Source organism: Motacilla alba, chromosome 2 (genome assembly GCF_015832195.1).
Source record: "Motacilla alba alba isolate MOTALB_02 chromosome 2, Motacilla_alba_V1.0_pri, whole genome shotgun sequence".
NCBI classification, from domain to species: Eukaryota; Metazoa; Chordata; class Aves; order Passeriformes; family Motacillidae; genus Motacilla; species Motacilla alba.
The window spans coordinates 131199628-131271436 of record NC_052017.1 but is presented as its reverse complement, the minus strand read 5'-3'; the positions used below and the strand labels follow the sequence as shown (position 1 = coordinate 131271436).

The 71809-nt window shown below is 44.4% G+C and overlaps 1 protein-coding gene across 1 annotated transcript; it reads left to right on the top strand.

Annotated features, from left to right (window-relative positions):
* The first annotated feature begins 22785 nt into the window (after positions 1 to 22785).
* Positions 22786 to 71453, top strand: NCALD (neurocalcin delta). Its single transcript, XM_038127169.1, has 4 exons — positions 22786 to 22960; positions 64148 to 64544; positions 70806 to 70911; positions 71126 to 71453. The coding sequence occupies exons 2-4, from the start codon at positions 64167 to 64169 to the stop codon at positions 71221 to 71223; spliced, it is 582 nt and encodes a 193-aa protein (XP_037983097.1). The 5' UTR covers positions 22786 to 22960; positions 64148 to 64166; the 3' UTR covers positions 71224 to 71453.
* The last annotated feature ends 356 nt before the right edge of the window (positions 71454 to 71809 follow it).

Sequence of the window (71809 nt, the reverse complement as noted above, 5' to 3'; positions counted from 1 at the left end):
TGTTGTTACTTCTGTATTGCACTTTTCTGTTTTTAATTAAATTGAATAATTTAACATAATAAATCAAGAAGTGCACCTGCAGTAAGCAGTGTAGATTGGGCAAAATGTTGATTTTAATTATGCTAAGTTTATTCAACCGTGTTAATGCCGATTACTCCATCTGGCTGGAGCAGCAAGCATGGTTTAGCATTTATTTCCAGGTATACAAAGCTTTGGTTTGTGTAGACTGAAAAGAAATGAGCCACTGAAAGGAATTTGATTGCAATGTTTTATTTAGCAAATTAATCTTAAGCTTCAAGAATATAATAATAGCAAATAACACTATATGAACCTCATCTACGTCAGAGTTATAGGGGGGCATTCCCTGCGTATAAATAACCTTAATATGGCACCAGTTTTGGCAATGATTTTAATTCAGTAATCTATGCCTCAAAGAGTTAAACAAATGAGGAGATTTTAAAGTCGATATTTGATTTAATATTAATGTGATACTTTGTTATAATATGGACTAGCTGCTAAGGTGTGACAATTCTCTTTTGTGTTTCTTGGTTCATATTAATTCCGTTTTTGTTAAGAACAGAAGTTTTCTTCTTTTCTAGTGCAGAGAGGAAGGCAAACCACCCAAAGACAAGAATATTTTCAGAGGTTGCAAAGCTGTCAGTACAAACTCATTCATTCTGCATTTGGACTTTGAAGAATGTGCATGGCGAAGAGGGCCCTATCTGAAAGGGCTGTGTGCTACTTTTTAAGGGAAAAAGCAAATGTACAACCTCATTAACATGAGTTACTGTTGTTAAATAGCAAGGAGATATGGAAAGAAGCAGCAAGTTGGCAGGCCCTTGTGGTTCATGTGCCAAATGAATATGGAATTGAAGAGGTTGCCATGAAAAGGAAACTTCTTGCATAGTGATTTACAGTGCAAGTGCCTAAGCATAAAGCAGAAATACTTTAGGGGTTAGGAAATACTGAGATTTAATATGTATTTTTGTGATGATTAAATAAATTCTTGCATTTTAACAGCATCTCCTGTAAAGCTGCTTTTTAAAGAGGTCAGTCTACTAGATACACAGCAGATATGGGATATGAAGAGCTCAGCTTCCTAAAAGCTACTGCAGCTGTATTCCCTAGTCCTGATGTCTGTGGCTAATCTCACAAGTATTCACACAGACTATGCCTGAGATGTAAGATTTACAATATAAACTATAATAGAAAACAGTCTCTTCTTCACCCTGAGGTTTACCCAAAAATTACAAATAGTTACAATGCTTCATTCTCAGTTGATTTTGTGGAAAACAGAAAACCTAGACACCCCTGCTCTTCAGGTTCAGCTGATTTCACCACAAAGTTTCTATTCTTTCATTAGAGAACCCCAATGTACAAGAGCAGAAGCTGAATTGCTTATCATATTAGGGACATAGCTGCAAGCAAACAAGTCCCCTGTGGTGACCAGGCTCTCCTGGGCAGGGAAGGCATTATTCAAACGTGTGCAGGATGGGACTGCTTTGTTCCAAGGAACTCAGCAGACCTGGGAAATGTAAAATACAAGGTGACTGCCAAGAAATGGTAAACAAAGGGATGTGTACATTGTGTTGCCAGTGCTGGGCTGGGCTCAGCTTCACTGCTGAAATTATATCCCTAACAGATGTCACTATGGAGGGAAATGGTGGAAAAATAATTAGTGTTAATGGCAGCTCAGTAAATTAAACTGCAGACTCAATTACTTGGTACTCCTATCTTTGTAGGTGCTGTGAGGATCCCTAAGATGGCAGATAAATGGGTCAGGATCATACAACCACCAGCTGATATTTGAGTTGAAATGCAAAAACGAGGACACCAGTCCTACCATTGTAGCAAATGTGGCATCCTTTAGGCACAAGTTTTGGATACTGGCTTGTAGGTCAGTGTGGTCAGTTGACCCTGGCTGGACCAGGTGTCAACAAAAGATACTCAGTTACTCCCTTCCTTAAGTGGACAAGGGAGAGAAAATACAACAAAAGGCTCAAGGGTTGAGATAAGGACAGGGAGATATCACTCAACAATTATTGTCATAGGCAAAACAAAGTCTATTTGAGAAAAATAATCCATTGGTAATCAAAATCAGAGTAGGGTAATGAGAAAATAAAAAGCCCTAAATTTTGAAACAGCAGCACAGGTGTACATGGCATGGAGTCTGTGGTCAGTTCATCATAGGTTGTGTCTGTCATTCTTTCCCCTCAGGTTGTCTCTGTCATTCCTTCCCTTGCTCCAGTGTGGGGTCCTTCTCATGGGAGACAGCTCCCAGTTCTCCAGTGTGAGTCCTTCCCACAGTTCTTCACAAACTGCTGCAGTGTGGGTCCCTTGTCTCCCATAGGTTGACAAGTCCTGCCAGCAAATCTACTTCAATGTGGGCTCCAGTCTCCATGGGTCCACAGGTCTCGACAGATGCCTGCTCCAGTAAGGTCTTCCCATGGGGTCTACAAGCATCCCCCTGCTCCAGCATGGGGTCCTCCACGGGTGCAGATGGATCTCTGCTCTATTGTGGACCTCCACAGGCTCCAGGGCCACAGCTGCCTCACCACAGGCTGCACCAAGGGCTTCAGGGGAATCTCTGCTCCAGCGCCTGGAGCGCCTCCTGTCCCTCCTTCTCCACAGACCTTGGTGCCTGCAGAGTTTTCTTGCTCACATATTCTCACTTTTTTCTTCTGCCTAATGTTGTATCACCACTTTTTCCCCTTCTTAGACACATTATCCCAAAGGCACAACCACTGTGACTGATGGGCTCAGCCTTGGCCAGTGGTGGGTCCATCTTGAAGCCATCTGGCACTGGCTCTGTCAGACACAGGCAAAGCTCCTAGCAGCTTCTCACAGAAGCCACCCCCATAGCAGCTCCACTACCAAAACATTGCCATGCAAACCCAACATGTTCAGGGACCAGGGAGACAGCTTCTGACCCCATGATGTATGTCTGAAGGAGCAGAGGGGCATGGAGGAGGAGGGATGGAGGCAATGCAGAGACTGAGCTACATCTCTGAATTAGGATTGGCATACGGTGCCATAAGAGGCAAGGCAGAAGGCTGCACATCACTGTCTGTCATAGGAGAGGGCAGAGGGTCCATCTCCAGTGCAGCATGAAGTATATGCTGGAAAAAATTTCGAGAGGAAAGAGGGGGTCTGGTTTGGATCATCGCTGTGACAAAGCCCACAGAAAAGGCCTGATATTGTGCTGGAGGACAAAATATAATAAACCCCTGTTTGTCTGCCTCTGCAGAGCATGGAGAGGGAATGGAAGCTGGGCTGCTGCCCAGGCCCAGCATGCCCCTGCATAGCCTTTATTCAGATCCAGATCATCCTGGAGAGGACAAGAACTTTCCCATCCACTCAGGGCTGTGGCCATGCCAATGTGCCCCAAGGAGCATGGTAGGCCTGGCAGGGCAACCAGGACAGTAGGGCAGACATCCAGGGAAGAGAGCTTCTGGTTTTCTCAATTTTTGTGTGGGTTGTGAGGGACTATTCAGATCTATCCAACTGTCCTTTCCATGGTGAGACCTCTGTTCCCTGCTGGAGGATCATCCCTCCCCGTGCCCTGCTGCTGGTTGTGTGGTGCCTGCCAGGCACTGTGGCTTTGCAGCCTGACCCCAGCAGCAGCTGCGCCTCCTGGCCAGGGGCTCCTCCTGCTAGCATGGGGTTGGTGCCCACTGGGCTGTGCAGGGACACTCTGCCCCTTCACTCAGTATGTGTTTTCCAGACCAGCTTTATTTATAGGAGGAGATGCAGAAAGGAGGAAGATGAGCATTTCTGGTAGCATTGGGCTGGTGGTTGCCTGATGAGACATTCTCCTATACTTTGGTGCTCATTTTTGTTTGATATATTGCCCTTCTGTGTTTATTTTACAGGTGTTTATTTTTGATAGAACTTTGCTTACATTTCTGTTTTTACATGGAGTGCACATATGTTGATATTTGCTTTGCTGGGACTCGGCATTCCTCCTCCTCCCTTCCACTTAGCCCTCACTTTGGACAAGCCACTGGTCATGGCCGGCAAGTTAAAGGCTCCTTTTGCTTTCAGCCCACTTTCCACTCACCAGCCCTTGGGCTCCTCACTGAGTCAGCTTTGACAAAGCACGTTCATATTTCAAAATCCTTCAGCACGTGGCCACCTCCATCTCTCAGTGTGCCAGAAGAGGACAGATGTGACATTCTTCACATGTAAGGCATCTGAATTGCACCACTGCAAAGGGCCTTTCTGCCTCTTCTCTCCTCGCAGAGTGACCTGGGCTCAGTGGGAGCTTCACATCCCCCTGGGCCATGTCTGCACAAACCCAGCTGCAATTTTTCCACTGATCTGTGCTGAGGTGGTGGAAAAGCTGACAAATCAGATCTTTCCTATCCAGCCCGTGAAGTTTGGTAGGTGGAGCTTAACTATTTCTTCAGAGGGAAGGAAGCCACTGAATACCTTGCGTATGAGGTTTCCCCCTCTGTGCCAGCTAAAAAGGCAGAATGAGGATGTGCTACACACTAACTGAGCTCTCACTTACATTGTGTCTCTTACCAAAAACCGCAGCTGAAGTTTCTAGGAGACAGGGAATAACATTCACTCAGCCTTCACTTGTGAATGAGCTCACCCCTTTTCTCCAATTTCTTTTTGCAGCAAGCTCCTGTCACTGTTTTGCTGGCAGCTGCTTTGCCTCTCTTTTGTTAGAAGTTTTGGGTTCTCGGCCTCTTGCCCAATGTGTGGGCTTTGCTCCATGGTCCCCCTCTGACACCATTCCTGCCTTTTTACAGCAGTCCTTATCAGGTTCCCTAGAGCTCTGGTGATGGGAAATCCAGCCTGGTCACTTGAGGGCATTGCAGACCTCTTCAGAGCAAGCCCTTGAAGTGATGTGAGGAGGGGCTTTGTGAAGTTTGCAGCACAACAGATGAATACACCGTGACTCCTCTGGAAGAAAATCCATGACATTTTTATGACTCTTACAGGTGGGTGCTAAGGTGTGACAATTAAAACTTGTGACCTCTTGCCTAGTTTTGTGTTTTTATATAATCCATGGGCAAGAGCTGTGTATGTGTTACATGCACTCAAAAAGTCGTTCAACTGAATGTGCATCTGTCCTACAAATAGTGTGCACATGCCTTTAACACCACCTGGGCTAGCAAAGTATTAATCCCATTTGAGTCTTTTCCTCTGTAACACAGCTGATTAACAAAAAAAAATGAAAATCTGATGGGAGAACTCTCTTCTGCCATGCTCCAATGGCCGGACAGGACAGTGTCACAGACCTCAGAGCTGTACTGAGCCCACAGCTTCTCACACCAATGGTGGCAGATGACATCACTTACCTCCTACGAGGTAACTCCTAAGAGTGACCTCCTATCCTTCAGCTGCCGCAGCAATAGCTCTGGTCAGGAAAATTGTGTTTCCAAGCAGAGGAACAAATATAAACACTCTGATCTGCACTTGAGGAAGACAGCACTGCTCTAGCTCTTCCAAAGACACCTTTCCTTAGTTCTTTTCACATCTGTTGGATGCTTGCATCCAGGAGACTCATGGAAAGGCAAGAGGTGAGGAGCCATTGTAGAGCTCTTGCAAGAGACAAGGATGAACCTGGGTGGAGGAAAAAGGATGACTTTCTGGATATGGAAGTACCTACAGTGTGAGGCCAAGGTTTGGGTTTGTGTGCTTTAGGGACAGGCAGGAGTGACAAACTGAGAACTGGTGGATTCTCCCTGGGGACCGGGAGAGCCTCGGAGGATAGAGCAGGCAGTCTCAGTCCCTGCCTCACTAGCATTATCTTCCTTATGCTCTCTCTAGGGCAGAATTTCCTTTATTAAAACCAAGGTCCAAACCCATGAAAATAATCAGATAATTGAAGTAGTCCCTAGCTGGGAAGTGGGCACCTGAATCCACAGTTTAGGTTCTCCAGACTACTCTTGGCCTGCCCCAGTCTGGAAGATGCTGGAGGTACCCCAGCATCTGAGATCTGGCATTTGCAGTGCCAATTGTGCCAGGTGAATGTGCATTGCCAGAGGCCTCATGGACCCCTGTGGGCCCCACTGAGCATCTGGTGCTCAGAGAACTTGGGCTCATCTCCATGAACAACTTCAGTCTTGTTCTTGTCCTCACAGCCGCTCCATCAAGGTGGGCAGAGGCTGACTGCAGAAAAGTGGAGGTCCTGGAACTTCTGTCTGCCCACTTTGGTCCATCTCTGTCTGAGAGCACACAGGTACTGAGACCTCCTGGCTCAGGAGCTGTCACCAAAACCCTTCTTCTCTTCTGGGCCTGCTCCACTTTGCCTGGCTCTCTCAGAGCTCTGCTGGTACAGGAGCAGCTCAAAGACCTTGGGAAACTGGTGTGTGGGGCTTGCACTTATGAGTCCTCATCACCAACCCCAGGAAATGAATAAAATATATATTGACTAAACTATATAGATAATTTATGCATTTTATGCCCAGTTGATCTTTAAATATTCCAAGGTCATAGAAATCCTTAGAATTGGCTATTTGCAGAGATCTGACTGTTTGTTGACCAGCACATTAAATTTCTTTGTTTAATTTTGCCATTGAGCTCATGAAAAAAACAGGAGGAAATTTGTACCATCCCCCTCCTGTCCTTGTCTGCTCAGAAGGAGTACAGGGATGCCAGCTGCTAGGAAGTACAAGAGTAACAAGCTTAGGATTTGAAAACTATATGAGAGTTCATAGGTGAGAGCATTGCTCCAGTTCCTGAGGTCCTTGTGCAGCTTCACGCAGCGTTACAGTGCTCTCATTTTCTTGGGAGGGCTCATAGGTGTCTGCTGCCTGGTGAGACATGCTGGTAACTTGATGCTGCAGAGGTGCCCACACTGTAAGTCAGAGACCTAAAAATTGTCTCCAGGGGCTTTCAAACTGTAGCCAGTGCAGAAACAAAGCAGCGACTGCTCTCAAATACAGAAGATGTCATGCCTGGTCTATCATAAAGACCCAGTGAAAACACAGCCGTGCTCTATGATGTTTTATGGAAACATTGATTAGAAAAACTGTTATTCCTTACAAAACATGTAGTCCAGGGCAAAGACATGTAGTCTGTTGCTCCCTCACATGGTGCTGTGGCATCCTGCTAGAGCAGATGTCCCTCTGCCAAGCCTGAAGACCCTGTAGCCTCTGCAGCACCAACAGGAGATCTCAGCTTCTGCTGGTCCAGCCACTGCTCTGCCACTGGGCACCAATGCCAACATCCCCAATGGCTCCTGGGAGACCCTGCATCTTGGGAATCCTGCCAGGTCTCCAGGTCTCCTTTGTCACAGCCATCATCTCCCCTGCATCCCCCAGACCCCTGAACTGGCTCCCAGCAGCAGACAGATGGCTGTGCTCATTGCAGGGGACAGGACATTCTGAAGGCCCTGGTGACCTCATACTGGTTTCTGTGTGTCTTGTGGCATATATAGGGCACCAAGTAAGTCAAAATGCTTTTAACTTCACTGGAAAGGGACAAACCACTCCCTGCAGGCACCTTTCTCCCTCTGTGCCTGTACCAGGGGCTGAGGCACCTCGCTTAGCTGTGATTAAGCATATTGTATATAGTTGCAAGGTTATGTACTCGTATAATTAAAATTAATTTCAGACTATTATTGGGGAGCTCTGACACTTGAAGATCTTGAAAAAATTTAAGTTATGGCAGTTCTCAATTGAAGGGATGTCAAATTCAGGATTTTTAATAGGATTTCTCATTACACATTCTCTGACTTTGTACAGCCTCTCTTATGTTCACAACAATTGATTTCTTTTTATTTGAATGTATTTGCAGAAATACTTCTTTCCTCTGCATGCCTCACCTGTATTCAGATAAACTTTTCTGGCTCATAAATGGGACAGTTTTGGTTTTCTACTATTAACTAAGCATGTTTGCAAAACACTTAGTGACAATGGACATATTTTAAAGTTAATTACTGAACAGAGATCGAATAGGGGTTCTTTTCATATTGCTGCAAATATGCCCCACGCCTCTATTTCAAATATTGTACTTGTTAGTCACTTAGGCCCTTGTCCAACAACTTTTAATATCACTGGAAAGACTGACGCTGGCTGCAGGGACTGCTGGATTAGGCATACAGTGCAATAGTTCTGATTTTAAAGCTGTTTTTACTCATATTATTGCGAGGTGTGAGGCCGGTGTGTTCCCAGCTCCATGGATAAGGGGAGAGGGGTAGCTCCGGGGGAGCCCTGGCACCACGCTCCTCATTGCCATCCAGTTTCCCAGCTTCTCACTTTAGGGTAATGAAGAGGTTTGGTCCTCACTGCCCAAGTGGGGGCTGTTCCCAGCCTGCTGAATGATACAAAATAAGCAGACATGAGGCCAGGCATCTTGCAGGGCAGCTGGCAGTGGCTGCAAAACCTTTGTAAAGGCCACTCCCGTCCCAAGCACTGCTGTAAGTCAGCGATTAAGTGCTCAGACAGCAGATTAAGGGAGGCTGCTGGGGACAGCTCTCCTGAGCTGCACTGGCAGCACCAGCAAAAGTGTGAACAGGCACAAGTAGCAGGATGTGTCTCCTGAAGGGCTGCAAATATGTGAAACCAGGTTCTCAAATCATGGTGTCAGTGCCTGAATGCACCAGAAGTGTTTTTGTGTGCCAACACAGGCTGAGTGAGAAGAAAAGTGCTTCCACATCTTGAGCCAGCTTTTGAAAACCACCCCCAAACAGGCACTCTCTCTGACACCATGATCCCTGCTGGAGCAGGACTTTCCTTAGCAAACTTGGATCACCCTCCTTCTCTACTTTTTCCTCCTTCTGCTTCTCCTGGCTGCTCACCCTGGGCATCCCACCTCCCAGTTCTCAGCCACAGCCCAGCTCTGCATCCCCATCCTCACAGTCAGCTGATATTGGCAGTACCTGCCTGCTCCTGACAGGTATTCCTCTGATATCAATTTATAAAATATTCCTAGAACTTAACCTAAATCTTGACATTTCATATTTAAGAGGAATTAATATTTAAGAGGAAACATTGTACTGCAAGGCAATTAAAAGTTGTCCAGAGCCCGTTTCACACAGAAGCTGATCCAGGATATGGGACCTGCCCAGGGTGCAGTAGGCCATTCTTCATATTTGAGTTCTGGCCTCTGGGTGAAGGAATGGACTGGTCAGAGATCTGGGCCGGGGGACTCACTCATTTCCCATCACTCATGCAATGATTTTGAGTGCTGGGCCAGGTTGGGCACTCGTGTCCCACATGCCCCTTGGCTGCACAGGCTCCAGGTGTGTGGGTTATTTGTCATCCTTCCTGCCCTCCTGCTCCTGTGACAGCTGCTGGCACCTTTTTCTCCTGGGATATATTGCTCAGGGCTTGCTTCTTGTTGGAAAGGATACAGGTCCACTTCTGATTAGTACTCAAAATAACAGCAAGGCAAGGTTTTAAAAGGTATGGTGGGAGGATTAAAAATAGAAAAAATAGAAAGAAATGTAAATATAAATATAAATATCATTATAAATATAAATATGAATAGAATTAGAAATAGTAGAAATAGAAATAGAAATAATAGAAATAGAAATAGAAATAGAAATAATAGAAATAATAGAAATAATAGAAATAATAGAAATAGAAATAGAAATAGAAATAGAAATAGAAATAGAAATAGAAATAGAAATAGAAATATATACCCAGTGCTTTGCAGTGTAGGTAAACCTTCATTAGGGTCAAGGCCAGTGGGAGGGGGATGCCAGACCTGCCTGTCCCAGTATGTCTGAGATGTTTGCAGTGCTGGTCCCACACCTGCTGAAAACACCTCCCAGCCTCCTGAACTTGTTAAATGTATCAGCACAGTGGAGTTGGCCTGAAACATTTGTAACAGTCTGACTCTGGATACATTTCCATGCTTCTGGGTCCAAAATCTGCCTCTTAACTACTATGAACTAAGCAGTATGTGTCTGAAAAAAAACAAATAGTTTCCAAATGTTTCCAAATGTTTCAGACTTGTTCATGTAAAGAAGTGTCTCATAAATATCGCTGAGACTTTACTATTAACCTTTGATGTAATTCATTTACTGAAATCAGGGTCTGACTTGTAGGATCTATACTCTGAACCATCTCTTCCAGATGTCTTCATCTCTTGTCTCACTGTGACCCCCAAGCAGCTTTTGAAGCCACTGTCCAAATCCAGTCAGACTGGCTGAAATCTTTCTTCTGGGGAAATCTGCCCTGAAAATACAAGTTCCTCTGCATTTTGTGAAAAACGAATAGCTTATTAAAATAAATCAAAATTAACAATCTTCCACCCAATGATATCCAGAGATATTTCAAGCCTTCTTTATGCAGTTGAATCAGTTCAGAAATCCTGCTAAACCAGCCAAGCAGCACGTGATGAGACCTACCATTGCTACCATTATCCATGTCCATGCCCAAAACCATCAATGTGGAATAGCAGGAGGCCAAGGCAGAGCATGGCTGCCCTATGGACACTGGGGGTGAGCTGGGTGCCCCACAGAGGTAGCTCAGAAACAAAATGGAAGAACTGGGAGGATTCTGGAGCTGTCTGCAGATGTGAAGGAGGTTTGGGACTCTTGTGGAGAAGAATCATAGGGGACATGGAGCAGGTCTGGGGTCACTGTGGTAGGGAGCATAGGGGCCATAAACACAACTCTAGAGGAAACTAAGTTCCCTTTGCCCCCTTTCACAGCAAAACACATTTATTTCAACCCGTAGTAGGAATCAGTTCCTGCTTATCCTAGGAGCTTCCACTGTTGCCTTTCCTAGCATTATTTTAATTTTAGATGTATTTCTGCTGGCTTATTTTGCTTGCTGTTTCAAAAATGAAAGGTAATGCTCATGATAAGCCAAGTCAATAACTTTTCACCTTCATTTTGGCCTGCTCCCTTTCTTTTGGTCAGCTACCTTGATCTAGTCCTTCCTGTCAGTGTCATGGTGGCACTTTCTGTGTTGTGTAAATGCCATTTACTGTGCACCCACAGTTTAGCTGCTTTATATTCATTGTTGCTAATCCACCAAAGACCTTAAAATCCTCTGAAAATTACCCTTTGGCAATGTGAAAATCTCCCTCATCCAATTCATTTTCCAACAGAGAATTTCCAAGAGATAAATCCAGGCTTATTTTATATTGTTTTTGTTTTTGCATTGCCTAGTTATGAAAAGTTGCATGACAACAGTTCAAAACGGTGACTAACTACTAGCATAGTGGAACTTGCTTTTCTTTTGCCTTTTAGGAATGACTCGTGCCTTTTTCCAGAACAGACGTACCTTTTGGTAAAACAATTCAAAAGAGATGCAGACAAATGTGCAGACAGTTAACAGAACGAAAATGCTTGAACTGTGTCTCCCTTTTATTGTGGACTGTAGTTTCAAGGAGTCACTGCTTTTGCCAAACACATATCTTGAAAAAGAAAGTTTTGAGTCAAGTCTAACTAGCCCAGCAGTAGGGTAAACGGGGAAGTATGTCATTGCCTCCCTTGTGTCCTCAGGGAAGTGTCCGAGGGATAAGCAAGATGTGCTTGGAAACAGTGATGGCCACTGCTCCATACCCTCCATACCTTTTTGCAAAATGTTTTTTAGCTCATCCAGTCTGACCAGAGCAGAAGGGAACAGAGCTGAGAACTAGCTTTGTCTCCTCCAGCCAGGTAGGTTTCCCATTCCTCAAGCATCTCTTCTCCTTCCTAGTTTGAGTTTGTCTGTCCATCCTCTGAAACTGTGATCATCTTGCATGCAGACAACATCTTCATCACCATATTTCACCAGCAAAATATTGCTTTTTATGCCATTATAAATTAGAGCACTCCCAGGATCCACCCTTGAGGAGCTCTGCCATCACCTACCTGCCAGCCTGCTCCAGGTTCAGGAAGTTGTTGTCCACTGGCCAGTTCCTCCTCCAGAAGCTTACAGTTCTTGCAGCCTGCATAATCTGTTTTCTCTAATACCTACCCATATTGTACCATGTTGGGTGGTTTAGCAGAGTCTAGGTAAATAACATTTCCTTTGGCCAGTAAGATCCTTTTATCAAAAGCAGATATTGGCTAAGCTGAATGCCTCTGTTTCATAAAGATATGGGCTTGATTTCTCTTCCTCTTTGTTCCTCCCTTGAAATCTGACTTTATGGTTTTTATGCTACATAGACCAGATAAAGGGACCCATATTTGTAAGCAGTCTTTTGATTAGAGACAGCCTAAACTAGAAATATTTGTTAGAAACACTTGCTGCCAGACTTACTGTTAAATTTACCAGCTCTTTGATTATTCTTTGATTGTTAGATACAGATCATCTGGTCTTTTGATTCAAACAGATTTGAAGTCTTCAAATGTTATTCCATTGGTAATATTCCGCCCCATACTCTAAATCTGATTAGCTCCCCTATCTTTGCCCCCCTGTTCATTGTCCTGTTGTACTGCAGATTGAGATGAAGGATTAAATTTGTTTTGGGACTATACCCAGATCATCTTTAACTTGGATGTCACCCTTTCTCTACATAATAACTCTTCTCTGTCTTTGTTCTTGTCTTGCTGGGCTGGCTTTCAGCACTTGAGTACTTGGGTGAGTTTCATTTGCAAAATTAACATTGTTTTGGGGCAGTTTTTATTCAATACACTTCAAAACACTTCAAAAATCTCTTTTTCACCAGTCTCGGGTAACATTTCATCAAATTCAGCATTAATAAAATTTCCCTCTCCTGTTTGAATCTTCCTGAAGCAGATAAAACATGCAGCTCTAACACCTTGCATCCTTGCATAGCCCTGGAGAGCTCACAGCTTTGCTCTCCAGCCCCATGATGAGTCTCCAGGGACCAGGGCAGGGAAGGAAAGGACTGTGAAGGAGCAAAAGGTGCTACTTCATGCCTGGGAGGGTCTGTGACCACCTGGGAGAGGAGGCTGAGCAGGACTGGATGATGGCAGTGCTCAGACTCAGTGAGTCAGGATCAGAGATTCTTGCACCTACCTGTATTTGCCTTGTCTTTGCATCTTCTTAAAAAGTTATTGCATTTGTAGCCTAAAAGCCATCCTCAAACTGTGGTGGTATTCACCTCCTGAAGGAAAAAACAGGGTGCACCAGCTGGAAAATGCTGCTCTTGACAACAGCAATGAGGGGATGAAGGCGGAGCCTGGCTCTGCAGTGTCCAGCCGTGGCTTGTCATCTGGCTTACTGGAGTTATGTCCCTCTCATGTCAGTGACAGCTTCACTTTTGCTCTGGTTTGTTTTGTTTTGATGAGATTAGTTGCTGGGATTTAACACAACTGGGCGGTTGTCCCACTCGGAGATAATGTGGGAAAGCAGCCACAGTTTTCACTCTGAGGAGCCCAGGGACATCTGTTGTGCCTGCACAGGGTCATCTCCACCAGGAACAGGAAGGTACTGCATGCAGTGAGACCTTTCACTCAAAGGACAACATAGTTCTTAGTCCTGTTAAAGACAGATAGGAGCCATAAAGGCAGCAATATTGGTAAGTGGATCTTACAGAATTTGGCTTTTCCTAGGTTGGCTTTTTTGATTCTTGGGATATTTCTACATGTTTCTGGCAGTCAGTTGTCAGCTCTGTCTTACTTGTGCTCTGCAGCAACCAAATATTGGCTAAGTGTGGCTGCCTTCTTTGCTTGGTTTTGGTGGATTTTTTTCCACGTAACCCACACTTGTGGTTTCCAGTCAATTCAAACAGGGGCAGAGTGAGCTCACATCTGCCTGCAAAAACCATGTGTGCATGCATACCCATGGAGTGAAACTAAGTCAATGGAAAGACTGATTGAGTTGACTTGTGGGGATCTGCCTTTGCATTCCAGGTCACACGAAGCACTGTTGGGCTCACAGCACATCTGCCTGTCTCTCTGTGGGGTCCAGCCATGGTGCTGCCTTACACACAAGATTGCTTTTACGTGGAGACAGCATGGCACAGCATCAGATCTGGTTTCAGGAGAGACACAAAACACCAACTGGAGACTGGAAAGGTCTCAAACATTTGGCTTAGTGTCCAGAGTCCTAACAGGCTCCATGTTTCTCATCACCTGTGGGGAAGGAGTGGATGATTATTAGAGAGAGGGTATTCCACTATTGTCTGCCCAGAGACCAACAGCTTTTGGTTTTGTTGCTGCCACAGATGCCTGGCCATGCAGTAATCACTCCTGCTGCTCGGTGCCTTCCTCTTGTTGCTCTGCCAGGCTGCAGAGTCTGCAGTATGAAAATTCATGTGTTTGCCTTTGGGCAATTGCTGTGAGCTTGCACTGCAGGCATGTGCCCAACTGGTGTCCAACATCCACCCTGCCCACAGCAGGGCCAGGGACACCGGCAGGCACCAGCATCAGGTGCTGGAAAAGGCAAAATTGAAAAATGGGATGTCAGAGGGATGGAGTTGGCCACTGCTGTTGGAGTTGCTGATCATGGCCAGGTCTCAGCTTGGACAAAGTAGGTGCTGAAGCAACAGGGATGGTCTGCATCCCAGCACAATGGCTTCTCTGGCTCCTACTGCTGTGTTTAGGAAATGTATGACAAATTTATCACCACTTACCTTTTGGATATCAAGGGGAGAAGGGAGAAAATGTATGTGATCAAGGAAAGGGCAAAGACACTTGGTGTAAGCCCAGAAAACAGATGCCAAAAATGCTTTCATTCCTATCTCTTCAGCAGCTAGTGACACTAGGAAACCTTTCCACATTATCTGTGGAGGAAGAAGTCAAGGAAGCGCCTGCCAGAGACGCTGTATAACAATGTGTACAAGGACAGCGAGTTGCATTCTGAAGAGCAAAACTCCAGAGCATGCTGAGCTGCCCTTTTGTTCCATTCTGACCTGACCTTTTGTTCCATTCTGACCCCTGCCTGCCCACTGATAAAAAGCTAGGCAAAGCTGGCAATTTAGACTTTACCCATCTAGCACTAGTGGAGATTAGCTGCTGGGGAGGTGCTGGGTAACTGGGAGGGACACAGAAATGTCCAGGTCAGGACTGGCAGAAATAGAAGCAGAATGAGTTGTTTATTGTGTCCCAATTCAACCTAGGGGAGATTTTCCTCATGGCTAGATAGTGTCTGGGTGGCAATCTGGAGCTGGGTGAGGAGGAGGCTGGCAGTGACCAGCGCAGCTCAAAGGCCCCACATCCCCCAGATTCTTCTGGGGAAGATGTGTGGCAGAAGTCTTCTTTTCAAGGGTGTACACAGGCACTATCTGGGCTCCTGGGAGTGGGCTGCAAAACATTACCATCCTCAGGAGAGGAAAACAGGTTTCCAATGCCAAGGGCTGATATGACCCCAAGAGCTTCAGAGCCATGAGAAGCGCTGGTACCGCTGTGTCTCTGTGAAAGAAAGATAGCATCCTGCTCTCATTCCGGAGGGTGGGCAGTGAAACATGATGTCAAAGGTGTGCTGAAATTCGCTGGTTTATAAATTGGGCTGTTCACAAACTGGTATATTTAACAGAAGTGTGATAGAGTATTTCCATGTGGAACTGCAGGCTGGTGGTTGGTGATTTGCTATTACAAATTAAATAGTAGCAGCTACTCAGATAAGATTAACTACACAGAAATGGACAGCAGCAAGTCAGTGAAAGGGGAAGAAAGAGAGGGAGTGAAAACACAGGAAAAGAAAAGACCAAAAACATTTGAAATTTGCCAGATGTGATTAACACTGCAAAGAATTTTATTAAAAACTAGAAAAGTTCCTTTCAATATATGTGGGACTAAAATGCATATGACTGAATTCCTGTTACTGATTTCTCTCCCATTCTCCCTACTGATGAAAGATTTCTTTGAGAGGAAAAGGGTATTTCTATCTTGTTTCTTTGTTTTTCTGCACCGCTATCGCTGTGTGCACGGTTGGTTTCCACAATGCTGTCAGGCACTTGGGCTCTCAGCCAGCAAATACTTAAGCACATGTGTAACATCCCAGCCGGCGTAAGGTTATCCATGTGCTTAGATGACTCGGGGTCAGGATCCTAACTTCTCTGCAGCTCAGATGTGACTTCCACACAGTAAGGAGGAGATGCAGAAGAGCCAGACAATTAGAAAATGTTTTTCTGGGACCACAGAGATCCTAGCAAGAGGGCTCAGGGGGTAATTCACTACCTGAAATATTGTTTCAGTCCGGATGAAAAATTGGTAAATCAATTGTTCTCCAGACAGTGCTGCTTTCAGAAATTGCAAACAATCAGCAAATTCAGTCCAAATGATCTAGGCTAGGTTAGACCATACAAATACCAGAGTTTGAGAGGAGAGGGGTGGTCTGTGCTTCCCAGCCAAACAGGCCTCAAGAATGATGGAGGGTGACCACCAGCAGGACAAGCAATGGTGGCCCCTCCTGCCCACACAGGTCTTTGCTGAAAGGCCAGATGAAGATGAAGACCTTTGTTTCCAAATATCCTTGGCTTGTTTTAAAATGCCCTAAATGCTTTCTTTGATCCAATGTGCATTTTTTTTCCCCTGCATGTTGCCACGTAATCAATTCTTGATTAATCCAAATTACTTTTCCTTGTTTTCTTTCAGTTTGGCCCCTAGATAAGGACACACAACTCAATTGCATCAATTGCACAACTCAAGTGCATCAATCAATGGAAAGCATCCACATTCAGCAGCAAAATCAGTCTTCTGGCTGGTCCCTTAGGAGGCACTGACTGTGATCGCTAGATGGTGGGATTTTTTTCCAGCTAAGTATATTTCATTTTTTATTTTGTCTCTTATGTTTTTGAGCTGGTCTCCTGGTGTTTCTGTGCCAGTGAGATGGGATTCTTACAAGGGTTATTCCATTGTGGCACACCTGCTAGTGCCCAGAGGCTAAATGACAGTGGCAGTAGCCAACTTCAGCTCCTCTCACTCTCCTGGCTGTGGTTTAGGGAAGAGCAGAGGCTTGAGGTCGTTCACAACAGGAGGAACCTCACCCTCTTGGGGAGAGGTTTGTCACTGCAGGCTCCAATGGTGCTATCACATCTGATCACTGGGCCAGGAAATGGATCCTGGCTCCTTTTAGTTGCTGGAGTAGATGTTGTCCTGGAAGATGTGCAAGGTGGCCAAAAGTGAGTTTTGTCATGGTTCAAGATGCTTTTCTCATCTAAAGTGAAACTGAGGAAGTTTCCCAGAGTGGAGGTGAGGACGTTGCAAGGGAAATGCAGGAGAATAAGTCAAGAAAGGAGAGGATGTAGAGACACGGGCACTGGGAGGAGTTGCAGGAGGGATGCACAAGCCCCAAAAGTGATCAGTTCCTACAAGGAAGCAGGTGCAAACAAAACTTTTAAAATAAGCTGTTGCATATCTCAGCAGTAGAAACAATCAGTGCAATACTGCCTAAGGATAGATGGCATCATTTAGGTTCAAATGCCAGAAAAGTTGTTGCAGACCAAGTGATCCTTTCTACAGAATATGTCACAAAAAGGCAAATCACACTGCAAGAGCTCTCCCCACCCCCCAGCAGCAGCCAGAGGCCTTTACTGGGACCAGGTCCTCACTGCCGATGCTTACATCCTCAGAGTCTCACTTCAGTCTGGGGGCTCTTCTCACTCTTAGAAAGGCTACAGAGGGCCTCCCCAAAGGCACTGGTGCAGTAGGAAACAAAAATTACTGCTTTGGAAAGCAGAATCTTTCACCCTCCCTGGGAACAGGAATTAGTGGCAGTAAAGAGTCATGACAGATATATAGAGAGTGTAGGATCTTCTTACAGTGCTGCATTCCTGGGAAACCATCTTCCACCTGATTTGACTCAAACAATAACTCTTTCACTGAGCCACCATCAGTGAACAGGGTGGGCTGAACCACTTTCTCTTCTTGTTTTTGTTTCAAAACCCCCTGTGCTAGTAGTGCCATGACAGCTGTATCAAAACTGTCTTTTCCTGTGGTTTTTTATCCATGTTGTTTTTCTACAAGAGCAAAAGTCAACATGACAAGTTTGCTGAGCCCTGTTTCTGTCTCTTTTTTATCTATGTAACCAATGCCAATGGAAACATTAGCCACTCTTTCAAACAGCAAGCTGCAGAGGCCAGCAAAACACATGTGGTTTGTTCTTTATATTTATTACATCAAAATCATGCCTACTTGCCTTTTTGCTTCCTTTTATTTTTAAAAACAGTAAAAAGTAGTGGATGTTTGAGGGAAGATTCCAAGATGAAACACTTTCTAAGCATTGTTTTGATAAGAGGAAAGCCAAGAGTAGATTCTCAGCTGCTTGCATGGATGTGGCTCCTTCCTGAGAGCGGGGATTGACGCCAGGGAAGATCTAGGCTTTTGGGTTCAAAGAGCAACCCATATAGAGTTTCTGCTCCCTGCGTGTCTTCCATTTAATGGGCAAACAAATGTTATCTATTGTTAGCTCTGCAGAGACAAAAGAAGTGCAGAGAGGAAAGCTGGATGGTGCCCTACCTTGTAGTGCTGCATTTGTGTGTAAGTTACTACACAGGTCCTGAGACATGTGTGTTCTAGGTTTAGGTGTTTGAGATATCAGTGTGTGTATTATGATACATACAACACACTTTGCTGCAGTCAGTGAAGCTCTGGCAGACTGTCCATCATCTAAGGATGAAGGAGCCAGCCCCTGTTCCCTCGAACTGCTCTCCATGGGCCCCAGACTCGGGAGGGGTGGGAGGGACAGAGGTGCTCCCAAATGCACGACAGAAACCTCTCCCCAGGAGGCATCATGTTCTTGCAGCAGGAGGAGTGCTTGTGTATCATGATCCCAGATGGATGCTATGCATTTTTTCCTCAGCAGGCTTCAGGTTTTAAATTGTAGAATGTTAAGGGTAGGAAGGAACCCCAAAGATCATCCAGGGCTGACTCATGTTCAACCTTCCGTCAACCAGGACCCCCAGGTCCCTCTCTGTGGGGCTGCTTTCCAGCCTCTCATTCCCCAGTCTGTCTCTACATCCTCTCTACACCCCATCCCAGGTGCAAAATCCTACACTTTCCCTTGTTATACTTCAAGTTGGTGGTTGTTCAATCCCCTTATTTCTCTTCTAATTTGCTCCTTTTGATGCAGCCCAGGATTCAGTTGGCTTTCTGGGCTGCCAGCTAAAACTAAACTTGCTAAACTAAACTAAACTAAACTAAACTAAACTAAACTAAGCTAAACTAAACTACTCTAAGCTTTCTAAACTGCCAGCTCATGTTGAGTTCTTCATCAGCCATCACTCACAAGTCCTTCTCTGCATAAAATATCTGTTTTGTATTTTTCCTGTCAGCGTCCATGTCTCATTGCTTTGAGCTTACTTGGTTGATTGAAATTATAGAGGAAGCTGTTTTTATGTTGGGGGTTTTATCATGGAAAAGTTAATTCAGGGAATATAGGTTTTTCTGCCACTTCTTGCAGGATACTTCAGCTCTCGGGGGACAGATGCTGTTGCTTTCATTTCTGCATCTGTATGCATGGTGTAAGTCTCCCTTGACCCTGCTCCTGGAAAGCTGTGACAGTTACACCAAGAAGTAGGGATTCAGTCAGCAATTCAGAAAATATCCCTGTGGAGGAGCTACATCACTGGGGAGGTGCAGGAAAACCTCTGCCAAGCCTTGGGAACTGGGAACATCCAAACCTACACTGCCATTATAATATGTTCTTCAGAGCATTGGTCTCTTTTTTTTTTCACTTAGTATCTTTCAGCTGGCTGAAAATTATAACCCTCTCAACATATAATTAGTACCCCCTTATAAACACTGTGCATGGTTTAAAAACTCCTCCAAGCCCTTGTACTGCAGCAGAAATATCCTGTAAAGGTGAGGGAAAGGGTTATTTTTATGCTGCAGGATGAAGGTGCTCTGCATACACACGTCTCTGCAAGCGTGGAGGAACCAGATTTGCACAGGAGCAGAGCAGCTGCAGGTCCTTGATGGTCTGTGAGAGTTGGGGTTCTTCAGCCTGGAGAGGGATTGGGGGGGACTGTAGAGCAGCCTTCCAGTACACAAAGGGGTTTACAAGAAAGATGGAGGGGGACTTTTTACAAGGGCACGTTGTGGCAGGACAAGGGGTAGTGGCTTTAAACTGAAAGAGTGCAGGCTGAGATTAGATATTAGGAAGAAGTTACTCCCTGTGAGGGTGGTGAGACACTGAAACAGGTTGCCCTGTAAAGAAGAAGTGGTGGGTGTCCCACTCCTGGAAGTGTTCAAGGCCAGGCTGGATGAGGCTTTGGGCAACCTGTTCTAGTGAAAGGTGTCCCTGCCCATGGCAGAGGGGTTGAAAGTAGGTGATTTTTAAGGTCCCCTTGAACCAGAAGCATTCTGATTCTATGATCCTGCCAGGCTGTCTCTGCCAGCTCTTTAGGAAATCAGTAAAATGCTTTTTTTAATGTTTTGTCACCATGAAAATGCATGTGTTGTATTGTCCCCTTTTGTTAAAAGGCTTTTATAAGAATTAAGAACCATTAAAATCTCTCAGGTGCATGCATTTTTGTCAGACCAATATGAAGAAATGCACTACACAGTGTTGAGAGATATCTTTTTAAACTGCAAACCCAAATTTTATGTAGTATTGTACAAACATTGCCATTAAGTGAAAGAATACATCTGTAAGTTATGATAAAATTTTATTGGTGGGTGTTGACATGAAGTGTCAGCCTTCTATATTGGATTAATATGTGGGATTATGTGCAACACATGTAGTAATCAGTGGGTTTTTAAAATTCATCACATTATTCTTATTTTGTTAAACAGTCACAGGTTTCCTAGCTAATTGTGAATATCTTCTTTTTATTGCATCAGTTTTAGACAGTGGGGGCTGCCTTATTCTATTGTAATAACTCTTTGAGCCCTCTTCACTGCCTTGCACTGAGGCCCAGGGGGCAGCTCAGGATCTCAGAGGGCTTTGCCCCCTAATACCAGCTGCCCAAGAAAGCTCCAGGGCGGTGCTGGTGCTGGAGAGGTGGTTGGTAAACTGTGCTGGAGGTGCCCTACTCACTAAATGCTGTGTAAACCAGCGTTGGCTGTTGTTGATCCCAAGCTCACAGAATGATTAGAAGGGACCACTGAAGGTCATCTAGTTCACCTTCCCTGCTCAAGCAGGGTTCCCCAGAACATATTACTTAGGATTGTGTCCGAAAAGCTTATGAATAGCTGCAGAGAAGGAGACTCCACAATATTTATGGGCAGCCTGTTGCAATGCCCTGTCACTCTCCGAGTAAAGAAGCTTTTCCTCATGTTCAGGTGGACCTTTCTATGCACCAGTTTCTGCCACTTCCTCTTGCCCTATCACCTGACACCACTGGGAAGAGCCTGGCTGCATCCTTTTGGTGCCCTCCCTTCAGGTTCTGATAAGGTTCCCAGTCTTCCTTTCTTCAGGGCCAGCTCCCTCATGAGGAATGATCCTCAGTCATTCCTCAAAACTGAGATGTTCCCATCGCTTAATCATCTTTCTATCCCTTTGTTGGACCCACTCCAGGAGTTCCGTGTCTCTCTTGCACTGAGGAGCCCAGAACTGGACAGAGAACTCCAGATGTGGTCTCACCTGGGCTGAGTAGAGGGGCAGGATCACCTCACTTGACTTGCTGGCCACACTCTTCCTATCACTCCAGGATACCTTTGGTTTTCTTGGCCACAAGGGCACTCTGCTGGCTCATGGGCATTTTGTTGTCCACCAGCACCTTCTCTGCAGAGCTGCTTCCCAGCGGGTCAGCCCCCATCCTGTACTGGTGGTCCCTGGGGTTCCTCATCAGGTGCAGGATCTGCATTTGCCTTTGTTGAGTTTCAGAGGGCTCTCTGCCCATCTCTCCAGCCTGCCCAGCTCCTTCTGAAGGGCTGCACTGGGGTATTGGCTCTGGCGTATTGGCTGCTCCTCCCAGCTTTGTGCCATCAGTGAACTTGCTGTGGGAGGTGTCTGCCCCTTCATCTGAGTTATTGATGGATAAGGTGGATGATACTGGACACAGTATCGAGCCTTGGGGAACACCATGAGCTACAGGCCTCCAACTAGACCCCGTGTGGCTGAACGCAACCTTCTGAGATCCGCTGTTCAGTTTTCTTTCCACCTCACTGTCCACTCATCCTGATGAGCTGATAAGACCTGATGAGCTCAGAAGCATTTTCTTGTTGCTGACGCTTTGTCTTTCCTCCCTGCTTCTCACAGGTGAAAGTCTTTCCTTTCTCCTGCATCTTCTGTGTCCTACTCCTGGTACATGCGTGAAAGGTGGGGCTCCCGTAAGGCAGAGAGAGAGAAAAAAGGAAATTAGGAGGAAGGAGTGGATTTTAGCTAGAGTTACAAGGAAATTGGAGACACTGATGTTGTGTCTCTTCCTGCAGGACAAGGCTGCGCAGGTGAGTCAGAATCGGAGGCATGCGCTGCTTTGTCCCCCTTTCCATGATGTTTTTCTGGGAGCAGCTGGAGAAGCATCACGTGCAGGCTAGCAGAGGGACCAGACACCGAGGCTAAGCTGGCCAGGCAGCTCTGGGGGCCAGCCCGCAGCCCTGCACGGCTGCTGCCCTCACCACTGCAGCAGGACCGCTGCTGCCTCGCCCGAATCTGGGCAGAGTGTGGGTGAGCGAGCATGTGTCACCGTGGCTATGAATAAAACTTCAGCTGTGTGTCATTTAGAAAGACCCTAATTTTAGCTAGCCAGCATGTCACTGAGGTGCCCCAGCACCCTCGCAGGGCAGCTCTTGTGCCCCATCATTCCAGGTGTATAATGTCTTTTTTCCTGCCGGAGGCTGAGGGTGCAGGAGGAAGAGGAAGAGCGGCGCGTTTTCCTACAGGGACAGGGTTAAGGAAGAGCCGGCGATGGGAGCAGCCCGGCGCAGGCATCTCCAGCAAGCCCGCGGTGTTTGGGTTGTCCGGGCGCCCGCGATGGCTCCGGCGTGCGCGCAGTGTGACAGATGACCTATTGAAATAATTTCGGAGCAGGGCTGGCGTTGCCAGGACAACCAGCGCTCCCCGGGCCGGCGCCGGGCCATGTGACGGCCGCCTTGACGTCAGCGGGGGCTGAGCCGCGGTCCCGGCCGCGCCGTCAAAGCCGTGCGAGAGCCCGGTGGATGCTGGAGTCATCCCCGCCGCCACCGCCACCGCCGCCGCCGCTGCTGCTGAATCCCAGGGGCTGCCAGAGCATGGACTGTTAAAAACTTGCATTTCTGCAGTGTGAGGTAACCATTTGCTTTATGTTCTCATTGGGTTTGGATTATTTTCCTTAAAAAAAAAAAAAAAGACTAGAAAGCAGCTTGTATCAGTGACTGATATATTTTTTTTATTCACTTGTTTGTTTTGGCTGGAAGTTTGCCTTGATGAACAAGCCCAGCACTATCAGATAAATGCAAAGCAGCTTCCAGTTACTAATTCTGTGTGTAGAGGGCAAAATGGAGTTAAATATAGATTAATGATCCATGAAAGGAGAATAAAATGATATCGCTCTCATTTGACACTTTAGGAATATAAATGAACGTGAGTAATCCTAGGCTAATGCATTCGGGGGTTAAAAGAAATGATGTTTAGGCACTGTGGTTTTTATACCTCTGCTGGAATTTGTTGGTTTTTAATTCTGCCCGGTTCAGGCGGGTTTGTACCCAGTGTGTCCAGTGAGGGGGAAGCCAGCAGTCAATGCAGCCAGGAACAGCCTAAAATCCAACTCTCAAAGTTCAGCATTGAAGTCATCTTTGTTCCCGCGGAGTCCCCGCACCCTGCGCGCTCCCCGGGCTCTCTGCCCCTCTCCCGGGGCACGCGGCGCTCCTGACTGTACAGCATATACAGAGCAAAGAATCCAACCTTCCTGAAAAAGTGTCTGAAATACGCCAAGAGAGCAGCGTTGCTGTAACACAGGCTTTTACCCTTTTTCTCACAAGCACACACAGGGCTTGTTTATTCTCTCTCTCTCTCTCTTTTTTTTTTTTTCTGTTGTGCATTGAGATCAGTTAGAATAGCTAAAAAAAGAACTGCAGCATGAGCAGCATGATTTTTCAATCACCACAGTGATTGAAAAATGAAATGCTATTTGGGTCTTTTTGTGAAAACAAGAGGGAGTTTGTGTCTGTTTCTGTCTTGCGCTTACTCCGAGGTGGCTGTTGTGGGGAAGGATATCCCAGAGCTCCTGAAGTTTAGTGCCACAGGCTGAGTTTGTTTGTGTGGGAACATATAGATTTGTTTTAAGAACAGATTACAGCTGAAGCATCATGTGCGTTGTTTCCTGGAAAAGTATGTTAGATCTTTCTTATCTTCTCTAATTATATACTCCTGTTCCCTTCCTCCCAAAGTTCAAAGGGTTTATCGATAATGGTAATGATTCTCTAAAGCAGCTGCTGGTCTAAAACAGTGTGGAGCTACGAAACAATTTAAAACACAGAGCAGTAAAAGATTAAAAAAATCTATAAAATTATTCTAATATTATCAAATGCAGCATAAGTAATTCTTTCAGAAAGAGAGCCAAGACAGATGTTAAAACTGAAGGCACTTCTCTAAGGAAGTTAAGGCTTAGTGCTCTGGATTTCACTGCATTTGGCATTCTTAGCAGAGAACAAGGATAAATGCTGAAACATCTGAAATGTCGAAACCATTTCACTTGGTGTTATCTCATCAGTCCTTCCCCGTTCAGCTGATGCCCTAAGACATTATTGTTGGGGGGGGCTGAAATATTTCAAATTGTCTTCATTAAATTCTTCACCTGATGCCACTGCACCAGTGCATGGGGAATCTCTCCTGGCTCCTCACAGGTGAGTTTTGCCCAGGTTTGCAGGGGCCTTGCAGCGTTGGAGGGGTTGGCACCCCATGTGCAGCCTTTCCACAGGGAGTGAGTGGTCTCTCGGTGTCCCTGCCCAGTGACCCACCTGGGCTGAGCTGGGCACAGCTGCTGTGGGGAGCTGTGTTTCAGCCCATGGCTTTCATCTCCATCCACATGTGAGCTCCCCAGAGTGTAGAGATGGGCTGGCAGGGGAGGACAGGGAGGTGCTTTATACAGCCCACCACCCTCCAAGGTCTGCTTGTTCACCAGCCTCTACTGCTGGGGTAAGTCTGCAGAGGGACCGAGGCGTGGAGTATGGAGACAGATTTGAGCGGAGTGGCACCTGCCATTCAAGAGAAGTCATTCACCCTCATGTCTGCAGGATTTGACTCCATGTGTAGCTGCTATCACCTCCCAGATTGGAGACTTGAGTGATGATGCTCATTGTGGGCTGAGGCTTATGCTCATTCATTTAGGCTTGAATACAGAGTCCTGTAGCATTTGATGCCTTGAAACCACCTGTAAGGGGAAAAATAATTGATGCAAATTTTGCTCAAGAGCTATTCATTAGAAATGTTCTTAAAAATACCTTCCTCATCTCCAGATGGAATAGAGATATCTTTCTTTAGTGATACTGAGGTAGTCTTGAAAAGGCTCAAACTTGACCTTAGAGTGAAGGATGGTAAACTGCTTTACATTTTAGCAGAAGGGTCCTGTTTATGCTGTTGCAAGAGGTCTGAGAGGCAGTGTTGTAGGGGAAGTGGGTAAATGCCACTGAGGGTGCACAGGGATGCGTCCTGCCTGGCAGAGTGACAGCTCTGTCCCCTCTTGATGAGTCTTTGGGGGCTTTGGGCATCCCATCACCAGGCTCCACCCATTTTGCCCCAGAGATGGGAATGAGTTGCAGGCAGGCAGCCCACAGGCAGTGCCAGAGTCTGCAACTGGAGGTGACGCAGATCCCTGCTCAGGAGGAAAGGGAATGGTGTGTGAGAGTCGCCCTGGGGCTATGTGCCTCTTCTTGATGATTTCATGCTCTTGTTGTCACTGGTCAGCTCTGTAGCAAACCCTTTGGACAAGCACTCGGGTTTACCTTGGCAGTGTGTGAAGCTGCCAGGCAATGTAACGCTAAGCATCCTTCCATCTCTGAGCTGCCGTGCTTGCACCCACCATGAGAAAAGAGAAAACAGCCTGTAGGTTCCTTCCCACCACCGAGAGGGGAAGGTGGCTGCATCCTTCACCTTCTGCTCAGCGCCACAACTGACACTGCCAACTTCCTTGGGCTTGAAATCCTCTGACATAAAGAGAAAAAACGTGAGATGCACATGGGCTTGGCAACACTCCGCCTTCTTTTAGGGAGTCTAGACTGACCCTCCAGCTTCCCATCAGCCTTCATGTCATTTACAAATGTCACCCCCTTTGCACACACACGAGGAAGAGATGATCTCTTCCTCTAGTCTCCTTGTCCATGGTGAAGGGTGAGCAGAGCAGCAATTCCCAAGGAATTGGAGCCCTTCACCTTAGGAAAGAGCTTGTCTAAAGTCACGTCTGAGATCTCCTCAAGTCACTTCTCACACAACTGCATACAGCAGGGAAATCAAAACCAGATGTGAGCTGTTGATGCCTCTAGCCTCATAATAATAACACACTCAGTGTGCTCTACCTTGATCTGGTTGAGTTGATGGGCAATGACAATCTAAATTTAGGCCAGAATCATAATAAAACCTAAAAACCCCTTGCAGTGCGGAACACTACTCCTTGAATTTTTTCAAAGAGAATGCAATTTCTGCTGTCTTTTTAAAGGTCCTAGTTACTGCTGAGGCAATATTCATGGGGGGAATAAAATCCTCTGTAGAGGATGGCAGTTGTCAGTGGGAACTGATGCTTCAGTATGGAGTTTCAGGATCTTAAATTACTTATTGCAGAAGTTGGTTCCCACTCTGCTAAAAATCATTACATTGTGCTAATTTAATGTCTGCATCAACATTAAGAACAACTGTTTTAAATGATAGCTGATCTGCAGTAGAGATTTGGCATTTTAACCAACAGTTGTTTTTCCAATTAAACACAGATGCCATACGTAGGATACTCTGAATGCAGAATAAAAGCTGACCTGGCTGTTGATTCCCAGCTAAAGCAACAAAAATCCTAACTCTGGAATGTTTTTGGTAGTCATATTTTAGAAATAATCTTCTATGGTGAGCCAAAATCTGTACAGACAGCTATAGTCAGATAACAGTTTAAAAAATAGACTATGTTTTGGCTGTACTTTTGCAGCTGTTAAATTTATCTTCTTAAATAGCAGGGAGTATGAGTTGAGGGTTGAGAAACAGTAGTTTTGTAATTATTTTATATGGATTGAATTATTCTGTCATCAAATTTGCATTTCAGACAGAATTACAGTATGAAAATATAATTAGAAACTGTAATTCAGGAATTGCTGAATGTGATATTTCCCAGAGGGAGCACTGTGAAGAAGCTGCCCTTACTACAACTTTAGCAAATGTTGAAATCCTATAGGTGGAAAATGTGAAGGCTGAATTGTAAAGTTCCTCTCCCTTCTGTGGTCTTCACATACTGTCAACTTTCTGCTTAACTTCATTTTTTCATAAGATTCATTTCCACAGAATCATCTAGTCATTACGAGCTGAAGGGCTCAGATCCTGTTCTGCTGAATTTCACACTGGCTGTGCTGATAGCTGCTGAATTGCTTTCAGCCACAAAATGACACTGCCATAATGTAAGGATCTGATTTACATGCAGAAAAATTAAGAAGCTTGTCGTTTGATCTGAAATGCTGGTTTCAATTTGCCCAGCACCTGAAATTCCCAGCCACGCCTCCTTTCACAGAAGATAGCTGAGGGTGGGTCTTGGTTTAGCTCTGTTTATCTTCTTTTGTAGTTTACTATTTTTTGCAGTACGTGTTCCCAGTGCTGTGAAAAGTTTTAGCTGTATAAACCCCACTGATGTCAATCCTTATGTTTTTTATTCTTGTGATAATCTATGGCTTGTCATAGACATACTACCTGGAAACAAACATGTCTTTTGTTCTATAGCTGGGCTTCTGTTGACAAATCCCATGTGCTTTTGTTTGAGACGTGCACTTTTTAGGAGAGCATCATCCATGGCCAATTTTTCCCACCACCTTGTTGGGACATTGGTCAGGTCCTTATGTGAAACCAAGCCTGTGATGCACAAAGCAAGGATGGCATTGGGAAGAGACAGAAGCTGAGTGTGGGGCATGCTTGATGCTTTGATGTCCCCATACATCTGTCACAGTCCTGCTGAGTGACAGTCACAGTGCTACTGCAGAGGAAATGTCAGGACCGGAAAAGAAGTGTGGACCTGTGACCCCAAGGACGGCATGGATACATGGGCTGGCTGGTGACATGGTTCCTAGTGACCCAGGGATGCTGTCACCCCCAGAGTGCTCTGAGGATCAAGGCCTTTTCCCATGGCTGCCCAGGGCCACCTTTCTGCACACAGCCCTGTCACTTTGCCTGGGTGCTGGGAAAGATGTCTGTCCCATCACTCACATTTTGGGTGATGCACATCCTGCCCCCTGTGTCTGGTGTTTGCAATATGAGCATAGGACAGGAGCTTCAGAGTGTCACTGCAGATGATCATTTCTCTTAGGGAGGGTGCAGTAAGCCAGGTTGGCTCTTTAGGGACAAGTGACCTTGCTTGAGGTGCAAGTACTGGTTTACAGGTGGGACATGAGCAGTTCCTGAGCATCCTGAACTGCATTTTTGGACATTTACTTAGGAACTGCCAAGGAGCAGGAGGCAGCATTTCAACTGACTGTGTCTGCACATGGGAGCTGAAAGGCTTTGAGACAGGTTTATGCCTGCCCCATGTGTCACAAAGCCTCTTAGCTGTGTGCTGAATTTCATTGTCAAGAGAATGGGCTTTGGGAGCAGGCCAGAGCCAGGCTGTCCAGCCACAGGGACATGGTGGACCAGGAGGGATGGGATGAGGGGGGAAGGAGATCCTTTGGCAGGGCTCGACTGAGTGTGTGCTGGCAGGATGTGTCCAGGGCAGGCTGATGTTCTTGCACTGCTGCATCTGCCCATGCAGGGAGCTCTGGCATCTGCAGAACAGGACAGACAAGACGTTTTGCTCTGTGAAACGGAGCTGTCTGAAGGAGTCGGGAGACTCAGCCTGTGTTAGCAGTGATGCAGTGATGTTGTTTAGCTGTTGTGTGATGTAGCTGTGGCTAACAGGGCTGCTCTCTCTTCTGGGCACTGGGTTCAAAGTAGGGCTGGAGGAGCACTGCACAGTCAACCCTTGTGCAGTGCCTGCTACTTGACAACAATAGCTTCATGCTTGTTCTGCTGTTATAAATAGAAGAGATCAGCTTTTGGAGACATCCAACATTACTTGCAGAGAGGTTTTATTAGAAAAGCAGATCAGGTGGTTTACAGGCTATCACCCAAGAGAAGACAAGTTAAAGCTGAAGAAGGTCAAAGTTGGCTTCTTTCCTTAACAAATTTCCTCACTCCTGGAGCAGCAAGACTTCCTGATTATGCCTCACACAATCTTTTTGCATCTCCTCCAGGACTGCAAAACCACAATGGATCCAGCACATATGAAGTGTCTAACTTAAGCTGAATAACACTTAAAGGGATTTCATGAAGCAATTCAGCCTGAGAACCTTTAACTCTAAAGAAATATTCTGCTCACGTTGTGTTCACAAATCCAAGATGCCAGGGGGATGCGAGCACAAAGCTGTTGATTATTTCCAGAATTGCTATGTGCTTCCTATCACAACAGTATTCTTTTGTGCAGAATGGCAATAAGATTGCAGAGTCCTCTTCAGCTTTACCATCTTTGCAAGCCCAGGTCCAATTAGAGCAATTATATCTCAGCAGAAGCACTGCTGTCCTCTGGACCTGTCTGTCAAGCATCCCATTAATCACTGTTTATCATGTATGAGGCTTTTCATGGAAAGTCATTCTGACCCTACTGAAACAGTCCCACCAGAAGGGTGGCCTGTGTTTTTATTTCACAGGCTGATATGGATGAGAAGAGTGCAAAATTACGGCTGGCCAAGGATACATCTTTCAGTCTAACCATGATCTCCTCTCACTTGAGTGTTATTGCTGGCTTGACAGAGCACACAGTTTTCATGTTTCAATTATTTCACTTCACCCTTCATTTTCAATTACTTTACTGCTAAAAATTGAGAACATTATCAGAATTCACAGTTCTTCCTTGCCATGTTCAAGGGTTTCCTTAATCAAAATCCCTAACGTGAATTGCAAGGCATGTAATGTTTGATGGCACGTGATATTAAACCACTTACAGCTCTGATGTCTGTGTAGACTTTCTGGTCTCTGAGTTACTGGGTAGTGGGAACTTCTGCAAAAAGACCATTTGTGTTTTGCTTTGCCTCTCCTGAGGCAAATGGCCTGGTGAAGGAGCTGAGCGACTCCTGTTAAGGAAGTCCCCCTTGTCCCCCTTGTCACCACTAAGGTAGAAGCTGAAAAGCAGAACTCAGTGAAAGGCAGAAGTGCTGGGACTTGGGAAGGTCAGAGGGATGCAAAGAGGAACTCTTTCTGAACAAAAAAATAGGTATTTATTTTCTCATACTGCTCTTGGAAAAGAAAGTCCGGGGAGCAGTGTTTAGAGTCATCTTTATGAAACAAAGACAATTCTTTCTGACAATTCAGAAATGAGATTGCCTGTGAGAGAGTATCCCCTGTCCCTGCTGCTACCTCCATGGCATCCATGGGAGTCCTGGCCAACATGCACAGCAGCACTTGGGCAGAATAGGATTGCTTTAGGAACTGAAAACATGAACTCAGACTTTGGTTGCTCTTCCTTCAGTGTCATCAGGGCAGTGGTTCCCCCACATTTGTTTCCTATTTTGCCTCTCTTCTGCTAGATTTTAGCCCAGAAGGGCTGCTTTTGTCAGGAGGAACTGCAGGGCCATCTGCAGTAGTGGCCCAGATGTCACCCGTGCCTTTCCTTGGCACAGGATGCTGCAGGCGGGAGAGCTATGCCAGCCCTGACCAGGGCTGCAAAGAGACCTGCCCATTTGGCCACACCAGTGGCAAGAAAAAATGAGAGCTGATGAAACAGCAGTATAACATGCTCCACATCTGCTCCATGGGGGTCTTGGTGAATTTGTTAAAGATGAGTTTATACCGCTTAACTGGATCTGCTGCCTCGGCAGATTCAGTTTCTTTTCTTGCAGCAATGGTTTTAGCTGAGAACTTGGGGCAAGGTTCTCTGCTGTTGTGCAGAGTCAGACCCCTCCACTCACCATGGACACATAATGTTTGTGATGCTTCAATTAGAAAAATACAATTCTTTCAGAAATGGCAAAAGGTGACAGAAGCACTATCAGGGTGACTGCTTGCCTGACTTTTATTCTTTTTGTTATACACTGGGACCTTTGCAGAAACCCCTGCTTCAATTCAAGGAATCTGATCAGAAATTGAAGAGTATTTCACTATTAGTTCACCATGTGCCAGTTATTATTAGGCTGTGGTGTTGTTCCAAGAGCCTGTAGTAAGACACACCCTTCCTGGATGCTGCTCCCACCATGCTTGCAGATGGCACTCCAAACAGGGTGTTGAGGAGGCAGCTGGGAGAGAAGGAGTTAAAAGAAGCCACAATTACCCATTTGAGACATTCTCAAAAATAGCAGCTTTTCTTTTGTTTGCTGAATTCCCCATGCTTTTACAGTGCTATTCCCATTATTCATTTCTTTCCCAAAATAACATTTTAAAGCAGAAGAATGACTTGAGTGGGGAGAAGAGGGGATCTGCAGGCTGAGCGGGACAGCTGCATGCTCCTGTGTCTGCAGTGAGGGCTATATCAGTATTTCACACAATTTTGCTTCCTCACTGGCAAGCCCAGTAATTCCTCCCTGACAGTCCTTGCTTTACCAGGCGCAAGTGTTGGGCAGTGTGCTCATGCTGTCCATTGTTTTTATAGCCCAACTTGAAAAGAAGCACCTCCTGCTGGTGGATGCTCCTTTGAAGAAGAAGGAAAGGATGCTTTTGGGAAAATAACCCCAAAGGAGCCTGGCTCCAGAACTAGTGATGCAGGCAGATCCCACTGAGCTGGGAGGCAGTTCCAGCCCTCAAAGCACCTTGTGTGTCCCGCCCTTGACTGCTGGCCCAGGAAAGCAGCTGCTCTGGAGGGGCTTCCTGACAACACCCACCAGGGCCGGCCGGGGATCCCGCTCCCTTTTCCCTCACAGTCAGGCATGCAGCCAAACACAAACAAGGTGAGCTCCAGAAACAGGTGCCAGCAGCCTTCCCCTAGGGCTACAAGGAGGGATGGTAGCAAAGAAGCCCTTAGAGGAATTAAAAATTAAATGCTCGTGGCAGTGGCTGCCTGTCACCACATCTCGGCAGTTCACCTTCACTATGGCTGGCTGGCTGCCCAAGCACCGAGCAGGAGCAGAGAGAGGAGCATCCCATTCTCACTGCCTTTTCTGGAGATCAGCCAGCTCTCCTGTGGCCCTGGTGGGAGGATGAGGAGGAGCTGCTTCACTGCTGCATGCACACAGAACTGACCAGAACAAGCAGCGTGTGCCTCTCTGTGGAAATCCCCTGAGCCCTACAGAAAGGCGTCACAGCCGGAGGTGGCCAGACCCAGATGAGTCACCGGCCTCTTGAACAGGTGCAGCTGTCCAAGTGCGGGGTGCTGAGGAGCTGCACTGGCCATACCACAGCCCTCACTGTGCTCTGGAGTCTGCAATAACCCCAGCAACAGGTGTGCTTAGTGTAGGTGGAGGCTGAGCCCACAAACACTGGCATTTGGGGTGCAAGGGTCAAGCCAACCAAGGCTGCTATTTGGAGGTGGAAGGGCTGAGCTCCGTGGGGACATTTTGCCCTCCTTGGCACCCAGTCCAGCTCCTTGGTGTGCACATGACCCAAAACCCCTTCAGAGCCCCAGCAAATTCATCACTGAGCCCAAGGCCCCTTGTAGAGCATGCCCCAAATGATTTGAACTTTGGGTCTAGTTCATAACTCGCTCTTAATATCCCACACTAGGTAAGAATTTACTTCCCCCAAGCCTTGATATTTCTTGTTTTGACACTGACATGTCACCTACTTGGTGACAAGCTATCCAGTTTCCTGAGATAATGGCTATGTCTGTACTATGGCCACTGACTGTGTCCATAATAAATGAAACAGGGGATGACCCAGCACCAGAGCACAATAGTCAAAATCCCTCTCTCTGCAGAGCAGTGCCTATCCCAGTCTAACTCCCAATCAATTCCTATCTTCCCAGCCTGCCCACTGGGCCCATTCCAGGGGGCAGATGGCACACAGTCACTTTTCAGGAGGGTGCAGAGTCCAATAGCACAGACAAGGGAACTTCTGTGCCAGCTGGCCCCAAGTGGGAATGCACCCACATGCATTTGCTCCATAGTCACAGGTAAATGTCATCGTGCATAACTGGAGGAGAATCCTTGGGGGGAAAAAAGAGCCTTAAAAATAGAAAAGTGTTTTTTCTGAAGCCCAGGTCTAGGTAGAGCTCATGAGCTGCAGGCTCTCACCACAGCCAGGAAATCAGCCCATTGGAGCATGACAAAAAGGCTGGCAACTCCAGTCTGTCAAAAACAGCAGTGGGGTTGTAATAGGACCAAAGTGAAGGAAACAAGGAACATGGCTGGTAGAAAGGATAAAGAAAAGCCTTTGGTCCATAGAGCACCAGGTTCTTTACTCCTCTGTTTGTACAGAGGAACATTATCATGTTCCTATCATGTACACTGCTGACCTGACTTTACAGAGTGTGGGTTTGATGCTGATTTCATGTTGTTTCTCAGTACATACTCTTTCTCCTGTGAGGCTCAGTTTTAATTATTTTCTAGTTTACAATCCATTTATTATAAGATGTGAAAAATGCATAGGTCAGTATCCACTACTGTTCTATCATTTCTCCAGAATAAGAAAATGGTTATTATCTGTATTAGCCTTCTCAGCAAGAGACCAACAAGTTTCACTTTTCTAATGCTGTCTCATGCCTAAAATCTGTTTTCCAAATCCTCCTCTGCCTGAAGTGAGCACTGTGCACTGCACAATGCACTCTACAGCTCCCTGGGGACTGCCCAGCACCACGTACAGCACTTTGCCACACAGCACTACCATGAATTTCACATTTCACTCTGCAAAGTGATGTCCAGGTGCTGTCCTCATAAAACTTCAGGGTTGAAAGAGGTCAAAAGCAAAGGACATTTCTGAATGCATTTTTCTCCCAGTACTTCTGGTTTTGTTGAATTCAACCTTTATGTTTTTGACCTTGGAGCATAATGTCAGTAGGGTTTGAGAGAGCCAGGGGGGCATTTGCCTATCTCTTTGCCTGCAGCTTTTCAGGTGGGTTTGATTATTTTAATTACTTCCTCTGTTAGACATGGAGTGTCTTCCACTTTCCCTGAATTTCCCAGTCATGTCTGGTCACAGATCACTTAGTGCTACATGGAAACCATCATATGGAACTCTGATATTATCTGTAGATTTACATCAGAGTCCTGCAAAGCATGAGGACACTGGCTGAAAACCTTTGAACAGTGGGGTTTAGTAAAGCAGGACTTGGGCATGACTGTGTGAAAGTGTAAAGTTTTCCCTTTTCACTTGCAAACAGGAGTTGCTGTGCTTGTATTGCTCCAAATAATACAGGGGATTTGGGAAGACTAGCATTAAGACAGTTTTTCAGAGTCATTGAATATGTTTTAATCCTTATTAGCCTTGAGCAATTGGCTCCCAATGAACTCACGGAAGCAGAGGTATAATTAAAGATCTGTCTTGCGTGGCCTGCTGTGCATTTATAGCTCTGCAACTGCTCTCAGTAGTGAAACAGAAATATGTCTTTCAAAGGAAAGCTCAACAACAGGAAATATTTCTTTCAGAAATATGAACACAAGTGTTTCTTCCAAGAATCATCAGATAAAAGCAAAAATGTTCTGAAATTTCTTGTTCCACTAAGCACCTGGCTCTAATCTACAGTTCCTTGACTTTGTTCATTTTTTAACCCAAATGGGATCCTATTTTAAGGCATTGTTATTTCATCTGATAATAAAAGACTATTCAACCATTTGTGTGTCTCATCAGTGTTTGCATTTCTTGTTCCGTACCATATTTTGCATTTTTCTTCAACCTTTCCACTGAAGAATCAGTGTTGTCCAAATTGCTGCTGCTCAACTGGACACAACCCCCTGTTCCTTGCTCTTTGAAGTTGGTTACCTAATTCTGCTGGTGGGTAATTTTGATGAAGATTTCACAGAGTGCTAAATTTGTCTGCACAGGTGACAGAACGACAGGTTTTTCTCCCAGCCATTGCAGAGGTTTATGATTGCTGCTTCTCAGGTGTCTGGCACAAATGGAAGTGGCACCGTTGTGGGACGTGCTTGTTATTCAGGCATTAGCCTTGAAAAAACCTGGGTTATTGATTGCATGGTTTGTCATGTCTGTTTAAGCACACTATTTCTGAAGCTGCTCCTCTTTCAATCAATTAGAAACTCCATTAAATTGGATAAACATATTAAGAAAAGTAAGAGATTTACTCAAGGAATCTTTATTGCATTTCATTATAAACTACTGAATCTAATATACAAAGAAGATTGCTTTAATTAAAAGTGGACAAAAGGGAGATCTACTCTATGTTCCCACTAGGCAGCTATCAGCAACATGCACCTTCTTCATCTAATGCAGCCATGACGAGTAATTAGGTTTGGTAGTTCTCCTGGGAACAGCACTTAACTGTATTACAGAACCCCCAAGAGACAATGACATCAGGTGGATTTGTTAGGTTTTGTGGTATCTGTTCTCAGCTGTTTATTCTTGCCCTGAGGAAACTCATGAGGCAGCCGTAATGTAGGCACAGGGTTCAGATGATGAGCTGTTGATCTCCCCATCTCATCTCCAGCCAGTTTCACTGCGCTTGGTGCTGCCCTCTGGAAGCTCGGCGGATGGCAGAGAACTCTGGTGGCCCTTTGTGCTTGCAGACACATGCATGGCTAGTTTTTGTTGTGCAGAGTCAAGTGCCTTGGTGCCATTCACTGTTTTGTACTTTGTTATTATTTTGAACCCCAAGCAAATATTTTTCAGAGGAGAAAAAAGAAGAGGTCAGTCCAAGGTGGTGTCCTAGAACAAGAGCTCCTTGCTGCCTGTGTTCTTCACTGTTAGGTGGACATTTGAAAACTGAGTGAAGGTCTGATAAGCAGAGAAATTCCTCCATATCTGTCATGGTGTGGCTTGGACACATGGTGCCTTCCCAGTGTCACAAGTGAGACAGTGCTGGGCATGCCTTGAGGCAGAAGGACAGAAGGATGGCTGTCAGGAGGTTTAGGTGCCTCTGAGCCCAGGTAGGGTCAAGAAGTGCCTGATGAGAGTCTGTTCTCTGTGGCATTCTCCTGTGAGTCTCTGCCAACCCAGGAATCTTGAAAACTGACCCCAGCTAGCCCAGGAGCACATGACCAGCTGATAAAAAAGTCATACAGATGAAAAAATCCTTTCCTCCCTCTTCCTGTGCCTCTGCTCAGTCAACACTGTAGTGCAGCTGTCACCCAGTAATTTCAGTGAAGTCATCAGAACTCTTCAGAAGAAAAGAATGGTATTATTAAATTATTGTGTTCCTTAGAGGAGACAAAAAGATGACAATAAAGAGGTGAAATTTTGTAGAAAGCTTGAATTGCTCAATGCTGAATAGAGACCAGGCACGTCTGTAATTCACTTTCGAAGAAAATGTAAAACTTTCTATTTCATGATTTGGACAACAGCCTGCTAATCCTCTTGACTCCAAGGTTAAGCCCAACCAGCTGTGAATTTTATTGAGGTTACTTGTAAATCTTAATTTCAGTTAAATTTTTTGCAGTAATGTGTTGCTGCTCTCAGTGCTGTCTGATGCTTGAAGTGACAGAGCTGGCCAGCTTTCCTGACCTGTTTGTTGCATCCTGGCACTTGTTCCTCTGCTTGCCCAAACCTCCCCTCACAGTCCTGCCACTCCCCATCACTGATGTGTGGTGGGGGGTGATTATGTAGTGCAGAGGAAGATAAAGATATCACAAACTTGTTTATTTAACATCACTGCCTTTGGCTCTCCTCATGGTGATCCTCTGTGCCAGAAAAACTGCCCGCTGTTAGAAGCATGCTTGTTTCTTTGGATGCTGTTTCCCTTCCAGAAGCCAGGACAGTAGGGGCCTTTCTGATTCCCCCAGTCCACTGCAGGTATCCATGTCATATAGACCTTATTTGTGGAGTTTTTAAATTGCATTTTCCCATTACTTTGGCTCTTTGTCTTGTGATCTTTGAAGAAGGCTGTTCCACAGACTTTGCTACTCTAGTGGTTTGAGATTTGCTTCTCATTCCCAGCCAAAATTTATTATGGCTAGTTTATACCCATTTGTTCTTTTGCCAGCATTGTCCTTCAAGTTTAAACAGCTTTTCTCCTTCCCTGGTGTTTACCCCCTCTGATGTATTTATAGACTTCAACCATATCCCCTCTTGGCCTTTCTTTAGCAAGGCTAAACATCCAAGTGCCTCTGGTCTCCTCTGAGAGCACAGGCTTTCCATTCCCTTATTTGGCTTAATAGCCCTGCTCTGCAGCCACTGCAGGCCAAAATCCCTTTTCCTCAGCATGTTTTCCTGGCCGTGTACTACTGTAAACCAGGTGAGCCCTCATATTTCCAAAACCTGCTCATTAAGAGCATTGGTATTTCACCCTCCCTGAACTCAATGGATTGGTCTCAGCAGGTTCATTAGAAAGCATCACTTGTGTCCTGCAGGACACATCATATTGGTATTTTCCTGTTATCTTATGGCTATATAAGTCCTTCAGCTCTTCCTCCTGCTCCATCATTTCTAGTTAAGAACATCAATTCTTCCCACTTGTCCCTCTCATGCTGCATTTTGCAATAAGGAATTTCATCCCTTTGCACTATTCCAGTGCTAGGATTGTCCCATTCTTTTGGTGGGGTAATCCGGTGTCCACCTGATGGTGCCTGTCACCTTGGTGTCATCAGTAACTGCACTGCTTTGAGAGTATGCATCCTGGTTATTAATGAAAACGTACAACTACATCCATCCCAAGACTCAGCTTGGAAGAACCCTACTGTAACCACCTTCCACCTGAGATTTCTCCTCTGATTTCAGTTCATGATCCTGAAAGAGGAAACATCTGCCTTACTCTGTCTAGCACATCCCCAGATGAGTGATTTGCTTTGATTTTACCCAAGTGGTTTTGAATTAGCCTTTCTATACATGTGCATGTAGCTATTAGAAATGAATGCTGATGTACTAGTTGGAAAGCCAGTTCAGGCAGACTTCCTACAGAGTTTCCATATAAGGTCAGTTCTGCCAAGAAACTTCAGTTTTAACCTCTAACATTTCTACAGCTTCAGTCTGAGATCTCTCTTCAGCAGCACTTGCCAACTGTGGTGCTCAAGTTGGGGTGTTAGCAGATGTGTTTTGCTCTGCTTCAGTTTCCCAGTGGGTTATAAAGCCAAATTCATGATTCAAATGACTACACTTATTTTTCAGACTTCGTACACTTTTTTTTAAATGGGAGTTTGGAATGGGGTGAAAATTCCTTTGTGTTCTGGCAAGTGTCCCTCATATCTTGGCCTGCAGAGGAAGAGCAAAAATGATATTTGTACCCTTTACATTCAAAATGTGTGAGATTATAAATATCTTGTAGTCGTAAAACATTCCTGCTTGTTCTTCAATTAAGACTCTGACATTTCTCCCTGAACATCTCCCTGTGAAGTCTGACAAACATTTGACAGTCTTCTTTGTGCCAAAGGGCTTAGAGACTTTTGGAGGATTTGGTGGTGACATCTCACAAACCAAATAACACAGCTACTTCTTTTTTGGGCTCAATAGACCAACAGAAGAGAAATTACAGAATATTTAGCTGCCCTTTTGATGACAGGAAGATCAGTCCTTATCCTCCTTCCTACGAGTAGTTCAGGTTTCATATATTTCTCTATGTTATCAGCTACTTCTTCTGAATATGTTTTATAAATGAGAACTGAATGAACTGAATGAGAACTAGTTCCTTTAAAATGAAGAGGAAAAAAAAGAGGAAAGGGCCTTCAGAAATAACAAGTCTGTCTAGTTAAGTTTGTTCCCTGCTTATAATTTAACTTTTTTATGTGAACATTAGAGCATTCTCTGATCTGAACAATAAGCTTTCACCTTTTCATAATGTGGGCTGGCTGAAAAGCCTTTGCCTAGTGCCTACATCTGCGATGTAAAACCAAAGACCAGATACTCCTGTGACATTCCAGACTTCATCTTACTTGTTTGGTGGACCAGTTATCCTGGATGCTGCTCAAAGAATAATTAATTTGAGGATTTGTCAGCTGAGCAATCAGGTAGAAAAGCCTATAATTTGTCATGAGGTTTCGTGTTCTAGCTATTTTTGCTAAAATCAAGGAACTTCACATCAAGAAGGAATTATATAACTCAATCTGACACTCCATGTTGAGGAAACTGAGACTGTGGTCTGCTCAAGCAATTTTGTGAAACTAGACTCCCGTATTTCTGTTTCTGCCAACCATAAATTTGGAATTTGCTCACTCACTCTCTAGATTCCATTTAGAGATGGTATTGACTAGATTTCTATAGCTTGGAGAGAGACAGTGAAATTTAGGATTCTGAATCCAGAGTTTTCTGTAGGTAAGTAATGTGGAGAGCTTGATACTAAAACAATCTTCTCCTGAGCTCTTGTTGGAGGACGTATCTTGTTAAAGGTTGATTTTAGATTCAAAGCACTCAGTGTGTACCTGCACACATTCTCTGAGCCCATCCAGCCCCCTCGCTCTGTTCAGGCAGAACTGGGGCCGTGGCTGTGAGTGCCCAGCGGTGGATCCCTTCCACCAAGGAAGCTCCCTGCTGATCTGAACCTTCAGAGGGAACACTTTTGCTGGTCTCTGCCTCTCCTGTCAGTACAGGGCACAGACTGAAGATGAGCAGAGCTGGACAGCTGGGTCCCCAGCACACGCAGAGCTCATGGCATCAGTCAGAGAAGTCCCTGGGGGCTGCAGGCCCTGTGCCACCCCATGGGCTAGTGCAGAGTCACAAGTGTGCAGCCAGGTGTCTGGAACCAAATTTCTCCCCCCTTTTCACCCTTCCCACGGCATCATCTCTTGTTGAGAAACTGGAATGTAGGAAGCATCCAAACCAGAAGCATAGGCAGGGGAGTCTGCCAGTCTGCAGCTGCTTAGCATCTCAAAAGGAAGACTGAATTCCTTGTATCTGACGATCAAGATGCAGGCAGTCACTTTATTGACAGAATTAGTTCATATTCCAGTCCATCATGTGTACACTGTGGGATTAAGCTACTGTAGCAATAAATTTCCTAACCTAATTTTAAAAGATAAAAGCTCCAGTGAAATGAGGCTTCATGGCACACTCCACTCCATTCAATTTCCAGTCCTTCAGAAGAGCAGGCGAGAACGCCCTCCCTCAGGTTGCTGCTGTGTCTCTGACCTCCTCCTACAAAAGCAAATTTTCCAGGGAAGGAAATAGAGCAGCACTAAAATCTCCCCCCCCTCTGTCTACCAGCATCTGCTGTCACTCTTTGCAGCTCACGTGAAAAGTCATGTGGAGCAGGGCTCTGAGAAGCCCTCCAAGTAAAATAGGGAATGCTGTCTGGCCCAGAAGACCTCCCTCGCCTTGTCTGCTTCCTCCCCTCTTCTGCAGCAGTTCCTGGCCACCCTACTCTTCCAAGGAGTTTCAGAGAGCCACAAGCACTGCCAGTCCACTGCGCCTTTGATCTGGAAACAGGAGCGGCTTCTGAGCACTGGTGGCACACGAGATGCTGATTCCCACTGGCTATTGCAGCTCGGCAGCAGAAGGAGGAGGGAGAGAGCAGCCTGTGGCACAGTGGTGCTGGGCAGACAGCTCAGGCCTTTGTTCATGTTTTGGGCTCAGGGAGGGCTGAATGCGCTGGGCATTGCACGAGGTCTGATGGTGTCTGGGGATTGCTCGATACCCACAGGCCTCCTGTGGCAGCAGCTGAGGGACAGAAATTGCAGCCGGGGAGGAAAGCCCAAGAGCTGAGCATTTTAGGCTGGATGGCAGCTTACACCTCAGCAGTGCAACTGCTGAACTCGTCCATCTCTGCAGCCTCAGAGATGGGAATGGCTCTGCTACAGTGTGGTCAAGGCCCAGGGAACGAGGTGGCTGCATGTGCATGGAGCAGCTGTGCAGAGAGGCAGACAGGTGCCCCTCAAGGCATCACAAGTCAGAATCAGAGAATAATTGAGGTTGGGAAGGACCCTTAAAGGTCATCTAGTCCAACACCCAAGTCTTAACAGGTCATTGATTTCCATTCATGATCGAGCTGCCTTGCACTGCTAGTGAGACCAGAGCTTCTTGGAACTTCACTGAATTAAATTTTCTTCTGGCCATGCTGCTAGGATGGTATTGTTAGAAACCACAGGCATGAAGCCCATGTAATGCTGGTGGCAGTAGCTTTATTTCTCTTGGCCATGCTAGAGGAGTTCTCAAGCTCCACCAGACTTGCCTGAGAAATTGGTTGTCTTCATGTTTGAAAAGGCAGCATTTACATTGCAGCTCCAGCAATGTTCTTGGTATATGCTAGTTTAATACAATTTTAAACCATTGATCAGGACAAAAAGGAATCCCTGTGTTGGTGTGTTGTCTTCCTTTTTGAAGGCCAAAATGTTTGATCCTCCAAACAGTGTGCTAAAAGCATGTGTAATAAGGAGACAGTGGCATCCTGTTCACTTGGAAACTCCTGGGAAAAAGTATTCATGGCTTCTGTATTAACAAAATCCAAATAAATTAGTACTTGTTGTGCTGTTTGAGTTCTTAAAGTGCAGTTCAAAAGGAAAGTCACACCAAAATATTGTAACATTTTCAGGTACTCATACTCTGCCCATAATTATTGCCTGCACAGAAGACTGCTACTACCTATTTATTTGCACCAGCTTCACAGCTGGCCTCCAGCCAGCAGCTGAGGTTCACCCCAGTTCTAGATGTGAACCTCAGACAAGGTTTACAGGAAGCCTTCCAAAAATACAAGTTGGTGGTTTCAGTAGGGCTCGGCAGCACCAGCAACCCGGGCCTTCATTTGCCTGCTTATTTTCATATCATATTTTACCATCTTTACCATCATTTCAAAGAGAAGTGTTTGCAATTTTTTTTAATGAATCAAGGTTGATATTAGACACCAAAATGGACAAATGCTTTTTGCTTGGATTCTTTAGCCAATATGCACATTGCCTACAAGTTCCCATTTGAAACAGTTGTCCCACAGGTGCGTAAAACACTCTGAAAACCCTTTCCTTCACTGCTGGCCCTTGCTGCAAGCAGTTCCAGTCATCATGCAGAGCTCCAGGAGCTGCTCGTCATCTCTGTGCACAGCACACCCCTGTCACCCACCTCCACCTCTGTCTCAGCTTATGTTCCCTGCCTCTGCTGCGATTCTTATTTGATTGGGCTTTGTTTGGTTCACGGCCTTGTTCTTCTCCACTTGTCTGTGTCTGAGGAACTGCAGTGCCTAGTGGGGTGCAAGGTGGAATGGACTGTGGCCACAGACAGGACAGAGTTTGGGGAGCACCAGAGGCAGTAGGCCAGGTAGGAGGGTGTGACAAGGTCAGGTGTTTTTGAGGAATCTAATCAGTTCTGTCAGATCTCTCTCAGCCAAACCAAGGAGGTCTCTGGGCTCAGTTCTGCAGGATGTTCCAGAAATGCTGCTGGTAGCTGCTGGACATCACTCTGATGTAAGCAGTGATTACTTTGCTGATCTGAGGGAGGGAGGTAGCTGCATTTTAGGGAAGTCTGGCCCATTTCCATCACGCTGCATTGTCATTTTCCGCAAAAGTATTTACCAGCAGTTGCTCCAGCCACTTGCCAAGCGAAGAGCAGTTTTTCTTCCTTCAAACAAGAGTGAATGGAGCATTGGATCTACATATACATATTTATATACTTGGTAGTTTCTCACAAAAAATGTGTCACATGGCATAGGATGAAATTGTATTAGAGGAACCAGCACACACATCAAAGCTTTGATTGTAAACTTCCAGCTCAGAGAAGGAGATGAGCAATCTCTATGTTCAATTATAACTGCAGATATTTCCTTTTTCCTAAGCTGGTGTCTGTTACCATGGCCACAACCTTCAGAGTTTTCTGGCTGTTCTAAAGTCATTACTAGGAGTGAAAGAGCAGATGTTTAATTACATTCTTCTTATTCCTTTCACTAGATACAGCTGACATTTTAGAAATCCTCAGTAAAAAAATAAGTCCTTTTTTATTGTTTATCATTTTCCTAGAGAAAACTAGCAGAAGTTAATTAATATATGTCAATATGCACTTTGTCTACAACTTTTAAGTAGAGGAGGAAAGCAGTTTACTGACATCTTAAGGACTGGGTATTAGATTTGTATTAGCAGTAATCAGAGGCAAGTGAAAGCCATACTGTAGAAAATACAGCAGTTGTTGTCCTGGTCACTGACAACCCCAAAGGATTGAGAATGTCCTTTGAACACTCTGCTTTCTACCCAAAGAAGCCTTGTTGAGCCAGAGCCATGTATTTGTACATGACCAGCGGAGTCCTGCACAGGCCCTGCTGTCCAGGTGTTGTGACTGTCACTATCCCCACTGTGTGTACAATCCTCTGGGATTTCTCAAATCTCAAAGACTTCACCAGAAACTTCTTCTCCACCACATTGTGGCATTTCTGGTTAGTGGATAGAGACAATAATTGCTCAGGAGATTGCTCCGCCAACAGGACTGCAGGGAACGTGGTGCCCTAAATGTCTCATGGTATGTTCCTCTTTACTTAGACAACATTACCACTTGTGTCACAGAGTAGAAGATTTGTTCATTAAAGCTTCCTGAACTCAGGGTTGCCTAAGTTTAGCATTTTATCTGTAATGTTGGTGACTCCAGTATGTGATGAAAGCTTTGTCATCTCCTTGTGCACACCCCTCCCTACTAGACTCTTCTCAAGCCAAAATAACAAGTTGACTATAAGAAAGATCAAGTATGAGGTAGGTTCTGAATCCTACTGAGACTGGTATGTAACTTGAGAAATGTCACAAAGAGGCAGCCTCTGATGTCTGCCCACTTCCAGGGCTTCTGAGCAGCGACTTTGGGGTGTTTGGCTTGAGCATGTTTGAATAGAGCAACCCTACTTCTCATCCCACTCTTACCTTCAGTGTCTAAACTTATTTGGATCTTTGTTTTGTTGCTCTGTGACTGAACTCTTCACCAAAGACTTCCTTGATGTACTGAAGTGTTGGGAAGGTGAATGCACTAGAGAAGTGAAAGATGTGAATTCATATCTCCATATTCAGGCTGCTCTCCCATTCCCTTCTACAGATGGGTGTTCTAGACCAATGCTGTTAAACACCCTCATAAGTTTTCTTGAATTGCAGCTCCTAGGTATCAGCTTCCTAATGACTTAGGAGATCTCATTGTTTAGCTGTTTTTGAGTAGCTCCTCTTGGTGGTGGAGTTTGCTCTAACTAGTACTGCTACTAACTTGAAGCTATTAGTGCATTAAGAGGATCATAATCTCATCAACAATTATGCTGATGAGCACTGATTTAAAGATTTTGCAAACTGGAGCAAAGGACAGTGCTATCTCTCCCTCAAAAGCAGAGCTCACACTATGGAGGGAGATCCAGAATGGGACTGGAACCCCAAATGGAAGCAGAGATGCCAAAAGAGGGAGTTTAGTTCAGGGTCAATGGCTGCAGAAAATTCCATGATAGGAAATGCATTCAGTGTCCAGCAGCTTCTCAGCATCCCTGCTGCTATGTGATGCTTCCAGAATGTCCACACAGAGCTGCTGCTGGGCAGGCAGGGGAAGAGCTGGCCAACAGTGGAAATGCCTCTCAGCCACTGTGAAGAGAGTGCTGTCTGCCCAACAGTCCCTTCTCCTCTGACCATGTGAAGCTTGGCTGTTGTGTTTTTGCCTTTATTTTTGGTTATGCAATTATTTTGCTAAGTTGCAATCTCTTGTGCTGCTGTAAAAGCTGCTCTTGCCTGTGCAGAGTCTGTAATTAAATATGACCCCTCTCATATTGTGCCTACAGTCCACCATGCCCTATCCAAAACTCTCAGTTCTTTACACTTTTTCCCATTCACTTGTTTCTCAGAGATGTCAGTGTCATTTCCATGGTTGCAGTGAGTTCAGCAATAGAAGGTTGATCTTTGGGCTTTAGGAACTCATTCCTTCTAGAATAGTAATATAATGCTGCAGACTTACACTAAGTAATCCAGCCACCTAGCGTGGCTGAGCCAGTGTAAGATATAAACAGACTTCTGCCTACATAGAGGCATAATCACCCTTGAGCAGGGAAGGAGACAGGAGAGCATCCGTGGAGAGGACAGCACATTTTTAGGCAATCGCTTACTTAAGGCATGTTTTTTGTTTGCAGTGCTGGAGGAAAAGTAAGTGCCTTGCTTACAACATCTGCTTCACGCTCCATGCATGACTGATCGCATGCCTCACCGCAGCAGCTCGGCGGAGCTGCGGTGCCAAGGTCGTGTGAAGGTGCAGGGGGTTCTGTGCTGAGCAGCTGGGACAGCTGACCTCAGATCTATCCCATCCACCCGTTCTGAAGGACCCATTTGGTTCTCTCTTCAGGTTACTCACAATTCAGTGTGGCATCCACCTCTGCACTCTGCTCCCCACTCTGGGTTGTACTAACCTGCATGGTAACCTAACCAGGGGGTGTCTTGTCTTCTCTTGAAAGTGTGTCCCTCTAGGTAACACTGTAAATATTCACATATGTCATATATATAGTTCATACATGTACATATGCATATATTACATGAAAAGATAAAGGTGAATTTTCAAATTCAAGTAGTTGGAAAAGTTGAAATTAGGGTGATGTGTGCTTTCTCTCTCAACTCTTCTAGTATGCATCTCCTTCATATAATAGGAGCATATATACTAGTGCAGTTTCCTATATGCTTTCCAATATGCTTCATTTCTGTGACGACCCTTGGAAAGTGGTTGCAGGAATCCAAGAGTGGGGTGTCTGTGAATAAGAAAGATGGCTTCAGCCAGGGGGAATTTACTTACAATTCAACAACTGCACACCCCAGAGTCTTTTATTCAGTACATCCTCAAGTAGAGAGGGTCCTGCAGATAGTGGAATCTGCCCAGCATCACACCAGTGCATCCTCAAGTAGAGAGGGTCCTGCAGATAGTGGAATCTGTCCAGCATCACACCACAACTCTCCCTGCAGATAACTTGAGTGTACAAGGCGTTTACGTGCATTACTGTCCTTGAAAGTGTCACTTTGCCCATTTGCTGAAGTCCTATCACTATCTCAAAAAGTATCTGGAGATTTTTCCATTTTGAACAGTCCTATGTGTCTTTCTCAGAATGAAGAAGATGCATCCGTGTTCCATAGCCATTACAATGCGCCTTTCAGCGGTGTCTCAGTGTTTCTAGATCATCTCATCAAGAACCTGTAGTTTCTTCTGTGAAGGTGCTATTCTAGACATTTTTGGTCAAATTTTAGTTAAATATGCTTCTGTTATCAGCTAGCTTTGTAAATGAAAGGGATCAGAATATATAAAAGACTCAGAGTTCCCAGATGAAAAAGTTGATGTCTCAAATGGCCATTCAATAGATGCAGGAGTGATAATCTGCTGAGGTAGACTCCTGCAGGAAAAAAATCAACAGAATAATGCTTTTTTTGTTTGCAACTACTTTCAAAGTTCACATACAGGGGCTCCTTTCCTTTCTTTGAACATCTCACACATATTCTGTAAAAGGAATATTTTAATGATAAACCTGAGCGGTCTGATCTTCCCTGAGCACCCTTGTTTACTTTGGGCCCGCTTCAAAGCTGTGCTTTAAAGATCTGGTATTTTTTTAATAAAGAATAAAACTAGCTTCTGGGTGAAATGTGTAAAATACTGGGATGTCCATGCTTGTGACTGTGCAAGGGGAGCTGGACAGCACATTCTGTGTTCAGTGTAAGCCCCCCATGCTGCCTGGTGCAGAGGGCATGCAGAGGAATGTCCCAAGTTTTTGGAAGATGTTTGGACTAGGCAGGTGAGTTCTGCCTTCTGCCTTGGAGCAGAAGGAAATAAATCCCCTGCATGTGTTCATAGATGAGCAACATAAGGTTGAATATGAGGCAGCCAGGAGGGCCAAGAGTGTCCCGGGGGGCATCAAGCACAGCATCACCAGCCAGGCAAGGGAGGGGATTGTCCTGCTCTGCACTGCACTGAGGCAGCCTCACCTCGAGTACTGGGGGCAGTTTTGGGTGCCACAAAATAAGAAAGTTAAAAAGGCATTAGAGGGCACCCAAACAATGGCAACAGAGACAGTGAAGGGCCCCGAGGGGAAGCTGTATGAGGAGCAGATGAGATCACTTGTTGTGTTCAGCCTGGAGGAGAGGACACTGACGAGAGACCTCAACTTCCTCATGAAGGGAAGAAGAGAGGCAGACACTGATCCCTGTTCTGTGGTCCCTATGACAGGACCTGAGGGAATGGCCTGAAGTTGTATCAGGGAAGGTTTAGGTTGGATTATTAGAAAAAGGTTTTCACCCAGAGGCTGGTTGGGCACTGGAACAGCTCCCCAGGGAAGTGGTCACAGCGCCAAGCCTGAAAGAGTTAAAGAAGCATTTGGACAATGCTCTCAGGCACATGGTGTGATTCCTGGGGATGGTGCTGAGCAGGGCCTGGAGCTGGACTTGATGTTCGTTGTGGGTCCCTTCCAACTCAGCTTATTCTGTGATTCTCTGACTTACACCTCCTAGCTGTTAAGATGATGGCAAAATCTGCTTGTCTGCAAGGTGAGTGTTCCCATTCAGGGTTGCCTTCTGCCTTTTCTTCATGCTGTATTTCATTGTCATCAGTCAGGAATTAGAGAAGTGATCACATGGTGCATGGACATTCGTGCTCATACGCTGTGAAACAGGTGCTGTCATCAGGATGGTTTAACAGAACCATCCTGAGAGACTTGAACCATAAGAGGCTTGCAAAGGAGATGATATATTTTTATTACGTGAGTTTATAAGGTGTGAAACAGCAGAATGTACCTTTGGCGTGCACTATTGGGTGTTGCAGGCTGGCATCTACATGAAGAGATCATTCAAGAATTTCTGCCTGAGCTGGAATGGGGTCACACCTGGAAATAAGCTTTTTCCTGAGGTCTCCCACTTGGTTTCAAGTAGCCCCCCTCCTTTCCCAGTTCATCAGCTGGGATGTCTCAATTGTCCCAAGAAGCAAGAAGTGTCAGGTGAGATCAGGCCTTGTCAAAGCCCTATGGTCTTCAAAATCAGTGGATTCCAGATGCATTTGTCACCAGATGTGATACAGATCTTCTAATGCACCATCTGCCTCCTTTAAAATGAAGGTGGGACTGTTCCACAGAGGTCAGTGACAACCTCCTTCTCCACCAATATCCCTCTTTGCTCTTAATGTGCTAATTACCCTTTTCTGTCATGCTTATAGTGCATTAACAATGATAAATTTGCAGGCCACCTGTTTCTCTCCTATGTTTATCTCAGGGCTTACTGCTTTGTTTGACCTGCTAAGGCGCTTGAGAGAGTCCATTTATTTTTGCCTCATTAGGGGGTCAAATAAAGGATTTGCTATGATCCCCCCTTCACAAACACAGCTTCTTAGCAGCAGTATTTAACCCATCTCATCCAGTTCTGCAGTATTTTGCCTTTTCACGTGCAGAAGTTGGTGAGCACACTCAAGCTCTGTGCTAGCAAGAACACCCAAGCTTGTGCTGGTGAGGATTATCTCCTGGTACTCTGCCCAGGAGCAGCACATGCACCTCTCGGGAGCACTAATGCAGATTTTGGGTCGGAAGACAACCCCATTATTGGATTCCCAGGTGCATCACTAAGCAGTGAGTGGAGAAGGGTACACAGAACTTGTTCAGAGAGATCTTTGTTTCCTCTGAATAAGGAACAGGAAAAATCTAAGTGGTGAGAGGTGCATTTTTTCACTGCAGCTTTCCACTTGGTGCTTGAGGTACTGTTTGGACTACCAAAAAACTGTTGTGCCAGGACTCCATCAGAGTCACTGCCAGCACATATCCTCAGCCCTTGGCCCATACAGGTTTGTTACCACTTGCTGGCCACACAGAGCACTTTGTTGTGGCTAGCCAGCATCATGGGGCAAGTCTTGCCCTCCTGACCAGCAGGAGAAAAGAGACATTTAAAATATGAAACCTTCATTTTTATAAGGCATGATACTGAGAGTGCAAGAGATTATTACTGTAGTAAGAATGGGTCATATGGGGCATACAGAGCAAGAAAAGGAACTGGAACAAATGTCAGGGTCAGAACTCCTTTGGTGAGATCATGATTACGTAAGAGCGTATGGCACTGAAAGGATCTGAAATACTGGCCATCAGGTAACTGGTAAATCTTTCATTAGCTACAGGCAAGATGTTCTCATTAGAGTCAGCATCTCTCATGCCAGTAGTCCCTTCTAGGGGTCCTAGCATGTCCATGTCCTCAACTCCTTTGGGAGGATCTATAGATTTGTGCCATGAAGACTGCTGCTAGGTCTCTGTGAGATAAATCAGGATTTATTCAGGGACTGGGAACTGAGGGCTCAGCATGGGACACCCTTGCCCACACAGCAGTGGTGCACACTTGTTTCTGTGCACATATAAAACTTGAGAGCAGAGAGATCCCATCATTTAAGTGAAGTACGTGTAGTCGAACTTTGGCCTCCACTGCTTTGACTACAGAAGAAAACAAGGGTCTAAAAATAAGGAAATGTTTGCTTCTTGGAAATTTTCTAAGCAATTAATCTAAGAATTATTGATGTTTCTAATTTTGTCAGAAGACGGAGGACCATCAGTCACACTCAAAAATACCAGCTCTTTGCTGATAACTCATAAATTGGAATGGCTTTTTAATGAAGTTGCCAGAAGAAAGGTTTGCTGCCAAAATCAAGGATATTGCTCTATCCCACTCATACTACTTCATCAAGGAAACTTCCAAGAAAATTTTGACTTTCTCCCAAAGTTGTTGTGCTTTTTTTTTTTTTTAGTGCCTTAAAGCCAGCTCCAAAGCCAACTTTACTGCCAACCTTTTAAAAAAAGTAATGACAATATATGCTAATTGGAGGTTTCACAAATCAGTATGAGATCACTGAAACCAGCTCCCATCTGATCACACATGAATGAACAATGTGTGGGTTTGAACTGTGTTCATGATGTGATGATAGCTCCATCTTTCATTCAGATTGAGATCAAATGACTATTACCAAGTACTGGGTGGTAAACTGTTGATAAGTCACTGTTTTATCATCCTGTGGAGACTAATTTGAAAACATCCTTGTTTTAATGTAAATGAGAGATAGATTTTAAAGTACCTCGCAAAGAAATAGATACTGTTGCTTAATGTGGCTCCCTTTCCTAGCATATTCATTAAAAAGCAGTGAGCCTCATAGGGTACATGCTTCATTTAATAAAGAAAAAAACAAGTAGAAAATCAGAAGTTTTTTATATATATTTGCATAGTTATCAATTTTAAAATCTTTTTTTGAGGATTCCTTTGGTAATTCACAGGAGGATCCCTGTGTTGCTCAGTGGCTTAAGTGACTTTCCAGTGAATTCATTGGAAGATCAAGATCTGAGACTTAATTGGTGGAACAGGATGTGCTTTTATTCATTGAATAAGTGATTTATATGGTGATTTTATATGGCACTTTACAAACAGTGGGCTGATTCTTCGGTGTTCATCCTGTTTCTAGGCAGTGGAGCTTCACTGGTTTTCATAACATGGGTAGCAGAGGAGAGAATTAGGAAATACTTGATGCATGAAGTGAGAGGAAGCATGGAATGTCTGAGGAGTGGGGTGGGACAGAAATTATTGGTGAAGGGGATGTGGAAGGGAGAATTGTCAGCTGAAGATAATATAAGGACATCTTAAAAGCTATATGTAGCCAGCAGGAGGAGAGAGACATTTAAAATATGAAACCTTCATTTTTATAAGGCATGATACTGAGAGATATTACTGTAGTAAGAATGGGTCCTATGGGGCATACAGAGCAAGAAAAGAAACTGGAACAAATGTCAGGGACAGAACTCCTTTGGTGAGATTATGATTACATAAGAGCATATGGCACTGAAGGGATCTGAAATATTGGCCATCAGGTAACTGGTAAATTTTTCATTAGCCACAGGCAAAATGTTCTCATTAGAGTCAGCATCTCTCATACTTACATACATTTTCACTCCTCTCCATGTCTGAAAAGTAATGCTTCCCAGGAAAAGGAATCAGATAATCAAAATCTGAATTTGTAGTTGACATTGGTGATGATGCTGTTCAGAGTTCAGAAACTGCTCTTAAGACCAGCAGTACTTGTACTCTACCATTAAGGCAAAAGCAGCAAGGCAAACCATGGTAGATGAAATGGTAACAGTTTTCTATTGATTAGATACCAAATACATCTTTGCTACATATTTCTTTTGGATGATTTAACCAGAGAGAGACACAGAGATTAAGGCATAGATGGTCTTCTTCCAAGGTTTCCAAACCCTGCTGCTTCAGAGATGATATGTTTCATTGTTAGGATATTGTTTTGATGGTGCATGGCATCAAAAATGCCATTATTTGCAAATACTAGTAGTAGGAAGGGCGTGCATAGGAAATGCAGAAAAACTTGAGAAATTATGTGACAGACTTCTTCAAAGACAGTAGGAGAAGTAAGAAAGATTGTGTTTGTTTTAGGGAGCTAAGGAATAGTAGTGGAAATTTAGAGGTAGGGGAAAAAGACAAAATGTAAGAAAGAAAAGACAAAGTTTTATATACTAACGCAATAAAGTCCTAGAAGATGAAAAATGAGGAAAGGCACTAAAACTCACATAGAAGAAATCTCAGAGAAGCTGACATCTTGAGAACAGCAAAGAGGCAAAAGTACACTGGCCTAAAAATGTAACAGGATCAGCTTTTCTGTTTATTTACAGTCACTAGGAAGTGGTGAGTAGTGACATTTTGTTTCATGTTGGATAGAATCTGGTTTTCCTAAAGTTAAACTTCGGAAAAAAGCTTTCTGGTAGTGGCACTTCTTCTTTTCTACAAGAATGATACAAATTGTTTGCTGTTCACATGAGAAAAAACAGTTCGTTTGTTTGAAGACAGTTATCTGATGGACTTTGTTTACTTCCTCAAAGGATGTTAGTCGTGAAGAAGTGCTGTTAACCCTTTCTTTTGTGAAGGAGTTCATCTTAGTTGAATTTACTGAAAATTTTCAGTCATGGCAGTAAAGTTTTCAGTCTCATAATTCATATTTTTCTGACTAGATTTTGTCCTGGGTTTTATACATTCTTTCTTGTTGCAATTTGTGCAATGCTATAAACTTGTAAAAAATTTCTTGAATTCAAAGAAAACAATTTTTTACTACGCTCTGTTTAATGACTGTATGATACATGGCATTTCAAAAGTTCCTTCGTAAGCTAGTACTGTATATGAGTGTCTACTACCTAACTTAATATTGAGAACTGCTGTGGTTTTGTTTATTGATAACAAGCAATAGTAACAACATCAAGATTATACAAGCATTTCTTTACACATGTGACAGGCAGACAGAGAAGCATGGCAAATTATTGTTGCACCTAATTTGTCAAATGTTTTCCTATGCCTCTTAAGGGAGTTTGCTTACCGACCTTTACCATGTTGTTCAAACTCCCAAATTCATTCCTGTTGAGTAATTTCTAAAATCAGGCAGCACACTGTGTTATGCATGAAATAGCAGTTGGGTAAGACACGGCTCTGGGTTTTTCACAGCGGGCTGTCAAGACTGGATGTCATTCTCACTTTCAAAGTGAATACAAATCAAAATCTTCTTCCAGTAACTTTACAGATTATATCCAAGCTAAATTTCTTAAGCTAAGTTTTTTTCAGGTTTGTGTACAAATGGTGCTCTGAGGGAGCAGAATCTCCACATTAAATGCCTGTTGTACACCCCCAGATCCATCATTCCCAGGTCAGCTGTCCATGTAGAGAGTGGAGGAGGAGGTGCTATAAGGTGGTTTGAGTAATCATCAGATTGTCAGGAAAAAGAAGAGATACTGTCATCACCAATGGTAACCACATCCTTGTCCGTGGAAGCTTTTCAGGGGGCACAGCACAGCAGCTGAACTGGGGCCCATGGCTGAGTTTTGCAAGCTGACTGCGTTGCTGGACCAGCTCAGGGGCAATTATATTACATGATATGGTTTTCCTGTACCTTATCTGCAGCACAGAGGTTGTATGTGAAGACAGAGAAGAGGTCTTAGGAAAAAATAGCAAAGATATTGTTTTAAAACAAAATTAAAATATTATTTTCATTTGTGCTAAAATCTTTCATGTCAGCATATCTTCTCAAATAGAATTCATATTATGACTCATCTGGATGAAGTTAACTTCTGAAATGAAATATATTTATTTAGCTGTTAATGTTTCAAAATGGACATTTATCATGGAGCAAATATTCTATTTAAATTGTCAATTTAAAACCTTTGTAAAATGGAAGTAGCTTGCTGCACTGCAGTTTGGGAATTACGAGTTCCTTTCAAATGTAGGAGCTGTAGGCTGTGCCATATGTCACTGGGAGGATGTTTCTCATCTATTCACAGGAAAATCTTGGATTTGCAAGATGAATTCCATGAACTTGGCAATAGAACATGAGGAATAAAATAGAAGTGGCTAGCCTCAAACTCCCTTAGACAACTAGAAGCTAGAAACTTGCCATATGTCATTGACTTCCATGAGCAATGCTGAGCAGTGGAATATCACCCTCTCTTGCAGCATTAAATACTGCCCTAAGTCATTAATACAAAGCAGATGGCTTTGTTGTTGATTAGAGCTGGTTAGAATCTGAAATTCCCATTCCAAAGGAAATTTTGACATTTGTATTTATTTTCACTGCATATTGGAACAAAACATCAAAATTTCCCAGTGGGATGGATAATAAAACTGCTCTGGAAAAACCAAGTTATTTCACTTCATTGGTATTGAATTGTTTTCTAATAATGCCAAACCAGTGTAATTCTAAAATAATCAAATATAAATCCAAAACAAAATTAATAAATGCATAAAGTAACACTGAAACATTTTGCCATGTTAAAAGGAAAAGATTAAATTGAAATTATAAATTTTGACATTTTCACAAAATTTGTTTTCTTGAATGTGACAACACATTTTGATTTCAGCTAAGCTGCATTACCCTAATGGAAATGGGCTCTACTGAAAAAATGTTCACCCAGTGCTGTTTGTCCAGGGCCAGTAATGTACAGGATCATCTTGCAAGTTCAAGGATGTAAAAATTCTGAGAAATAAGACATGCACAAAGAGAAAATTAACACAATATATGCAGTTTGGGAACATCTCTGAAGACTGCCTTAAAAATTCCTACAACTCCCACAAAATTCCTTTAGTCATCTAGATCTCTCTTACATTAGCTCTCTTTTGTTCAGGCACACTTGAGAGTGTTAAATGCTGGACAAATCATCCCTGGCATGGACCTTCATATTTATGAACTTGTAAACTGTGACATTATCTTAGTGAGTCTTGTTTCCATCTCCTTAGCAAAATTCTGGTCCTGACTGCCAGAACCTCCCACTCCCAATCTCCAGTTGCCTACTTTCCTGGAGAAAGTTCCAATAACTCTCTTCAATATGGAACAAAAATTCACAGTTAGTGTCCAGGTAGGAACCTTCGCAATCATTCCTTTCCCTATCATAAGAACATCTTTAAAAATATCTAGTTTGCCAGCTAATTGGCTCCACTTTTTTCCAGTATCACGATTTCATTTTTTTTCTGTCAACACCAAGTCTCTGCTGTGGGATAGGAGACCATCTGTTAACAATTTTTTTAAGGGGAGTCTAAGCACAAATGTCAGTCTTTCGGAGTCACATGCTATTTATTTACAAAGATAAAAAAATCAATATCATGAATTCACATCAGCTTCTCGTCTTACTTTGTGCAACAGTAGCTTTCTGCTTTAGTTTCCACTACCCTCCACCAAGGTATTGCATATAACATTACATGAAAGGACCAAACAAGATGTAGGACAGATTAGAAACCCGATGAAGTAGCTGCTGGTTGAGTTTGGTGACTGGTGTGCTCAGGTGCACTGGGGAAGATTATGTTACTACTGGTGAGTGCCCTGCACAAAGGAGAGAAGCCCTAGAGAAGAAAGGAGAATAAAGTGGGTTTGACGTGGCTGGACATGTGAGTATCAGGATAAGGACAAACAGCAGTGACGCGGGTGTGTAGGGAGGGTGGCTTTTCTAAAGCACTCAGGCCCTTAGTAGGTACCAAATCAGTGCTACTTTCTAGCAGGTCTCGGTTTACTGGATACAGATGCTTTTTGAGAAACTACCTACTGCACAGATGCCCAAAGAGAAGGTGTGTTTTGTTTGAGAAGCCCAAGTTTAATTGTGGGTACTGGGAACTTGGGAAAATGTGACCTTGAGCATTTTAGGAAATGTGGCCCAGAAAGGTATTGTTAACCAAAGAGACTCTAGGCTCACAAGTTGCTTAATAGGAAACACAGTAACTGCAGAAAATTTCCATCATTTGCATCTTGATATATGGTGTTCTGAAAGAATGTTGATAGATAAAGTCACCTCCAGATGGAACAGGTGAGAGATTTTGCCAACTCCCCTGCTGTCGGCTTAACACTCGTGCTTATAAATACTGCAGATGTCCTGTGCTCAGTGAAACAGCTGAATGCAGTAAAATCTGGAAAGGCAGCCTCCTCAGGGTAGATATTCTGATGTGCTGTTAGCAAAGTCTCTCTTGCCCTTTGCCATATAAAATTAGGCAAAGGCAAACATACTTTTACAAAAATACTATTTCCGTAGAGTTTTAAGAAATCAAATACATAAATATATATCTAATTCCCAAAAGAGTCATCTGAAGTCTGCCAAGACAAAGAGTTAGTTATTATTTTAAAGACCTTAGATCTTTCTACCCAGGGTTAATGAACAAAATATTGTGGTTTTTTCTTATACACCATATGGTAAAGTGTTGTTTCTCAACTTCACATATGAATGATTATGAACCAAAAAAACATGTGAACATTGGCATGGTTTTTATTGTTGTGAGTTCTAAAAGAATTAGGAAGAAATGAAATTAAATGGCAAGACCTTTTCTGAGTGTAAGAGGAGGGGTAAACAAATCTGTATAAGTTCTTCCTCTTTTGTCTGGTTTCTCTCTTTTTTTTTCTTTTTTTTGTTTGTTATTTTTTTGTTGTTTTGTTTGTTTGTTTGTTTTTTGTTTTGTTTTTTTTGTTAGTTTGTTTGCTCATTTCTCATTAAGGAAGAAAAGGTTACTTTCAAGCCATTCTGGATGGGTGAAGCCTTTGCTGGCCCTGGGGAATGATTATCCATGACTTACTGCATCATTTTTTGCCCTGCTCATACAGTGGTGGCAGAACTTCCCAACGGGACTCCAGACAAAGCCCAGGACACTGAGAAAGGCTGAAGTGCTAGATGCCTCAGTGTGTGCTCAGAGGAGCCCACATTTACACTCTTACACTTTGGAGGGTCACTGTGGGATCTGGAAACATGGATTGCTTTAAGTGTATCTCCAGCAGCCCCTTTTCCATGTGTCTTCACTGCTGATGTTAACTGAGCAGATAGCCTTCCTAAAGATGCCTAGGTGTGCTCTGTCTAAGCAGCAGAGATTTTGTATAAAGTGAGAGGGCTTCATCCCCCTCTGTGATAGCCAGGCTGTTGATGCAGCAGCAGCAAGTACCTGACTGCCAGAAGGTTAATGACAGACCTGATTGCCCCATGCCAGCAAAATCCAATGGGTAGAGGTAGCCCGTTACAGACAGTCCTCTTTGGTGGATAGATGTACACCTGATTTCAGTCAGGAGCAGCTTCAGAATCAAGCTCTGAGTCCTAAATGCAGGACTTTAGGATGGAAAGAGTGACCAGCCATGAATGAGAGAGGAATCACTGCACAGTGTGACATGCTGTACAAATGCACATAATGTGCTCTTTTCTCCAGCTCCCAATATTAGAAATGCTCATGTGCCCAGCCATCCTTCTTGTGCCACACACTCCACCTTTCATGTGCTTCGGAAACAGAGTCCCAGTGATGCTGAAGGTGATGCAAAGGTAAGGGGTGTGCACATCAGCCCTTTCACTGCTTGAGACTGAGGCACGGTGTATTGGTCTCTAAACAGCTCCAGCCAAGACTGTGGGCATTGCTGAGAGTAACATGACAAGCACTAGGCCATTGTCTAGTTAACCCAGTGGTGCTGAAGACCCCAGCATTTATTGATGGGACACTGCCTTTCTGCTGCATCCTCCTCCTACACCCTCACACCAGCCCTCATTGCTAAAATGCACAAAGGAATTATGCTAAAGAGAAACAGGAGATGAAGCCCAGCAGCTGTAGCATTTTTCTGCCAGAGCAAATCTGAAGGGAGAAGAGCCTGGGCTTTTGATGTTACCCATGAGCACCTCCAAGTTTGAAACATGGGACCTCCGTGCAGCTGCTCCTGCTTGGAGTGCCCGCCTCAACCAAAACACAGAGCTATAAAGGATTGGCTTTTGTTTCTTGTTTTGAGTTTCTCCTGGGGTAGCAGGAAAGCACAAATTCTGTCAGGAAAGGACAAACACTTTCAAAGGAGAAGGTAGGGGCACCTTTGGTAGGGGAAGAATTCCCAGTAAGGGGCTAGAGAAACAGGAAGGTGACACTAAACAAAACAGGAACTTAGAGCAGTGAAAATGTCAGGATCCTGGAATCGAACTAAGATCTTAATACAAAAATGTGAGTGAATATTGTGATGAACATGTTTGGAAGTACTAGTGGGCAACTGGGTGGCACATGACCCCCTTCTTTCTATTGATAAATAAAGCATAAATACTGAATGATGATCCCATCCACACCTCTTCCTTGGTTTTCTCCTCTTTAATTTCTTCATCAGTCTTCATTCCTCTTCTTTGATGTCAGCTGTAGTTTTAGCCAGATGCATTTGGGTACTTGTTTTACTCCACTGCAAATCTGTTTACTGCTGTTTCTTCTGAATATTGTAAGAGAATGTCAGATTTTTTTTTTTAATCTTGCTCATTAATTTCATTCAGTTTTTGCTCTTTGCCAATAGAAAGAGATAAATGGAGGGTGGCAAGGCTCAATTTTTTTTCTGCATGTATTTATTTTTTTGTTAAGTCCCTGGGTGGTTTTTCATAAATTTGATTTTCTTTCAAAAATATGTTCCAAGATGCTGTTAAAAAAAATTAGGCAAAAGCCTTTCTTGGCAAGCATCCCCACCCTGGTTACTCAAATGAACGTGTGAAAACAAACTAGAAATGGCCAGAAGGAAGCAAAGTGGCTGCTTCCAAGAGCCTGAGGAGTTGTTTTCTGTGGAATGGAAATAAAAAAAAAAATCTCTTGACCAGGTAGCGCTTACACGTGACGGCAGGAGACTAAAACCAGAGGAGTTATTCTTCCCAGCACAGGTGCTGCTGTCATGATGCACAGTGTCCCACCAGCGGGATCCTGCACTGGAATTTGCAGTGGGACAGTGGAGAGCGATGCTGGAGGTAGCTTAGGAACTGATCACAGAGTCTCCTGGGCTAGAGCACGCCAGAGATCAACAAGCACATCCCTGCCTTGCTCAAGTCTCACTGGAGAGCTCCAAGATCACAAGGCAGTGCCTTGCCTACATTTACTGTTGGGTTTGCATTCGTGATGAGGCCATGGCCACATTGGTGTTCCAGCACAGGGAAGCAGCACACACAGGTGGGGAGGGACTGTATCATTGGAGATAGCTGTTGCTCTGAACTGTCTCATTCCATAGCTCGTGCAGCAGCTAGCAGCATTCCAGCCCAAAGGAATAACTGACCTTATGGAAGAAACTTGGCTTTTCTATCAGATTGTGTTCACCAAGCCTTGACTTTTGTAAATGCACGTAACTTCCCCCTTTCTGTAAGGGCATGGACACAGATGAACCAGAGCTGCATTTGGAAGCATGTGTACACTGTATGTGTACAAATAAGAGTTTGCAGAGACTGACACATTGTGGTGAACTGGTACTTGGTATCTGAAGCTTTACCAAGCAATGAGAGCAGCTGGCAGAGGGGAAGGAAGAGAGTAGTTCTAATGCAGTGAAGTTTGATAACAGGGCAAAAATTTGGCCAGGAAGCCCTGGGGATGCATCCCCAGACAAAGTTTCATGCTCTGAGATGCACCTCAGTCTCCCCTCAATATCCCTCCACTTATTACAGGGTAATGGGATGCCAAACTGCAAGGTTTGGTCAACCAGGACAGAGCAGCACCCCTCCTCTGAGCTTGTGACAGAGCTGAGGTGCACAGTGGCACCAGAGAAAGAACTGGTGGGGGTGCCAGAAAGTGATGGCAGAGGAATTTAGCCAGAGCCCTGTCTGCTGTGCTGTGGAGGCTGGTGTGCAGTGACAGGAGAAGAGTGCTAGTGGGTAGAACATGAAAGAAGGTGAGAGCCCTGCCATTTCCAGATGTGCAGATAGCTTAAGAGATAGATGGTGTATATGAGTCCACTTGTCACACATCCAAGTTTTCAATCATGATCTGACAGGAGGAAAAACCACAGCAGTGATGGTGAGTGGAGAATCACTCCTGCCTCAGAATGGCATTGCCACAGGGGACTGACTCATGCTGGAGCATTGCTTTCTCACCATTGTCAGGTAGCAGAGCTGGCTCAGAGTGATGCTGTTGTCCTGTTCAGCCTTTAGTTCATTCCAGCAGTCATCAGGATCTCGTGCAGCTGCTTGGCAGAGACTGAAATCCCACGATTGCTAGTCTCGGGAAAATTCTCAAATTATGTGTTAGAAATATATTAAAGACAGCATTGCACCCATAAGTGGATTATTTCTTGGAAACAGGTCAAACTGTGTGTTGGAAACCAAGAAACAGAAGTTTCTGAAGACAAAAATCACAAAATGGAACTTTCATTGCTTCTTTCTGAAAAGTTTTCTGCTTTCATTTTTACAGAATTGGTGTCTGTAATCAAGCCTATGGTGTGATTCACCTTGCTGCCCACCGGAAAGAGATCAGGCAGGGCTTGTTTTCAAAGCGGTTCTTTAGACCTTTGAGGTGCTTTGTACCCTGTTAGCTATGAAGTACCCAATAGCCTAAAACTTCCATTTTTAGAACAAGGCTTCCCTGCACAAAACCCCCTTCTCATAATACTTTTTCCCAGCAGGAGACTTCCCTTCAGATGTAAGCCTAAATGAAAATTAAGAAGTCTTGTTGTCTTTGGCACACTGAGCTCAATCCAAAAAAAAAAAAAAAAAAAGGCAAAAAGCAAGGAGTTTTCTTTATATGATGGGTGTCAAGTTTGAAAAGTAAAAGCACTGTTAGAAATGTGTTGCTAGAACTTGCTTATTATAGCCAACCTTCGAGAGAAAAAAGAAAACTTTTTTTGAGGAAATATGTTTAGATGTTTGCATTGCATTTGTGCATTGCACTGCACTCGTTGCAGTGGGTTGGCTGCATGTTCCTGGTTGCTGCATCTTTCCAGCTCCTGCAAGGCTGTTGCTTAAGCAGGCAGTGTTTGCCTTACTCTGAGGTTTCAGACTGAGGTAACAAGTGTGAGTGAGCAGCAGCAAGCTGCTGGCAAAGAGACACGTGGTAGCAGAGGTGTTCAGTGCCCTTCTGCCCAGTCAGAGCTCCCTGGGTGCGGAGCAGGCTGTGGCTGCACACAAGGGATCTGCTGCACTGCAGGCAAAGCCGTCGGTCACGGCAGCGTCACTCTCGGCTTGCGCTGAAGCGTCACAGGCTGGCTGGCTGTCAAACAACTCTGTGTCTTCATCTTAAAAACTCCACACTTGGAGGACCTAAATAGAGGAACTTTAAGTATTTCCTTTCAGGAGCATCTCCTATGACATTTCCTCCCATAATCAGTGAGCAGGGATTCCTTCCATAGCAGCCACACAGCAGTGACACTTTACTTCCTGATATCCTGTAGCTGTTGGCTGAAATGGTATCAACCTTTCAAGCCATAAACACATCACACTCTTTTACCAAAAAATATTGCCTTAAGAATTAAGACCTTGATATTTTGATATGTTGTTCTATGTAGCAAGTCATTAATATATATAATATCTAACACCATTGGATCAGAGGAAGAAATTGCAGAAATGCAATAAACATATTCATTAACCACTTAATTTGTCTTTCTTTTTGTACTCTTACAACATCCATTTCTCAGTATTGTCAATATTTTACTTTGCCATTGTGGTTGCTGTTCACTATTTACTTGCTTTATTTAGAACTTTTAATCATTTATTAGAAATTTGAAAGATCTACAGGAATGATAAAGTGTGAAAAGGTGTGAAAATCAGTTTCCAATTCATTTTGTTCTGTGCATTTACTGCTGTCATTGTTAGCTGACATCCTCTTAGCTTACTGCACTCTGCCCACAATCTAATCTATGTTGAAGAGTCAGACAGCAGTCTATGAAGTAATTGTAAGGATCTTCAAATTTCTTCAATGATTTTCTGTACTTGGACTGCAAAAGCATTTTGTTGTTGATAGATAGAATAGGCACAACAAATCCCGTTGTTGTGGTTCCTAGAATGCTACCTATTAAAAAGGAACAATCTGGAAGGCAAAGAAGATGGTAAAAATTCATCATGAGTGGACTCAGGAATAATGCTACTAGTTTTGACTGCGTCACCTGGCATCACCACAGCTGTGGATTTCAACCTTGTACTGCAAGTCACATATGGTTAGCTGTCCCTTTCTGCCTAGAGAACACAGGTTTTCCTGGTTGTGATGCTCTGCAAGGCACTGCACTCTACTCTTCTGTGGTTTTTATTATTTGGTGAAAATATGTTGCACCTACAACACTGTGCAGCTATAGAGGCATTCATTTTTAGAGTGCAATACAGTCTTATTGACCACCTCTTGAAGGACACTGCCTACACTTTACCTCACTATTTCATTTTTCAGAAGACTCTGGACTAGAAATGTGCAAGCTGAGTTTTCCATTTTCAAATGTTTGAGTTATTAAAAATCGGGGGGGTTATATGGCTAATTCTAGCTCATTCCCACCACAGCTGGCTTGTACCTTAGTCAGCAATCCTCCCTCCCTACTCTCTGGTCTGGAAAGTGTGCTGCCCCTGGCACTGCGGAGGAGCTGCTGACCGGAGGTGTGGGCAGCTGCTGCCTATGCTGGGGATTTTACTGGGGGGTTTGTGTTAAACTGGTGCCACTATAAACTGACCCTGGCCACTTCCAGTTGCTCTTCCATCCCACTGGCAGACCCTGATCATGTTGTTTTGCCTGACATAAAGCCCTCTGGCTGCCCTAATGTAATCCATTCCCTCAGCTAATTCCCAGGTTGTTTATTATGGGCCCCATCCAACACCCGTGGAAGGCAACAGAACGTTCAGCTGCCTTGGCAGCTGTTGGACTGGGCCTATGAAACAAGGACTTTTTTTGCTATTTTCAGGGCATTAAGAGCTTGGTTGCTTAAAAACTGTACAGCATGTTTTGATCAGGATGAAAAGACAAAAGGCAGTAGAAAAATTACCTTTGAGGCTGCGTCTTCCACTTTTCAAGTGTTTTGGAGACACTTTGGAGGAAAATATATTGTTTGGCCAACATAGTCAACCAAGCCCCTGAAATTGTCAGGAGATGGATAGGCCCCCATGGGGCAGGATTCTTTACCCTTCCCATCCTTCTGTCTGTGAACAGGAAAGCCTGTTCTCCGTGAACCATGTAGGCAATGTGTTTAGACAGGACAAATAGCTACCAAACTGTGGTTCCGTTTGGTTTTTGCCTTTTTTCATTTATATGTTCTCTGTGTTCTTCTCACATATATTTTTAACTCTGTAGCCTATTGTGTTAGTGACTAGTTTTCCCAGTATTTTTCCATAGCCTTTCCCTAGGCAAAAAGACAGAACAAATTCCAGAACTCCAAGCCCCCGGGGTACAAGGCCTCAGTGCTATCTTGGTTCTTCCTGGGAACCAAGGCTGAGAGTGCTAAGGAGAAAACTTCAAAGAAAGGGCTTCACCTGAAGGAAAAGTGCATCACCACTTGCATGTCCTCCTAACTGGTTCTTTTTATCAATTATGCTAATTTCCTAAAGCCCATAAAATATATTCAACCCTTGAGGGGGTAGACTTTTGTGGACATCTTTCCATAACTGCTCCTGAAGGCCTTCAAATAAATATCTGCTCTTATATTACCTCCTTACTAAAATTATCTTAAGTTTCATTTCCACGTTGGAAAAAAAGCAAAAACTATATGCTACCAGATAGCCATCAGCGAATCCTGGAGACACAGATGGATCTAGGATGGATCCTGTAGTTTTCCACTTGAGAAATACAGCTTTTTGGTCATTCTGGTCCAAGAACACAGGAAATTAAGGAATCAATCCTCTAGCTGCTCTGGGGAGTTCAAAGTCCTTGGGGAGAAAGGGACCTTCCCACAAGAAAAAAAAAGTAGCATCAGCCTAGGGGAACCTCAGTTTCTTCTTCCCAATGTCAAACAGAAGAGACAGTAGATTAGCTTCAAATAGTGGTACATTTCTCAGTAGCTGCTTCTGTGATGTATCGATACTGTATTGTTCTTTTAAAAGTAATATCTTGGTTAAGAAAGGACATTTTATTGAATGCTCATTAGCCATTCCAGTCATCATTATTAAATCCATCTCTGGGCCAGACACTCCATTCTGACAACAGTGTGAATCATGTTTAAATTATTTTGCAATTCTACTTTAGTTATCCATACATCATATCTTAGTTGTGACTGTCATTTGTGTGACAAATTCTCAGGCAGGTTTCTGTCAGTAGAGAAGGGCTTCCCACAAATCAGCATAATGTTAAGCTTCCAGTAAAACTGATGTTGCCTTTTGGAGCCAACACACTCAGGCTCCAAAACTTAAAACCCAAAGGCATCCATCATTAGTAAATGTGCTGCACAATGTGATATGTACCAACTTGCCTCAAATGAAATATAATTAAGGTGATTTAATAGAGACTGTATCCAATAATACTTCTTACTGGTTAATTTAAGGGAAATGAATTTCCAATTTCATTGCCTGGGTACAAAACACAATAATAGTTTGAATGGGGGAATCCACTGTTGATAAAATCTCTTCAGATTTTATCTTAATTTTGAAGTGAAATGGGAATTTATCTATGCCAAGCAAACGAGGCAGTTTCTGGGTTGCTTTCTGGTTATAAAGAGATATGTGGAAGGGCTTTGGGGCTTCTGGTTTCAGCATACCCTGCAGTCGCACCTTGATCCCATTTTGGGACAAGACCAAGGGAACATAGGCCTTTCTGCCAGTCTGGCTTCCACCAGAGATACAAAAATTGTGTCTCATTAGGCCAGGTCCTCAGGACAGTTGGGTGACTGGGATGGAGGGTGTGCTGCAGCACACAGCCGCTGTTAGCTGTACCTTGCAGCAGCCATTGTTTGCCTCATGATTTCAAGGGCAAAATAGGATGGCAATGAATTCTGTGTAATTACTGTTCTCCAGACTGTCAAAAGACAGTGTAATCAACATGTAGATTACGTTTATTAATTTTTCCAGAGTATACCTGTAGTTCTGGACATTGTCCAAGGTTTTGGTTGATATCCAAGAGTGAACTATCATCAGAAAACTCAGAATACAGCATACCGTTCTTCTACAGCCTCCAAGCTAATCAGTATCAGTAATTAATAATAATTCATATGTGTTTGTTTTTGCTTTGCAGGTAATACTTTAACTCCAATATGGGAAAGCAAAACAGCAAACTACGCCCTGAAGTCATGCAAGATTTGCTAGAAAGTACAGACTTTACAGAACACGAAATCCAGGAGTGGTACAAAGGCTTCTTGAGAGACTGTCCAAGTGGACATTTATCTATGGAGGAGTTTAAAAAAATATATGGAAACTTTTTTCCTTACGGGGACGCTTCTAAGTTTGCAGAGCATGTATTCCGCACTTTTGACGCCAACGGAGACGGAACAATAGATTTCAGAGAATTCATCATAGCCTTGAGTGTAACGTCGAGAGGAAAACTGGAGCAAAAGCTGAAGTGGGCATTCAGTATGTACGACCTTGACGGGAATGGCTACATCAGTAAGTCAGAGATGCTGGAAATCGTGCAGGTATGTGCTGCTCAGAGGCACCCTGGGCTCCCTCCTTGAGAGGAAATTGTGAAGCAATGTTACACTGAATGAAAAACTGGCAGCACTGGTTCACAATCTTCTAGAACTGCTTGGATATAAAATGCTATTTCATTTGGCAAAGATTGTGTCGCAATTCAAGGTACAGCTTAATATCCACTGCAAGTTCTTCCTGAGCAACAGGCTGCATGGATATGTCCTCCCTGGGAGCTCTGTTGGGCTCGAGCACAGCAACTAACCTGCTGATAAATGTGATTTTCTAACCCTGTCAATTAATTATGATAAATTGCAGTTGAACCAAGTAGGTATACCAGAACAACCAGGCAGTGTATTTTTAAGGAAGGCAGGCTCCCTCCACAATAAGAAGCAAATCTACTTTGAAATCATGTTATTATGAAGAACCAGCTCAGCTCACATATCATAAAGGTGTTTTGTCTGCCTAATTCCAGTGAGGTCTGCATTATTAGAATCATACTAGCTGTCTTCATACTAAGGTGACAGTATAGATAAGCCTTATCTGAGTAGATGATGATTCCATATGTAGCTTCTTTGGTTGTGTTTCCTAATAAGAGTCCCACGTCGCTGGCTTTCTCCAATATGTTTTTGCCCTTGAGGCACATCACTCTTCTGAAAGATTTAAAACATTTTTTATATGGCAGTGTATTTACACAGCTTGAATCTGTATAATGCAGCACTGTTAAAAAAAAAAAAAAGAAAGGAAAAAAAAAAAAAAAAGCCTGTTATCAAGATCCTTTCCTTTCCCTGGAAATTTTGAAGTGCTAACAAGGTACTGTATTATTCAGACTTGTATTTGCACTGAAAAGCAAGGGAAAGCAATGCACACAAATTACAGGCTGTGATGGCCAGCTGCATGTAAGGAGTCAGCCTAACAGGTGATGCTCCTGTCTTTCTACCAGGGCCCTTCTCAAATCCTTCAAACAGTGGCCAATACCAGCACTTGCACTGCTTCGGCAAGACCAGATCCAGAGCTCAGCTGCAATCTAGAGTTTGTTGTCTTTCACTTGGTCTGTTTTGTGCTCCTGTGTCTGAGTTGAGGAGCAGGACCTCCCTGTCTGCGCCGTGACAGACCCCATGGAATATTTGCATTGGAAGATCCTCTGGTCCTTACAAATTTTCCTCTCCCCCAGGGAGGGTAAACAGACTGTCAATTATTGTTTTTCTGTCTGTATTTCTCCTCATGAAAAAACAAAAAGAATCCCAAAAGAGCTAACATAGTACATAGGAATCACAGGAACCAAAGCTGGGTGTCTGCCCACTCCTCTGGAGGAGGAGACACCCAGGGGCTGCAGGACCCCTGGCTGCTGTCAAGGAGCCCGGGAAGGCACTGTGCTGTCAGGCAGCACAAACCCCCCGGGCAAGGAGAGCTACAAACAGGCAGAACTTGGCCACACATTTGTTCATGTCATATGAAATGAAAATATCGGTGGCTGGATTTTCTGTAGTGAGCCAAACAAGGACCAGCAAAGCTGGAAGCTTTTTCCAGATGTGCTTGCCAGCAAGTGTAGAGGCTGAAATGCTCTTCCTCCTCTTCATATTTATGTCAGTACCAAATCATAGCATTGTCCTTTACAGCCATGATGCCAACATCAAACAAAATTGCAGCTTAGGGGTCAGAATGTTGACACAATCTGTCAATGTGTGCATCCAATGCTGAGCAGCACTTTGGCTGGGCACAGCCCCCAGCCTGGCACTCCAGCTATCCCTCTGCCCTTCTTGGGAGGTTTGGCTCTCTCCTTTCAGACTGAATGTGAAACTCAACTGCATGGTGCTTATAATCTCACCTCATTTTGAGGGACCACACAAAAAGCAATTATGGAAGTGAACAGCCTGAAAAACAGTTATTTCTGTACTGTGGACTATCAGCAATTTTTAAACCACAAACCCTTTCTGTGATGGAGCTTCCCATAAGGCAATGTGACTGTAGATATCACTCTGTTCTCTTCTTTTTTTTGTTGTTTTTTTTGAATGCATTGGTCTCCCTGTATTGCACGGGTCACCAGGAGCTCCTCTCAGTGGGATGGGATTTGTTGTGTAGTTTCTGGAAACATGTTCAGCTGATACCTGAAACTGAAGTAGAGGAGCATATTTTCTTGCTTTGTTGAGAAGTTTCTTTGATGTAGAGTGATTACATACAAAAAGCCAGCAAAAAACTATCACTTTCATTTATGAAAGATTAGTATTTTTTCATATGGAATGACAAGATTCTGTATCAAATGTCTTCCTGGGAGCCCTCAGCCATCACAATTTTTCTGAGAGTGAAAATCAGAACTCTAACATATCTCTATGTCTCAAAGGAGCCTATTGAAAGTCCCTTATCTAGCATACATTTTCAAATTGATAGAGTGGGATGATGTTTTCATTGGGATTTTTCCTGAGACAATGCATCAAAATGAATGCTAATTTAGTCTAAAAGTCTTAGTTTAACCAAAAAAATACTGTCCCTATTACTGTGGGATTACTGTATTTTAAATAGCATAGGGGCAACGCACACTTTTCTTCTTTTTCAGTCTGCTTTTTTTCTGTGCTTTGAAATCCCTCTCTCTGCAGTGATTTTCACTGTTGTGCTGATGCTTCCTTGCATTATCTTTCCATTGCTCTGGCCCAGTCTAACAGCCCTGCAGGCATTGCACTCCTGCATTGCATTAAGGAGATTGAGGCAACAGCGGCAGCAGCAGCCCTGGAACAGCAGAGCTGCTGGTTGAGATGTCCCACAGGAGCCCTCGTGACTGGCCAGCTGCCAAGGAGATGAAGGTGAATGGTCCATAGCAGCTTTCTCAGGCCTGCTTTCCTTGCTAGATGGCAAAGCACCTGCATTCCTTTAAGCTCTGTACACCATCATGCCCTTAACCATCCAGGCACAGCCCAGTGCACTCACCATGCCTGTCCATGAGCATCCCTAGGCCAGTCTCCAAAAAGCCCTGCTTAGAGATCCACATGGAGCCAGCTGCACAGTTTGGAAGATGAAGGACTTTAGTGGCAGGCTGACAGTTGTAGAGTCTCAGAAAAGAAGGTCCACGGGATACTGCTACACTCACCAGGCATAGCACATCTGCAGACTGCTGTGGGAAGAGGCTTCATAGCCTGCCCTCTTGACAGACCTTGTCACAGCTCCTCTCAGATTCATGTCTCAAGCTTTTCATGTCTCCCATATGTTTACCTATAATCTAAATAGCTCAGTCCACTCAAAAATAGCTGCAAACCAGTTAGAAGATTTGTTCCCCTTGCTGAAGCAGGACATATTTGGCTAGTCTCTTAAAATAAGAGTTCAAATGAGAGATGGAAACCTTGCTCTAAGGATACATTTTTTCACTATATGGACTCAAAAGGCATTTTAAGAATACTGAGCAGAGACAAGAATAACACTTTCCATTTAATAAAAACAGAGCACACACGTTTCACTTGCTGGGATAGCTTTTTTGCAAGCCAGGAAGAAACAGAAGCTGGTATGGGAAGAAGCAAAAGTTGATATGGCTCTGTAAAGACACTGTCAAAAATCTCCATGACGTTGAGAGGAAAACAATTTTTTTCACTTCATGAGACTTCTAGCCATTAGAATTTATTTCAACAGAGTTAAAAGGATCAACTGAAAATTTGTGCTGTCATTGTTGCCACCATCGCCAAAATGAGCTTTTTGACACTTTGCCAAGTATACCAAGAAAATGCAGCCCTCACCAAAGCTTCTGGCCTGAGTGCAGCAGTGGCAGCCAGCAGCTGGGAACAAAACCTGTGTGAATGGGCAAAGGGATGAGATTTGCCCTAAAATCACCCATTGCTGCTCATCCACATGGAGTTGGAAAATCAAAGGAGTTCAGCAGGGCAGCAGATGAAGCTGGAGCCTGTGCTTGCTCCAGTGACATACCCAGGGCTCTGGAGGCACAACTTCCTGGTGGCATTCAGGGTGCCAGGGAGCTGTAAGGAGAGTTTCTGACAGAAGTTCACTTATTAAAGCTGCCCTGACTCAGGAGACTGCTGGCAGGTATCAGCTTCCAGTGCAGAAGGCCACTGATGATTTTCAGCCCAGGTTCTGGGAGGCCGAGGAGTTGCACTCCATGTGGAGTGGAACCCCTTCAGCCTCTCAGTCCCAGGTCCTAGCCCAGGGTTAGCACAGTCCAATTCTATGTAATTATTGCATGAAACCAAATTCCTTTCAGAGCTTGCTCTTTCAAACATACAATAAAGAGTTTTGTGTAGCTGCACTGAATTAATATGGGGCAAGTCTCAAGATTCTTAATCAGCTTTAGCTGGCTTTCACTTTGGGAAAACTTCCCAATGAACTTCTGAGTAAGGACATAAGAATTTGCCCAGAGTAACCATTTTCAGCATGAAAAGAACGCTCACTATGTTATTCCCATCTGGCTTTCCTAGAATATCTCATCTGTTATTCCCTTCACACGCCTCTGTGAAAAGGACCCTGTAGGATGAAGTCATCCTGAAGTGCTTTTTTTGTCCTAAAAATCTGCATATTCTTACTATGGTTACTTTGATCAGGGTAAACATGCCCTCACTCCCAGTCTGGGGCATTCCTCCCACACTTTCAATGCAGATTCTCTGCTTTGCCGTCCTCTCACCCAGAGAGAGGGAGTGACCCCTCCACCTCTTCCTACCCCAGACAAAAGCCAGACAGCTTCAAATGCTTAAACACTGGCAGATTTATAAGCCTCATCTCAGCTCTGACCCTTGCAAGCCTTGCATGCTGATGAGGATGAGCAAGGTGTAAATTCTTACTGTCCACCCTCTCTGTTTTTTGCCTCCCCTGTTGCCCCCTTCCCCCAGTTCCCTCATCCCTGTGTTTACGTGCTTGCATGTTCATCCTTTCTTCTGTGCTCTTGGTGTCAGAGTATCATGGTTGTGTGGACAGCATCCCTGCCTCTACTGAGGCTCTGCCCAGTACTCTGGAACACTAATTCTCCTTGGAGATGTCAAGGGTGAGCTGTTGGCAGAGGAGAAGCCAGCAAGGTGGCCAAGGAAGTGGCTGCTCCCTAGTCTGGGTGAAAAATGTCTGTGCTGCTTCGTGGCATCCTCCATCTGTGCTGTTACGTTCCCGGAGCCAGTCCTTGGGGATCCTGAGCCAGATGATCTGAGCTGCTAGGCAGACTGACTTCATGAAGGGAAAGAGGGGAGAGGGGTAACCCAATGAGAAATCTTGGCTTGCACGAAAGACCCCCCTCCCAAAGCAGGAGGAAAGGAATAACAAATAACTTAAGCAGCCAGGTGACAGCAGGTGACAGCCAGTGAGTTGCAGGGGGCAGCAGAAGGGGCCAGTTGGACCAAGGCAATGCTGCCCTGATGTGCTGCCCCTCCACATGGCTGGGAGGAACCCCCAAGGCCACCACCCCGCAGTCCTCTGAGTGCTGCTGCTCTCCCAGATGTGGCACTGCAGAGCCACCTGACACAAAGCCCTGGTGTTTACTGGTGCTGCATGCTTATGTTTGCCAGCAAGGTTTGGATAACCAGTGCAGAGACAGATCCTCATCCTTGTTTTAAAACTAACCTTACCCCTCTTTCAGGGGCAGCTAGTACCAAAGGTGGCTAATGCATTTGTCTGTGCAGAGAATAGCTATGGGTGGTAGTGGTGCTCTGTAGGACCAGAACATCTGGTGTCTGTGGAGAAAATTGTGGAAGGGATTTTGAGCTGTGCACACACACCACCCCCCAATGAAAAGGCCACCTCCTTGATGGTCCAGTCTTTGTTATCTGTGAGATGGTGCAAATGCAAGGAGTCACTGCTCTCCCCACAGACAGGATGCCTACAGGGAGGGAGACAAAGGAGGTGGGGGAGAAGCAAAGGCAGGGTGAGGAGACAGGTGTGGTGAGGATGAAGCCTGTGTGCCCAAAGCATGGAGATTCATCACAGCATGGGACAAGACCTTGGTGGTCTGGCTGTTCCTCCAGGCTCTGGGAGCTGCCATTGCCCAGCGTGTTGTACAGATGATAAATTTGTCCAAAGGATGTTTTAATAATGAAAAATGTAACCTTGGTCCAAACCTTCATGAAGTTTTACCATGACTAAATAAAGAAACACAGTATTTCATAAACGAGTGTCCTACTGAAGAGGCAAGCTGCATGTTCTGGTGCCACCCACCACTCTTCAGCATCCAAAGAGCAGGTCTTGCTGGTGCTCTGAGGATATTTTCTGCCTGTTTCTGTCACGAGAGGATCATTGTACCCTTGCATCAAAATAATGTGCTTCTTACCAGCTTTTTGCTCCTGTCTCTCATGCAGGCAATCTATAAGATGGTTTCTTCTGTAATGAAGATGCCAGAAGATGAGTCAACCCCAGAGAAGAGGACCGAGAAGATCTTCCGTCAGATGGACACCAACCGTGACGGTAGGCGCCCTGCAGGTGGGGTGCCCGGGGTGTCCCGACACGTGGGACAACCTGCGAGGCCAACAGGGTGTAGGCAGGCAGGAGTTCACCTTGCAGGGTTGCTTTCCCAGGGATTTTCCTGGCTTCCCCAGCTTCCTTCCATCATGCTTGTCCAGAGGCTTGACAGGTGTGCTGCAACCCACACGTGCTCTAAGTAAACGTGTTTCTTTTCTAGGAAAGCTCTCTCTGGAAGAGTTCATCCGAGGCGCCAAGAGTGATCCGTCCATAGTCCGTCTCCTGCAGTGTGATCCCAGCAGTGCCGGGCAGTTCTGAACCTGTACTTTGGATGAATTATGTATCTGCTTTTTTTTTTTTTTTCTTGCCAAACAACATTCATGGTAGTGTTGCCTCTGTATGGCCAATTATGCCTTCATTTGTGGCATTTTATAGCTTATTTTGTTGTGGATTAATTATAAGAATGCTGAATTGCTCTTAACACTTTGTCCAGAGCATGGGCAGTACTGTTCTAAACAGATATTGTGGTGTTATCATTGTTTTTAAAATTTCATTTTGTTTCTTTGTTTGTTTGTTTGTATCTGTTTTGGAAAGTAACGTGTTGAGGAGGAGTAAAGCAACAACAAACCCCTTGGCAGCAAGACACACTGACGGATTTGGGATTGCTGCTTTAGTTGTTAGGTATTCACCTGCAAGACCTGGAAGTGTAGTAAGGCTGAACCAAAGGGGTTGAGATGGGTGGGGTAGGATTCACCTGGAACCTCCTCTCCTGTCCAGGAGGCACCAGTTCAGATCAAAGACAGGACTGGGAAGAAGTGTGAAAGTGCAAAACACGTGTGGGGTGTATCATCCACTCCTATGCCTCGTTGTTTCAATGCTGTGAACACTTTCCAGGTTGTGAAGA

Bases quoted from the DNA above. Each gene is read 5' to 3' on its own strand.
- NCALD (XM_038127169.1), top strand. From the start codon at position 64,167: ATGGGAAAGCAAAACAGCAAACTACGCCCTGAAGTCATGCAAGATTTG. The intron at 64,545-70,805 runs GTATGTGCTGCT...TCTCTCATGCAG, and splicing joins AGATGCTGGAAATCGTGCAG to GCAATCTATAAGATGGTTTC. The intron at 70,912-71,125 runs GTAGGCGCCCTG...TTTCTTTTCTAG, and splicing joins GATGGACACCAACCGTGACG to GAAAGCTCTCTCTGGAAGAG.